This window comes from Leuresthes tenuis, unplaced genomic scaffold, assembly GCF_036924035.1.
Source record: "Leuresthes tenuis unplaced genomic scaffold, fLeuTen1.0.hap1 SCAF_20, whole genome shotgun sequence".
NCBI lineage: Eukaryota > Metazoa > Chordata > Actinopteri > Atheriniformes > Atherinopsidae > Leuresthes > Leuresthes tenuis.
This window is the reverse complement of record NW_027325374.1, coordinates 25748343-25820431: the sequence shown is the minus strand read 5'-3', so window position 1 is coordinate 25820431 and position 72089 is coordinate 25748343. Positions and strand designations below refer to the sequence as shown.

Below are 72089 nucleotides of genomic sequence, written 5' to 3'. Positions count from 1 at the left end.
CCCTGCATGCCCCACACTGTGCATACTGGGTGACTTAGACAACATCAACATGGAAATTAACTCAGCACACATGGTTGTCACAGTGTTATGTATCGCAAAGAAAACTATTCTCATGAACTGGAAAGCGAAGAACAATCTGTGTATTAACCAGTTTAGAAATTTTCTTTTAGATTATATTAGCATGGAAACAATGTCTGCCTCCTCAAAACATCAATTGGCTGGATTTCATTCTCTCTGGTCCCCTCTGATTAGTTTTATCACATAGTGGTGGTGGTGGGTTGCTGGGTGATGGTGGGTCTCAGGCCCGGGCTGCTGCGACTGGTGTGACCGGGTGGTTTGTTTGTTTGTTTTTTTATGTTGTTTGTTTGTTTTTTGTAGAGGTCCTCCTGGGTGGGGTTGGGTTGAGTGGGGTGGGGCGGGATGGGTACCTTCTGGGGGTACAGTAGCTCCCGGAATATGGTCGCTGCAGGCCCCGAGCCTGGTGGATATCAGGCCCTCCTGCCCATTGTTGGCTCCCAGGTAGCGGGGATGCCTATTGCAGCCAGTCCCTGGCTGCCCTCTCTGGGGGAGAGTAGCTCCCCCGGTATATATCCCCATACCCCTCTCCCTTCTGGCTCCTGTACACAGCACACACTCACACATGAAGGGTTTTGGGGGCGTGTGTGTTCGGTGGGGTGTAGTGGATGGGGCCACGTAGGTGGTCCCCTTTGGTTGCACTCTGCAGTTCCCTGCCCCTGTTTTAATTTCACCTTAGACATTACTACTTATCAAACACACTCACACACAAACATTAGGTCTTGGGGGGTGGTTACACTGAGTGGCATCTGGTGGGCGGGGCTCTTTGGGTATGTAGGCTGCCCAGAGTGCCGCGCTCCCAGTTCTACAAGTTTGGCTGCCCCTGAATTTTAATTGCTCACTATTAGAAAATATTGAAGAGCCAGAAGGGTGAGGGGAGGGGTCTTCTTCGCACACCCCTGCTTCCTGGTGTCTGCTCGGGGCAGGAGGGGCCAGGAGGATTAATTAATTGTTCTGCTGGTTCGGGGTGTGTGGTGGCTGGGGGGTTGCTGGCCTCCTGGTGTGCCCGCTGCACTACACCCCAGCAGAGTCGAGGGAGGTAGGATGTGTGGATGTGTGGATGTATGGGACGTGAAAGTGTGTGTGGTAATGATTGGGCCTGGATCTGGGACTTGCTGTCGCCTGGCCTGCCTGTGTTTCTCCCGATGGGGCATCAGCGTTGCCTCTCCCCACTGCTCGCGACTTCACCCACCTGTGGGCACGTCTTGACTCCCAGGGCACTTGGCCAGGGGCGCTGGGGCAGGCGCTGACCCACTTTGTGGCTGTCTGGGGCGCTTGGCCCTCCTGGGTATTGGGTGGGGCCTCTGCCGGGGGGTTTGGGGGCGCTCGGGCTCCTGGGGCCCAGGTCCAGTGCACAGCCCATGTCTGGGCGGCTGGGGCCTGGCGGGGTCGGTGGGCTGTTACCCCTGGTTCCCGGAGTGCCTCTGCCCTATGCTTATGGGGGCTCTTTCCGGGGGCTTCCTCTGCAGTCTTCTGGGTGGATGCGTGGTTGCCCCTGCGGTGGGCTGCCTGGGTTCTGTGCTCTGTGGGGGCTGCTGGTGGCCTGGGTCTTGTGGCCCTCTCTGCCTGCTTCTGATTGCTTGGGGGGGGGCTGTGGATTGTGGCCCTACAGTTAATGGTACGCTTATACACTCATAACTAAGCACGGTTATCATGTAGGTCCTGTGCCATTGGTGTTGCATGTTCTCACACACACACACACACATTCATTAGTCCAGTAGCATGGTCACTAAGCAGTTGATGTATTATCATGTCGTCTCAGGTCATCTATATCCACAGCTGTGTTGTATGCGATTGCCGCTTCTTGTGCTTGTTTTTGTTTGTTTGTGTGTTTGTTTTTTCTCTGCTTGTCTGCTTTCAGGTGCTCCTGGTGGCGCTAAGGCTGGATTCCCCTCATAGGCCATGGATTGTTGTCTGTTTTGTTTTTTACAGGTGTAGCAGCTGGTTGTCTGGTTTTTGTTTCTATTTTTGTTCTGTTTCCTCTTCTTTCCTCTTCTTCTTTCCTTGTCCCCCGGTCCGGTTCAGTTCAGTTCATGTCATATATTGTAAACAGAAATAAATAAATGGGCATCAAGGGGAGCTTTACATTTATAAAACTTCCCTTGGCAAAACAAATCTGTTTGGCATCAAAGGTATTCAGACTACAATTCTTCTGACATAATGCTGAACAGGACAAGGGGAAAAAAAAGTAAAGAAGACAGTTCTGCCGAAAGCCAGGGATAGACCTGTTCTAAGTTCTATACTTTTTAAAAGGGGCGTGTTTATCAACTGTGGAATTAGAAGATTTACAAAAATGGTCAAGTGCTAGATCTTCATCTGGGATTTTAACAGTGTCATATAACTATTCAACAGATCAGTTAAAAAAAAGCCTGCTCATGGAGATGTTTCAGGATCTGGATACCAAGCGTGGACCTAATGTTTTCATTTTTGCAATTCTGATACAGGCTATTGAGCAGTGATAACTAACACCAAGTTCAGATACTGCGGATTTTCTACCTTTGATTTGTTAAGATTGAGCCAATCAGGGACAACCTTGAAGGATCTTTTTGGTTTTGTAGGATCAGTAATTACCTGAGAAAGGTTGATATTGGTACACACCTTTTTTAAATGATCAGAGGCAGAGTTCAACTTGTTTAAATTAAAATTGCCACACAGAGATTGGGTTTAGGCCACATGCACACAGAATGACATCAACAAATATAAGAAATATTAAACATTTACACATAGATTTTTGAATATATGTAGAGGAATGATACTTTGAAATGTGCTCATTGCGGAGTTATGATCAGTTGAGTAATGAAGGTTGAACTATTCTGGGAAAGAGGTTCTATTCCCAGCATCATGATGGACACTCCTGATATAGAAGGTTTCGCTAACGCATTGGAATTGTTTTACTATTTTCATATGCATGTGCAATGAAGAATTGCTTGCTGCTGATAAATGCAAAGAAGAACAGCTTACACATAGATGCTCACATATAGGCTGCTGAATGCAATGAAGACCTGCTTATCAAGTAAAGTTCAATGTCAATGTGTAATATTCAATTAGGATTTGCAAAACAGTGAAGTTAAACAATGAATGGGTCCATAGTCGGTATGAGAAGACTACAGGAATATATACCTGGGTGTACGTTCAAACAGAGATGAGAAAATTGCGATAAATAATTGTTTGTTTGTTTGTTAGTATGTATAGGAATGTTATGTGTATAAACTGTGTTGAGTTATAGTTACTCAGTAGTGTCTCAGTGAAACAACCGACGGGGGAAGCCTTGCGGTGACAACAAAAGCAGTGTTTTACTGATCAGTCAAGTTGCTCCAGTGTACTCCATACAAACTGGTTGGCTACTGAAGGGATAGAAAATGGGGAATACTTGTTTTAAAGCAAACAAGGAATTAGATGGGAAAAATACATGTTTTAACGGGACCCAGACAATATTAAATACTCAGACAGATGGGAGAAGAAGTGTAGTTTTGTAGGAAATCACAAAATTATTACATAGAATTAGTGAAATCAATTGAAGAATGCCTTTCTGAAGAGCTGTTTACCACAGATGAGCAGCTTTGCGACCAAGCACATTGTAGATCGCTTTACTGCCAAAATGATCTAATTTAATGGATTGGTTTAGACATGCATAACAGCATTTTAAGAACAAAGAGAGAAACAAAAAGGGACAACGCTTCATGGTGGAAGGTGATGTATAAATAACTGTGTATATGATGAAGGGGGTGGCAACACCCATTCCGAAATTTCGCCATTCCGACATCCCGCTATTCCGACATCCCACCATTCCGACATACCACCATTCCGACATACCACCATTCCGACATGCAAACGTCCCACCATTCCGACATCCCACCATTGCGACATCCCGCTATTCTGACGTTCAAATGTCCCACCATTCCGACAAGGCTTTCCGTATAAGGAAATGTGTGTTACTCAACAGGTGAGTCCCTTCTTTCTGTTCATGCAATTTATATGTTTAACACATGTTTATAGACAAGCGTTATTAAAAACACAAAGTCTCGGCAACTGGAGGAGGAGAAGCAGTCCGCGGTGGTTTTCAATCACACACTCCAATGCCACTTGTTTTAACTTCCGAAAATTTAATCCAGGAAAAAAAGGCTTACAAACATGGACCAAAACGGCTCCATAACACGCACAAGAATCCAAAAGAAACGAAAGTTAACTAAAAGAAAGCAAATAAACAGTATGAAGTGGTCAAAATTGGTTTTACGCATGCCTATGTGCGTCTGGCACATGCGTCTTCGGGCTCTCCCACGTTGGTTTGTGGATGAAAGCTATATGTTCAGCTGTAATGTCATGTAAAAACAATCTCTACATGACATTTACTCCCAGGTGTGACCAGTTAGGTCCTTAAGATATCAACAGGCTGTATAAAGCTACAACCGTTGCGGCTGTGTGTTTGTGCCAAATGCGCAAAGCCCATCCGCGCTTCCCAAAATTGGAGTGAGTACTCATAAATCACGTGAATAACATGAATAAACGTTTTTACTGAATTTTGTTGTGTTTTATACGTTCTATGCTGTCATTTCTCTCTTCTCCTATTGGCAAGGCAAGGCAGAGTGCTCGCAACTGTGTCCTGTGCAGTAGCCGTGATATCTGTAATTGCAATTATTACTTTTGCATATGATGACAGCGTGCAAAAGACGCATGGGCTCTGTGGAGAGCTCCGCTCCAGCTGGCTGCTGTGACAGCTCACTGACACTGTATTTCTGCTTAATCAGTTTCAGTCTCGCCAGAGTTACATTAATATCTGTATTTTTATATTTGAAATTCAGGGGATTTTGATAATAGATTATTAAAGTTTGTTTGCGAGGCTGTGGCCTCTGCATGTGCAAAGCTTGTGCGCCAAACTTTAGGGCGTATTTGCGCCGGCATATCATTAGTGCAAAATGTTTTGGGTAAAAAATAGGCTATTAAAAGGAACTGTCGGAATGGCGGTATGTTAAAAAAAACAAAAAACATACCGCCATTCTGACCATAGGAGGAAAAAAGTGTCGGAATGGTGGGACGTTTGATAAAAAATTAAGTGTCGCCATTCCGACAATTGGAGACCCATGTCGGAATGGCGAGATGTCGGAATGGCAGCATGTAACCATGATGAAGGAGAGACCATTTGAGCAGCACAGCCATTTCGCAGCACAGGGACAGCAGTCCAAGTTACAGGATCTCCCACGTGGTATCACCTGTCACATTGTGTCAAGGCATCAAAAGAAGAAAAAATCACCAAACTCAAGGACAAAAAGACAAAGACTCCGGTGAACGAAGACAGAGGACTGACAAACCAGAAATACAAAAGGATTCTCGATATCAAGATCCAGAAGAAGAGGCTAACAATGCCACGAACACTTACGATGCTGGAAATGATGCCAGCAATGAACAGAGAAGAAGATTCAGTGTCATCAATCTGCATTACGTGCCTCTAATGAGGGGGTGAATATAGAATCCTCAATGATTACAACGTCTCTGGGAACTGTGACAACAACAAGGTTTAAACCATTTTGATATATATTGTAACCTATTGTCTAAGGAATAGTGCTGAAAATGAGGTAAATCTAATCCACCACTGTCCTTGGTCTTCTGTAGGGTTTTTAAACTAATACGTGGTGGTTTGTTTTTCCACAGAAATTTGGAGATGCATGAATCTAGTGACTTAAACCAAGTAGCAGATGGTTTTATGGGGATCATTGAGAACAAATAGTTAACTTTTGGTAGTATCATCATTTTAATGGATGTAACTCTCCCCATAAGTGATATAGGTAAGGACTTCCAACGAGAGATCGTCCTCTACTGTCTTTAATAATTGCACATAATTTAGCTTTGTTAGCTCTGAGAGCCTGGAGGAAATGTTTATGCCTAAATATCTAATATTTCCTGACTGTAAAGTGATCGCAGGTATATTATGGACCCTACAGTTAATGGGCAGAACTGTGGTCTTAGACCAGTTGATAGAGTAGTCAGAAAGTGCTGAGAATTTATTTATGAGTGTGATCGTGTGACTGAGAGACGTCTGTGAGTTCTGAAGGAAAAGTAATACATCATCAGCATAAAGACTTATTTTATGCTCAATATTTTGGGATTAATTACTCACAAACGGGTAAGAAAAGGTAGTATTGCCAGACCATACATGATCAAAACAGGGAGCGGAGGTGGTTCAGCTGCAAGGTGTGAATGTCTGACTATAGTTTGTAAAAAGCGGGTAAGATAAGGTGCGAATGCCCGACAATGTATGATCAAAAGAGGGAGCGGAGGTTTTCGACTGCAAGAAGGTCTGAATGTCCACCCAAAATTCCTGAAAAATGGGTAAAAAAAGGGTGCGAATGCCAAACCATACATCATCAAAAGCAGGAGTGGATGTGTTCGGCTACAAGAAGATTTGAATGTCCATCAATAATTGCTTTAAAACATGAAAGAAAATTTTCGAATATCAAACCGCACATGATCATAAGCGGGAGAGGAGTTGTTCAGCTGCAAGAAGGTGTGAATGTCCACCCATAATTACTGAAAAATGGGTAAGAAAAGGTGAAAATGCCAAACCATACATCATCAAAAGCAGGAGTGGATGTGTTCGGCTACAAGAAGGTTTGAATGTCCGACCATAGTTTGTAAAAAGCGGGTAAGAAATGGTTCGAATGCCCGACTTTACACAATCAATAGCGGGAGCGGAGTTGTTTGGCTACAAGAAGGTGTGAAAGTCCGACCACGGATTGTAAAAAGCGGGTAAGAAAAGGTTCGAATGCCCGAATATATACCATCAAAAATGGAAGTGGATGTGTTCGGCTGCAAGAAGTTGTGAACGTCCGACCAAAGTTTGTAAAAAGCAGTGAAGAAAAGGTTCGAATATCCAACCAAACATAATCAAAAGCGGGAAAAGAGCTGTTCGACTGCAAGTAGGTGTGAATGTCAGATCATAATTTGCAAAAAGCTGATGAGAAAGGGTGAGAATGCCCGGCTATACACCATCAAATGCGGGAGCGGAAGTGTTTGGCTGTGAGTAGGTGTGAATGTCCGACCATAATTGCTGAAAAATGTGTTAGAAGAGACTAGAATGCCGGACAATACATCATCAAATGCGGGAGCGGAGTTGTTCGGCTGTGAGTAGGTGTGAATCTCCGAGCATAGTTTGTAAAAAGGGGGTAAGAATAGGTTCGAATGCCCGAACATACACTATCAAAACAGGGAGCTTAGGTGGCTCAGCTGCAAGGTGTGAATGTCTGACTATAGTTTGTAAATAAGGTGCGAATGCCCAACAATGTATAATCAAAAGAGGGAGCGGAGGTTTTCGGCTACAAGAAGGTTTGAATGTCCGACCATAGTTTGTAAAAAGCGGGTAAGAAAAGGTTCAAGCGCCTGACTATACACCATCAAAAGCGGGAGCAGAGGTGTTCCGCTGTAAGACGGTGTGAATGTCCGACCATATTTGGTAAAAAGCGGGTAAGAAAAGGTTAAAATACCCGACTGTACACAATCAATAGCGGGAGAGGAGGTGTTCAGCTGCAAGAAGGTGTGAATGTCCACCCATAATTACTGAAAAATGGGTAAGAAAAGGTGCGAATGCCCAACCATACATTATCAAAAGCAGGTGTGAATGTCAGATCATAATTTGCAAAAAGCTGATGAGAAAGGATGAGAATGCCCGACTATACACCATCAAATGCGGGAGCGGAGTTGTTCGGCTGTGAGTAAGTGTGAATCTCCGACCATAATTGCTGAAAAATGTGTTAGAAAAGGTAAGAATGCCCGTCCATACATCATCAAAAGCGGGAGAGGTGGTGTTCGGCTGCAAGTAGGTGTGAATGTCCAGCCATAATTACTAACAAACGGGTAAGAAAAGGTAGTATTGCCAGACCATACATGATCAAAACAGGGAGCGGAGGTGGTTCAGCTGCAAGAAGGTGTGAATGTCCGACTAAAGTTCAAATATATTAACAAAAGCGGGAGGAGAGGTCTTCGGATGAGAGTGGTTGAGAATTTCCAACCATAATCTATAAAATGCGGTGAAAAAAAAGGTGTGATAGAACACTAAAAGGTGGAGCGGAAGTGTTCGGCTGCAAGAAGGTGTGAATGTCCGACTATATTTGGTGAAAAGCAGGTGAAGCAAGGTCTGAATGCCCAACCTTACATCATCAAAAGCGAGATCAGAGGTGTTTGGCTGCATGAAGGCCATAGTTTGCCAAAAGCGGGTAAGCTGCGAATGACCGACTAAATATCAACAAAAGGTCTTCGGATGCAAGTGGGTGTGAATATCCCACCATACAAGTATGGTGGAGAGGAAGCTGTGAACAGCCGACCATAGTTGTCAAAAAGCGGGTGAGAAAAGGTGCGAATGTCCAACCATACATGATCAAAACAGGGAGCGGAGGTGTTTGGCTGTGACAAGGTGTGAATGTCCACCCAAAATTAATGAAAAGCGGGCAACAAGTAGCTTTGAATGCCCAACCATACATCATCAAAAGCAGGAGTGGATGTGTTCGGCTACAAGGTTTGAATGTCCGAGCATAGTTTGTAAAAAGCGGGTAAGAAAAGGTTCGAATGCCCAAACATACACCATCAAAAGAGGGAGCGGAGGTGTTCCGCTGTAAGAAGGTGTGAATGTCCGACCATAGTTGGTAAAAAACGGGTAAGAAAAGGTTAAAATACCCGACTGTACACAATCAATAGCGGGAGCGGATGTGTTTGGCTACAAGAATGTGTGACAGTCCGACCATGGTTTGTAAAAAACGGGTAAGAAAAGGTGCGAATGCCCGACAATGTATGATCAAAAGAGGGAGCGGAGGTTTTCGGCTACAAGAAGGTTTGAATGTCCGACCATAGTTTGTAAAAAGCGGGTAAGAAAATGTTCAAATGCCTGACTATACACCATCAAAAGCGGGAGCGGAGGTGTTCCGCTGTAAGACGGTGTGAATGTCCGACCATAGTTGGTAAAAAGCGGGTAAGAAAAGGTTAAAATACCTGACTGTACACAATCAATAGCGGGAGCGGAGTTGTTCGGCTACAAGAAGGTGTGAAAGTTCAACCATGGTTTGTAAAAAGCTGCTAAGAAAAGGTTCGAATGCCCGAATATATACCATCAAAAGCGGAAGCGGAGGTGTTCGGCTGCAAGAAGGTGTGAACATCCGACCAAAGGTTGCAAAAAGCAGTTAAGAAAAGGTTCGAATGCCCGAATATATACCATCAAAAGCGGGAGCAGAGCTGTTCGACTGCAAGTAGGTGTGAATGTCCAGCCATAATTACTCACAAACGGGTAAGAAAATGTAGTATTGCCAGACCATACATGATCAAAACAGGGAGCTGAGGTGTTTCAGCTGCAAGGTGTGAATGTCTGACTATAGTTTGTAAAAAGCGGGTAAGACAAGGTGCGAATGCCCGACAATGTATGATCAAAAGAGGGAGTGGAGGTCTTCGGCTGCAAGGTCTGAATGTCCAACCATAATTTCTAAAAACCGGGTAAGAAAAGGCTCGAAAGCCCGACTATACACAATCAAAAGCGGGAGCGGGAGGTTTTCAGCTGCAAATCCTTCACTCAAACCAAGTGAAAACTGCTTTGTCCTTCATATTTATCAATGTCTAGATCGACTTCAACAAAGAACAACATTGTACTTTGTAGTAAAGAAAGAGCAAATCAAAAGTTTTAGGAATCCGAGAATAAGCTTATTTTCATGAGTTCTGCACGATTATTGATTTTACTATAAATGAATGCCTTCACTCAAACTATGTTAAAACTGCTTTGTCCTTCATATTTATCAATGTCTAGATTGACTTCAACAAAGAACAACACTGGATTTTGCAATAGAAGAAAGAGCAACACTGAAGGATCAGTAATCCGAGAATAAGCTTATTTTCATACGTTCTGCATGATTTGGGATTTTATGTATAAAATGAATTCCTTCACTCAAACCAAGTTAAAACTGCTTTGTCCTTCATATTTATCAATGTCTAGATCGACTTCAACAAAGAACAACATTGTATTTTGCAGTAGAAGAAAAAGCAACACTGAAGGATCAGGAATCCGAGAATAAGCTTCTTTTCATACGTTTTGAATGATTTGGGATTTTATGTATAAAATGAATTCCTTCACTCAAACCAAGTGAAAACTGCTTTGTCCATATTTATCAATGTCTAGATTTACTTCAACAAAGAACAACATTGTATTTTGCAGTAGTAGAAAGAGCAACACTGAAGGATCAGGAATCCGAGAATAAGCTTATTTTCATACGTTCTGCATGATTTGGGATTTTATGTATAAAATGAATTCCTTTACTCAAACTATGTTAAAACTGCTTTGTCCTTCATATTTATCAATGTGTAGATTGACTTCAACAAAGAACAACATTGTATTTTGCAGTAGAAGAAATAGCAACACTGAAGGATCAGGAATCCGAAAACAAGCTTATTTTCATACGTTCTGCTTGATTTGGGATTTTGCTATAAAATTAATTCCTTCACTCAAACAAAGTGGAAACTGCTTTGTCCTTCATATTTATCAATGTCTATATAAATTTCAACAAAGAACAAGGCTGTATTTTTCATTATAGGAAAGAGCAACACTGGAGGATCAGGAATCCGAGAAAAAGCTTACTTTCATGAGTCCTGCACGATTTCGGATTTTCCTATAAAATGAATTGCTTTGCTCAAACCAAGTTAAAATTGCTTTGTCCTTCATAGTTATCCATGTCTAAAATGTATCAAGCATAAAGTTCCTCATATTACCCTGAATGAGAAAGAAGCATCTCTTTGGTTGAGCAATACGTTCCTTTTGCGGAGTTATGCATGATTTCAGATTTTGCTATAAAATTCATTCCTTCACACCTTTTTTTTTCACCACATTTTATAGATTATGGTTGGAAATTCTCAACCACTCTAATCCGAAGACCTCTCCTCCCGCTTTTGTTAATATATTTGAACTTTAGTTGGACATTCACCCCTTTTTGCAGCTAAACCACCTCCGCTCCCTGTTTTGATCATGTATGGTCAAGCAATACTACATTTTCTTACCCGTTTGTGAGTAATTATGGCTGGATATTCACACCTACTTGCAGCTGAACACAATCTCTCTCGCTTTTAATTATGTTTGGATATTCGAACCTTTTCTTTACTGCTTTTTGCCAACTTTGGTCGGACGTTCACACCTTCTTGCAGCCGAACACCTCCGCTTCCGCTTTTGATGGTATATATTCGGGCATTCGAACCTTTTCTTACCAGCTTTTTACAAACGATGGTTGGACTTTCACACCTTCTTGTAGCCGAACAACTCCGCTCCCGCTATTGATTGTGTACAGTCGGGTATTTTAACCTTTTCTTACCCGCTTTTTACCAACTATGGTCGGACATTCACACCGTCTTACAGCGGAACATCTCCGGTCCCGCTTTTGATGGTGTATAGTCAGGCATTTGAACCTTTTCTTACCCGCTTTTTACAAACTATGGTCGGACATTCAAACCTTCTTGTAGCCGAAAACCTCTGCTCCCTCTTTTGATTATACATTGTCGGGCATTCGCACCTTATCTTACCCGCTTTGTACAAACTATGGTCGGACATTCAAACCTTCTTGTAGCCGAACACATCCACTCCTTCTTTTGATGATGTATGCTTGGGCATTCAAACCTAATTTTTTGCCCGCTTTTCATTAATTTTGGGTGGACATTCACACCTTGTCACAGCCAAACACCTCCGCTCCCTGTTTTGATCATGTATGGTTGGACATTCGCACCTTTTCTCACCCGCTTTTTGCAAACTATGGTTGGCTGTTCACAGCTTCCTCTCCACCATACTTGTATGGTGGGATGTTCACACCCAGTTGCATCCGAAGACCTCCGCCCCCACTTTTGTTGATATTTAGTTGGTCATTCGCAGCTTACCCGCTTTTGGCAAACTATGGCCTTCTTGCAGCCAAACACCTCTGATCTCGCTTTTGATGATGTAAGGTTGGGCATTCAGACCTTGCTTCACCTGCTTTTCACCAAATATAGTCGGACATTCACGCCTTCTTGCAGCCGAACACTTCCGCTCCACCTTTTAGTGTTCTAACACACCTTTTTTTTCACCGCATTTTATAGATTATGGTTGGAAATTCTCAACCACTCTCATCCGAAGACCTCTCCTCCCGCTTTTGTTAATATATTTGAACTTTAGTCGGACATTCACACCTTCTTGCAGCTGAACCACCTCCGCTCCCTGTTTTGATCATGTATGGTCTGGCAATACTACCTTTTCTTACCCGTTTGTGAGTAATTATGGCTGGACATTCACACTTACTTGCAGCCGAACACCACCTCTCTCGCTTTTGATGATGTATGGACCGGCATTCTTACCTTTTCTAACACATTTTTCAGAAATTACAGTCGGAAATTCACACCTACTCACAGCCGAACAACTCCGCTCCCGCATTTGATGGTGTGCAGTCGGACATTCTCACCCTTTCTCATCAGCTTTTTGCAAATTATGATCTGACATTCACACCTACTTGCAGTCGAAAAGCTATGCTCCCGCTTTTGATTATGTTTGGTTGGATATTCAAACCTTTTCTTAACTGCTTTTTACAAACTTTGGTTGGACGTTCACACCTTCTTGTAGCCGAACACATCCACTCCTGCTTTTGATGATGTATGGTTGGGCATTCGCACCTTTTTTTTACCCATTTGTCAGGAATAATGGGTGGACATTCACACCTTCTTGCAGCTGAACACCTCCTCTCCCACTTATGATCATGTGCGGTTTGATTTTCGAAAAATTTCTTTCATGTTTTCTAGCAATTATTGATGGACATTTAGACCTTCTTGCAGCTGAACACCTCCGCTCCTGCTTTTGATCATACCTTGTCAGGCATTCGCACCATGTCTTACCCACTTTTTACAAACTTTAGTCGAACATTTACACCTTTTTGCAGCCGAACACCACCTCTCTCGCTTTTGATGATGTATGGTCCGGCATTCTTACCTTTTCTAACACATTTTTCAGCAATTATGGTCGGACATTCACACTTACTCAGAGCCGAACACCTCCGCTCCCGCATTTGATGGTGTATAGTCGGGCATTCTCACCCTTTCTCATCAGCTTTTTGCAAATTATGATCTGACATTCACACCTGCTTTTGATAATGTATTGTTGGGCATTCGCACCTTTTTTTACCCATTTTTCAGGAATTATGGGTGGACATTCACACCTTCTTGCAGCTGAACAACTCCTCTCATTCTTATGATCATGTGCGGATGATATTCGAAAATTTTCTTTCATGTTTTAAAGCAATTACTGATGGACATTCAGACCTTCTTGCAGCTGAACCACTCTGCTCCCGCTTTTGATGGTGTATAGTCGGGCTTTCGAGCCTTTCCTTCCCGGTTTTTACAAATTATGGTTGGACATTCAGACCTTCTTGCAGCCGAACACCTCCGCTCCCTCTTTTGATCATACATTGTCTGGCATTCGAACCTTTTCTTACCAGCTTTTTACAAACCATGGTTGGACTTTCACACCTTCTTGTAGCCGAACAACTCCGCTCCCGCTATTGATTGTGTACAGTCGGGTATTTTAACCTTTTCTTACCTGCTTTTTACCAACTATGGTCGGACATTCACACCGTCTTACAGCGGAACACCTCCGCTCCGCGCTTTTGATGGTGTATAGTCAGGCATTTGAACCTTTTCTTACCCGCTTTTTACAAACTATGGTCGGACATTCAAACCTTCTTGTAGCCGAAAACCTCTGCTCTCTCTTTTGATTATACAATGTTGGGCATTCGCACCTTATCTTACCCGCTTTTTACAAACTATAGTCAGACATTCACACCTTGCAGCTGAACAACCTCAGCTCCCTGTTTTGATCATGTATGGTCTGGCAATACTACCTTTTCTTACCCGTTTGTGAGTAATTATGGCTGGACATTCACACCTACTTGCAGTCGAAAAGCTCTGCTCCCGCTTTTGATTATGTTTGGTTGGATATTCGAAACTTTTCTTAACTGCTTTTTACAAACTTTGGTCGGACGTTCACACCTTCTTGCAGCCGAACACCTCCGCTTCCGCTTTTGATGGTATATATTCGGGCATTCGAACCTTTTCTTAGCAGCTTTTTACAAACCATGGTTGAACTTTCACACCTTCTTGTAGCCGAACAACTCCGCTCCCGCTATTGATTGTGTACAGTCAGGTATTTTAAACTTTTCTTACCCGCTTTTTACCAACTATGGTCGGACATTCACACCGTCTTACAGTGGAACACCTCCGCTCCCGCTTTTGATGGTGTATAGTCAGGCATTTGAACCTTTTCTTACCCGCTTTTTACAAACTATGGTCGGACATTCAAACCTTCTTGTAGCCGAAAACCTCCGCTCCCTCTTTTGATCATACATTGTCGGGCATTCGCACCTTTTCTTACCCGTTTTTTACAAACCATGGTCGGACTGTCACACATTCTTGTAGCCAAACACTTCCGCTCCCACTATTGATTGTGTACAGTCGGGTATTTTAACCTTTTCTTACCCGTTTTTTACCAACTATGGTCGGACATTCACACTTTCTTACAGCGGAACACCTCCGCTCGCTCTTTTGATAGTGTATGTTCGGGCATTCAAATCTATTCTTACCCCCTTTTTACAAACTATGCTCGGAGATTCACACCTACTCACAGCCGAACAACTCCGCTCCCGCATTTGATGGTGTATAGTCGGGCATTCTCACCCTTTCTCATCAGCTTTTTGCAAATTATGATCTGACATTCACACCTACTTGCAGTCGAAATGCTCTGCTCCCGCTTTTGATTATGTTTGGTTGGATATTCGAAACTTTTCTTAACTGCTTTTTACAAACTTTGGTAGGACGTTCAAACTTTCAAGCAGCCGAACACCTCCGCTTCCGCTTTTGATGTTGTATATTCGGGCATACAAACCTTTTCTTACCCACTTTTTACAAACCATGGTCAGACTTTCACTCTTTGTTGCTGAACAACTCCGCTCCCTCTTTTGATTGTGTACAGTCAGGTATTTTCACCTTTTCTTACCTGCTTTTTACAAACTTTGGTCGGACATTCAAACCTTCTTGTAGCCGAACACATCCACTCCTGCTTTTGATGATGTATGGTTGGGCATTCGCACCTTTTCTTACCCATTTTTCAGTAATTATTGGTGGACATTCAGACCTTCTTGCAGCTGAACACCTCTGCTCCCTCTTTTGATCATACATTGTCGGGCATTCGCACCTTGTCTTACCCGCTTTTTACAAACTTTAGTCAGACATTCACACCTTGCAGCTGAACCACCTCCGCTCCCTGTTTTGATCATGTATGGTCTGGCAATACTACCTTTTCTTACCCATTTGTGAGTAATTATGGCTGGACATTCACACCTACTTGCAGCCGAACACCACGTCTCCCGCTTTTGATGATGTATTGTCCGGCATTCTAGTCTCTTCTAACACATTTTTCAGCAATTATGGTCGGACATTCACACCTACTCACAGCCGAACACTTCCGCTCCCGCATTTGATGGTGTATAGCCGGGCATTCTCACCCTTTCTCATCAGCTTTTTGCAAATTATGATCTGACATTCACACCTACTTGCAGTCGAACAGCTCTGCTCCCGCTTTTGATTATGTTTGGTTGGATATTCGAACCTTTTCTTAACTGCTTTTTACAAACTTTGGTCGGACGTTCACACCTTCTTGCAGCCGAACACATCCACTTCCACTTTTGATGGTATATGTTCGGGCATTCGAACCTTTTCTTACCCGCTTTTTACAAACCGTGGTCGGACTTTCACACCTTCTTGTAGCCGAACAACTCCGCTCCCGCTATTGATTGTGTACAGTCGGGTATTTTAACCTTTTCTTACCCGCTTTTTACCAACTATGGTCGGACATTTACACCTTCTTACAGCGGAACACCTCCGCTCCCTCTTTTGATGGTCTATGTTTGGGCATTCGAACCTTTTCTTACCCGCTTTTTACAAACTATGGTCGGACATTCAAACCTTCTTCTAGCCGCACACATCCACTCCTGCTTTTGATGATGTATGGTTTGGCATTCGCACCCTTTTTTTACCCATTTTTCAGGAATTATGGGTGGACATTCAGACCTTCTTGCAGCTGAAAACCTCCGCTCCCTCTTTTGATCATGCATTGTCGGGCATTCGCACCTTGTCTTACCCGCTTTTTATAAACTTTAGTTGGACATTCACACCTTCTTGCAGCTGAACGACCTCCGCTCCCTGTTTTGATCATGTATGGTCTGGCAATACTACCTTTTCTTACCCGTTTGTGAGTAATTAATCCCAAAATATTGAGCATAAAATAAGTCTTTATGCTGATGATGTATTACTTTTCCTTCAGAACTCACAGACGTCTCTCACTCACACGATCACACTCATAAATAAATTCTCAACACTTTCTGACTACTCTATCAACTGGTCTAAGACCACAGTTCTGCCCATTAACTGTAGGGTCCATAATATACCTGCGATCACTTTACAGTCAGGAAATATTAGATATTTAGGCATAAACATTTCCTCCAGGCTCTCAGAGCTAACAAAGCTAAATTATGTGCAATTATTAAGTAGAGTAGAGGACAGTAGAGGACGATCTCTCTCGTTGGAAGTCCTTACCTATATCACTTATGGGGAGAATTACATCCATTAAAATGATGATACTACCAAAAGTTAACTATTTGTTCTCAATGATCCCCATAAAACCATCTGCTACTTGGTTTAAGTAACTAGATTCATGCATCTCCAAATTTCTGTGGAAAAACAAACCACCACGTATTAGTTTAAAAACCCTACAGAAGACCAAGGACAATGGTGGATTAGATTTACCTCATTTTCAGCACTATTCCTTAGCCAATAGGTTACAATATATATCAAAATGGTTTAAACCTTGTTTTTGTCACAGTTCCCAGAGACGTTGTAATCGTTGAGGATTCTATATTCACCCCCTCATTAGAGGTACGTGTTGCAGATTGATGACACTGAATCTTCTTCTCTGTTCATTGCTGGCATCATTCCCAGCATCGTAAGTGTTCGTGGCATTGTTAGCCTCTTCTTCTGGATCTTGATATCGAGAATCCTTTTGTATTTCTGGTTTGTCAGTGCTCTCTCTTCGTTCACCGGCGTCTTCGTCTTTTTGTCCTTGAGTTTGGTGATTTTTTCTTCTTTTGATGCCTTGACACAATGTGACAGGTGATACCACGTGGGAGATCCTGTAACTTGGACTGCTGTCCCTGTGCTGCGAAATGGCTGTGCTGCTCAAATGGTCTCTCCTTCATCATGGTTACATGCTGCCATTCCGACATCTCGCCATTCCGACATGGGTCTCCAATTGTCGGAATGGCGACACTTAATTTTTTATCAAACGTCCCACCATTCCGACACTTTTTTCCTCCTATGGTCGGAATGGCGGTAGGTTTTTTTTTTTTTAACATACCGCCATTCCGACAGTTCCTTTTAATAGCCTAGTTTTTACCCAAAACATTTTGCACTAATGATATGCCGGCGCAAATACACCCTAAAGTTTGGCGCACAAGCTCTGCACATGCAGAGGCCACAGCCTCGCAAACAAACTTTAATAATCTATTATCAAAATCCCCTGAATTTCAAATATAAAAATACAGATATTAATGTAACTCTGACGAGACTGAAACTGATTAAGCAGAAATACATTGTCAGTGAGCTGTCACAGCAGCCAGCTGGAGCGGAGCTCTCCACAGAGCCCATGCGTCTTTTGCACGCTGTCATCATATGCAAAAGTAATAATTGCACAGATATCACGGCTACGGCACAGGACACAGTTGCGAGCACTCTGCCTTGCCTTGCCAATAGGAGAAGAGAGAAATGACAGCATAGAACGTATAAAACACAACAAAATGCAGTAAAAACGTTTATTCATGTTATTCACGTGATTTATGAGTACTCGCTCCAATTTTGGGAAGCGCGGATGGGCTTTGCGCATTTGGCACAAACACACAGCCGTTGCGCAAGGCTTTATACAGCCTGTTGATATCTTATGGACGTAACTGGTCACACCTGGGAGTAAATGTCATGTAGAGATTGTTTTTACATGACATTACAGCTGAACATATAGCTTTCATCCACAAACCAATGTGGGAGAGCCCGAAGACGCATGTGCCAGACGCACATAGGCATGCGTAAAACCAATTTTGACCACTTCATACTGTTTATTTGCTTTCTTTTAGTTAATTTTCGTTTCTTTTGGATTCTTGTGCGTGTTATGGAGCCGTTTTGGTCCATGTTTGTAAGCCTTTTTTTCCTGGATTAAATTTTCGGAAGTTGAAACAAGTGGCATTGGAGTGTGTGATTGAAAACCACCGCGGACTGCTTCTCCTCCTCCAGTTGCCGAGACTTTGTGTTTTTAATAACGCTTGTCTATAAACATGTGTTAAACATATAAATGATGAATGGGTGTTGCCACCCCCTTCATCATATACACTTTTATTTATACATCACCTTCCACCATGAAGCGTTGTCCCTTTTTGTTTCTCTCTTTGTTCTTAAAATGCTGTTATGCATGTCTAAACCAATCCATTAAATTAGATCATTTTGTCAGTAAAGCGATCTACATTGTGCTTGGTCGCAAAGCTGCTCATCTGTGGTAAACAGCTCTTCAGAAAGGCATTCTTCAATTGATTTCACTAATTCTATGTAATAATTTTGTGATTTCCTACAAAACTACACTTCTTCTCCCATCTGTCTGAGTATTTAATATTGTCTGGGTCCCGTTAAAACATGTATTTTTCCCATCTAATTCCTTGTTTGCTTTAAAACAAGAATTCCCCATTTTCTATCCCTTCAGTAGCCAACCAGTTTGTATGGAGTACACTGGAGCAACTTGACTGATCAGTAAAACACTGCTTTTGTTGTCACCGCAAGGCATCCCCCGTCGGTTGTTTCACTGAGACACTACTGAGTAACTATAACTCAACACAGTTTATACACATAACATTCATATACATAGACATGTAGACCTTCTTGCAGCTGAACACCTCCGCTCCCGCTTTTGATCATACATTGTCAGGCATTCGCACCTTGTCTTACCCACTTTTTAAAAAACTTTAGTCGAACAGTCACACCTTTTTGCAGCCGAACACCACCTCTCCCGCTTTTGATGATGTATGGTCCAGCATTCTTACCTTTTCTAACACATTCTTCAGCAATTATGGTCGGACATTCACACCCACACCTACTCAGAGCCGAACACCTCCGCTCCCGCATTTGATGGTGTATAGTCGGGCATTCTCACCCTTTCTCATCAGCTTTTTACAAATTATGATCTGACATTCACACCTGCTTTTGATAATGTATTGTTAGGCATTCGCACCTTTTTTTTACCCATTTTTCATGAATTATGGGTAGACATTCACACCTTCTTGACGCCGAACACCTCCTCTCCCGCTTATGATCATGTGCGGTTTGATATTCGAAAATTTACTTTCTTGTTTTAAAGCAATTATTGATGGAAAAGGTTAAAATACCCGACTGTACAGGTGTGAATGTCAGATCATAATTTGTAAAAAGCTGATGAGAAAGGGTGAGAATGCCCGACTATACACCATCAAATGCGGGAGCGGAGGTGTTCGGCTCTGAGTAGGTGTGAATGTCCGACCATAATTGCTGAAGAATGTGTTAGAAAAGGTAAGAATGCTGGACCATACATCATCAAAAGCGGGAGAGGTGGTGTTCGGCTGCAAAAAGGTGTGACTGTTCGACTAAAGTTTGTAAAAAGTGGGTAAGACAAGGTGCGAATGCCTGACAATGTATGATCAAAAGCGGGAGCGGAGGTGTTCAGCTGCAAGAAGGTCTACATGTCCATCAATAATTGCTAGAAAACATGAAAGAAACTTTTCGAAAATCAAACCGCACATGATCATAAGTGGGATAGGAGGTGTTCAGCTGCAAGGTGTGAATGTCCACCCATAATTCCTGAAAAATGGGCAAAAAAAAGGTGTGAATGCCCAACCATACATCATCAAAAGCAGGAGTGGAAGTGTTCGGCTACAAGAAGGTGTGAACGTCCAACCAAAATATGTAAAAAGAAGTTAAGAAAAGGTTCGAATATCCAACCAAACATAATCAAAAGCGGGAGCAGAGCTGTTCGACTGCAAGTAGGTGTGAATGTCAGATCATAATTTGCAAAAAGCTGATGAGAAAGGGTGAGAATGCCCGACTATACACCATCAAATGTGGGAGCGGAGTTGTTCGGCTGTGAGTAGGTGTGAATCTCCGACCATAATTGCTGAAAAATGTGTTAGAAAAGGTAAGAATGCCGGTCCATACATCATCAAAAGCGAGAGAGGTTGTGTTCGGCTGCAAGTAGGTGTGAATGTCAGGCCATAATTACTCACAAACGGGTAAGAAAAGGTAGTATTGCCAGACCATATATGATCAAAACAGGGAGCGGAGGTGGTTCAGCTGCAAGAAGGTTTGAATGTCCGACTAAAGTTCAAATATATTAACAAAAGCGGGAGGAGAGGTCTTCGGATGAGAGTGGTTGAAAATTTCCGACCATAATGTATTAAATGCGGTGAAAAAAAGGTGTGATAGAACACTAAAAGGTGGAGCGGAAGTGTTCGGCTGCAAGAAGGTGTGAATGTCCGACTATATTGGGTGAAAAGCAGGTGAAGCAAGGTCTGAATGCCCAACCTTACATCATCAAAAGCGAGATCAGAGGTGTTTGGCTGCAAGAAGGCCATAGTTTGCCAAAAGCGGGTAAGGTGCGAATGTCCGACTAAATATCAACAAAATTTGGGGCGGAGGTCTTCAGATGCAAGTGGGTGTGAATATCCCACCATACAGGTATGGTGGAGAGGAAGCTGTGAATAGCCGACCATAGTTTGGAAAAAGCGGGTAAGAAAAGGTTTGAATGCCCGAACATACACCATCAAAAGAGGGAGCGGAGGTGTTCCGCTGTACGAAGGTGTGAATGTCCGACCATACTTGGTAAAAAGCGGGTAAGAAAAGGTTAAAATACCCGACTGTACACAATCAATAGCGGGAGCGGATGTGTTCGGGTACAAGAAGATGTGAAAGTCCGACCATGGTTTGTAAAAAGCGGGTAAGAAAAGGTGCGAATGTCCGACAATGTATGATCAAAAGAGAGAGCGGAGGTTTTCGGATACAAGAAGGTTTGAATGTCCCACCATAGTTTGTAAAAAGCGGGTAAGAAAAGCTTCGAATGCCCGACTATACACCATCAAAAGCGGGAGCAGAGGTGTTCCGCTGTAAGACGGTGTGAATGTCCGACCATAGTTGGTAAAAAGCGGGTAAGAAAAGGTTAAAATACCCGACTGTACACAATCAATAGCGGGAGCGGAGTTGTTCGGCTACAAGAAGGTGTGAAAGTCCGACCATGGTTTGTAAAAACCGGGAAGAAAAGGCTCGAAAGCCCGACTATACACCATCAAAAAGAAGGTTTGAATGTCCATCAATAATTGCTTTAAAACAAGAAAGTAAATTTTCGAATATCAAACCGCACATGATCATAAGCGGGAGAGGAGGTGTTAGGCTGCAGGAAGGTGTGAATGTCCACCCATAATTCATGAAAAATGGGCAAAAAAAAGGTGCGAATGCCTAACAATACATTATCAAAAGCAGGTGTGAATGTCAGATCATAATTTGTAAAAAGCTGATGAGAAAGGGTGAGAATGCCCGACTATACACCATCAAATGCGGGAGCGGACGTGTTCGGCTCTGAGTAGGTGTGAATGTCCGACCATAATTGCTGAAGAATGTGTTAGAAAAGGTAAGAATGCTGGACCATACATCATCAAAAGCGGGAGAGGTGGTGTTCGGCTGCAAAAAGGTGTGACTGTTGGACTAAAGTTTGTAAAAAGAGGGTAAGACAAGGTGCGAATGCCTGACAGTGTATGATCAAAAGCGGGAGCGGAGGTGTTCAGCTGCAAGAAGGTCTACATGTCCATCAATAATTGCTAGAAAACATGAAAGAAACTTTTCGAAAATCAAACCGCACATGATCATAAGTGGGATAGGAGGTGTTCAGCTGCAAGGTGTGAATGTCCACCCATAATTCCTGAAAAATGGGCAAAAAAAAGGTGTGAATGCCCAACCATACATCATCAAAAGCAGGAGTGGAAGTGTTCGGCTACAAGAAGGTGTGAACGTCCAACCAAAATATGTAAAAAGAAGTTAAGAAAAGGTTCGAATATCCAACCAAACATAATCAAAAGCGGGAGCAGAGCTGTTCGACTGCAAGTAGGTGTGAATGTCAGATCATAATTTGCAAAAAGCTGATGAGAAAGGGTGAGAATGCCCGACTATACACCATCAAATGCGGGAGCGGAGTTGTTCGGCTGTGAGTAGGTGTGAATCTCCGACCATAATTGCTGAAAAATGTTTTAGAAAAGGTAAGAATGCCGGTCCATACATCATCAAAAGCGAGAGAGGTTGTGTTCGGCTGCAAGTAGGTGTGATTGTCCAGCCATAATTACTCACAAACGGGTAAGAAAAGGTAGTATTGCCAGACCATATATGATCAAAACAGGGAGCGGAGGTGGTTCAGCTGCAAGAAGGTTTGAATGTCCGACTAAAGTTCAAATATATTAACAAAAGCGGGAGGAGAGGTCTTCGGATGAGAGTGGTTGAAAATTTCCGACCATAATGTATAAAATGCGGTGAAAAAAAGGTGTGATAGAACACTAAAAGGTGGAGCGGAAGTGTTCGGCTGCAAGAAGGTGTGAATGTCCGACTATATTTGGTGGAAAGCAGGTGAAGAAAGGTCTGAATGCCCAACTTTACATCATCAAAAGCGAGATCAGAGGTGTTTGGCTGCAAGAAGGCCATAGTTTGCCAAAAGCGGGTAAGGTGCGAATGTCCGACTAAATATCAACAAAATTTGGGGAGGAGGTCTTCGGATGCAAGTGGGTGTGAATGTCCGACTATATTTGGTGAAAAGCAGGTGAAACAAGGTCTGAATGCCCAACCTTACATCATCAAAAGCGAGATCAGAGGTGTTTGGCTGCAAGAAGGCCATAGTTTGCCAAAAGCGGGTAAGGTTCGAATGTCCGACTAAATATCAACAAAATTTGGGGCGGAGGTCTTCGGATGCAAGTGGGTGTGAATATCCCACCATACAAGTATGGTGGAGAGGAAGCTGTGAATAGCTGACCATAGTTTGGAAAAAGCGGGTAAGAAAAGGTTTGAATGCCCGAACATACACCATCAAAAGAGGGAGCGGAGGTTTTCGGATACAAGAAGGTTTGAATGTCCCACCATAGTTTGTAAAAAGCGGGTAAGAAAAGGTTAAAATACCCGACTGTACACAATCAATTGCGGGAGCGGAGTTGTTCGGCTACAAGAAGGTAAGAAAGTCCGACCATGGTTTGTAAAAACCGGGAAGAAAAGGCTCGAAAGCCCGACTATACACCATCAAAAAGAAGGTTTGAATGTCCATCAATAATTGCTTTAAAACAAGAAAGTAAATTTTCGAATATCAAACCGCACATGATCATAAGCGGGAGAGGAGGTGTTAGGCTGCAAGAAGGTGTGAATGTCCACCCATAATTCATGAAAAATGGGTAAAAAAAAAGGTGCGAATGCCTAACAATACATTATCAAAAGCAGGTGTGAATGTCAGATCATAATTTGTAAAAAGCTCATGAGAAAGGGTGAGAATGCCCGACTATACACCATCGAATGCGGGAGCGGTGGTGTTCGGCTCTGAGTAGGTGTGAATCTCCGACCATAATTGCTGAAGAATGTGTTAGAAAAGGTAAGAATGCTGGACCATACATCATCAAAAGCGGGAGAGGTGGTGTTCGGCTGCAAAAAGGTGTGACTGTTCGACTAAAGTTTGTAAAAAGTGGGTAAGACAAGGTGCGAATGCCTGACAATGTATGATCAAAAGCGGGAGCGGAGGTGTTCAGCTGCAAGAAGGTCTACATGTCCATCAATAATTGCTAGAAAACATGAAAGAAACTTTTCGAAAATCAAACCGCACATGATCATAAGTGGGATAGGAGGTGTTCAGCTGCAAGGTGTGAATGTCCACTCATAATTCCTGAAAAATGGGTAAAAAAAAGGTGTGAATGCCCAACCATACATCATCAAAAGCAGGAGTGGAAGTGTTCGGCTACAAGAAGGTGTGAACGTCCAACCAAAATATGTAAAAAGAAGTTAAGAAAAGGTTCGAATATCCAACCAAACATAATCAAAAGCGGGAGCAGAGCTGTTCGACTGCAAGTAGGTGTGAATGTCAGATCATAATTTGCAAAAAGCTGATGAGAAAGGGTGAGAATGCCCGACTATACATCATCAAATGTGGAAGCTGAGTTGTTCGGCTGTGAGTAGGTGTGAATCTCCGACCATAATTGCTGAAAAATGTGTTAGAAAAGGTAAAAATGCCGGTCCATACATCATCAAAAGCGAGAGAGGTTGTGTTCGACTGCAAGTAGGTGTGAATGTCCAGCCATAATTACTCACAAACGGGTAAGAAAAGGTAGTAGCCAGACCATATATGATCAAAACAGGGAGCGGAGGTGGTTCAGCTGCAAGAAGGTTTGAATGTAAAACTAAAGTTCAAATATATTAACAAAAGCGGGAGGAGAGGTCTTCGGATGAGAGTGGTTGAAAATTTCCAACCATAATGTATAAAATGCGGTGAAAAAAAAGGTGTGATAGAACACTAAAAGGTGGAGCGGAAGTGTTCGGCTGCAAGAAGGTGTGAATGTCTGACTATATTTGGTGAAAAGCAGGTGAAGCAAGGTCTGAATGCCCAACCTTACATCATCAAAAGCAAGATCAGAGTTGTTTGGCTGCAAGAAGGCCATAGTTTGCCAAAAGCGGGTAAGGTGCGAATGTCCGACTAAATATCAACAAAATTTGTGGCGGAGGTCTTCGGATGCAAGTGGGTGTGAATATCCCACCATACAAGTATGGTGGAGAGGAAGCTGTGAATAGCCGACCATAGTTTGGAAAAAGCGGGTAAGAAAAGGTTTGAATGCCCGAACATACACCATCAAAAGAGGGAGCGGAGGTGTTCCGCTGTACGAAGGTGTGAATGTCCAACCATACTTGGTAAAAAGCGGGTAAGAAAAGGTTAATATACCCGACTGTACACAATCAATAGCGGGAGCGGATGTGTTCGGCTACAAGAAGGTTTGAATGTCCCACCATAGTTTGTAAAAAGCGGGTAAGAAAAGGTTCGAATGCCCGACTATACACCATAAAAAGTGGGAGCGGAGGTGTTCCGCTGTAAGATGGTGTGAATGTCCGACCATAGTTGGTAAAAAGCGGGTAAGAAAAGGTTAAAATACCCGACTGTACAAAATCAATAGCGGGAGCGGAGTTGTTCGGCTACAAGAAGGTGTTAAAGTCCGACCATGGTTTGTAAAAAGCAGTTAAGAAAAGGTTCGAATATCCAACCAAACGTAATCAAAAGCGGGAGCAGAGCTGTTCGACTGCAAGTAGGTGTGAATGTCCAGCCATAATTACTCACAAACGGGGGAAGAAAAGGTAGTATTGCCAGACCATACATGATCAAAACAGGGAGCGGAGGTTCAGCTGCAAGGTGTGAATGTCTGACTATAGTTTGTAAAAAGCTGGTAAGACAAGGAGCGATGTCCCGACATTGTATGATCAAAAGCGGGAGAGGAGGTGTCCAGCTGTGAGTAGGTGTGAATGTCCGACCATAATTGCTGAAAAATGTGTTAGAAAAGGTAAGAATACTGAACCATACATCATCAAAAGCGGTAGAGGTGGTGTTCGGCTGCAAGAAGGTGTGAAAGTCCGACAATGGTTTGTAAAAAGCGGGTAATAAAAGGTTCGAATGCCCAAATATACATCATCAAAAGCGGAAGCGGAGGTGTTCGGATGCAAGAAGGTGTGAACGTCCGACCAAAGTTTGTAAAAAGCAGTGAAAAGCGAGAAAAAGCTTTTCGTGAGTTCTGCATGATTTGGGATTTTGCTTATAAAATGCATTACTTCACTCAAACTATGTTAAAACTGATTTGTTCTTCATATTTACCATGTCTACAAAGATTTAAACAAAAAAACAACGTTGTACTTTGCAGTAAAAGAAAGAGCAAATCTAAAGTTTCAGGAATCCGAGTATAAGCCTGCTTTCATGAGTTCTGCACGATTTCGGATTTTGCTATAAAATGAATTGCTTTGCTCAAACCAAGTTAAAACTGCTTTGTCCTTCCATATTCATCAATGTCTAGATCGACTTCAACAAAGAAAAACATTGGACTTTGAAGAAGTTGAAATCCATCTACACATTGATAAATATGAAGGACAAAGCAGTTCCCACTTGCCCATAAGAAAATAAGCTTATTCTCGGATTCCTGATCAGTTCAGGAAACTTCAGTTTTGCTCTTTCTTCTACTGCAAAATACAATGTTTTTCTTTGTTGAAGTCGATCTAGACATTGATAAATATGAATGAAAAAGCAGTTTTAACTTGGTTTGAGTGAATGAATTCATTTTATACATAAAATCCGAAATCGTGCAGAACTCATGAAAATAAGCTTATTCTCGGATTCCTAAAACTTTTGATTGGCTCTTTCTTTTACTGCAAAGTACAACGTTGTTTTTTTGTTTAAATCTATCGAGACATTGATAAATATGAAGGTAAAAGCCGTTTTAACATAGTTTGAGTGAAGGAATTGATTTTATAGATAAAATCCCAAATCATGCAGAACTCCTCAAAAGGGGCGTATGGCTTAATCACAAGTGTGGCTCTTTCTCATTCAGGGTAGTATGAGGAAGTTTATGCTTGAAATATATGTAGAAATGGGTACATATGAAGGACAAAGCAGTGTTAACTTAGTTTGAGTGAAGGAATTCATTTTATACATAAAATCCCAAATCATTCAGAACGTATGAAATGAAGCTTATTCTCGGATTCCTGATCCTTCAGTTTTGCTCTTTCTTCTACTGCAAAAAAAAATGTTGTTCTTTGTTGAAGTCGATCTAGACATTGATAAATATGAAGGAAAAAGCAGTTTTAACTTGGTTTGAGTGAATGAATTCATTTTATACATAAAATCCCAAATCATGCAGAACGTATGAGAAGAAGCTTATTCTCGGATTCCTGGTCCTTCAGTTTTGCTCTTTCTTCTACTGCAAAATACAATGTTGTTCTTTATTGAAGTCGATCTAGACATTGATAAATATGAAGGAAAAAGCAGTTTTAACTTGGTTTGAGTGAATGAATTCATTTTATACATAAAATCCGAAATCGTGCAGAACTCATGAAAATAAGCTTATTCTCGGATTCCTAAAACTTTTGATTTGCTCTTTCTTTTATTGCAAAGTACAACGTTGTTTTTTTGTTTAAATCTATCGAGACATTGATAAATATGAAGGTAAAAGCCGTTTTAACATAGTTTGAGTGAAGGAATTAATTTTATAGATAAAATCCCAAACCATGCAGAACTCCTCAAAAGGGTCGTATGGCTTAATCACAAGTTTGGCTCTTTCTCATTCAGGGTAGTATGAGAAAGTTTATGCTTGAAATATATGTAGAAATGGGTACATATGAAGGACAAAGCAGTGTTAACTTAGTTTGCGTGAAGGAATTCATTTTATACATAAAATCCGAAATCGTGCAGAACTCATGAAAATAAGCTTATTCTCGGATTCCTAAAACTTTTGATTTGCACTTTCTTTTACTGCAAAGTACAACGTTGTTTTTTGTTGAAATCTATCTAGACATTGATAAATACGAGCCGAAACTCTGCTGCCGCTTTTGATAATTTATGGTTGGGCATTCTTACCTTTTCTTACCCGCTTTTTACAAATTATGATCTTACATTCACACCTACTTGCAGTCGAACACCTTCTCATCCACTTATGATCATGTGCGGTTGGGCTTTCGCATCTTTTCTTACCCATTTTTCAGTAATTATGGGTGGACATTCAGACCTTCTTGCAGCCGAAAACCTCCGCTCCTCTTTTGATCATACATTGTCGGGCATTCACACCTTGTCTTACCCGCTTTTTACAAACTTTAGTCGGACATTCAAACCTTCTTGCAGCTGAACCACCTCCGCTCCCTGTTTTGATCATATATGGTCTGGCAATAGTACCTTTTCTTACCCGTTTGTGAGTAATTATGGCTGGACATTCACACCTACTTGCAGCCGAACACAACCTCTCCCGCTTTTGATGATATATGGTCCGGCATTCTTACCTTTTCTAACACATTTTTCAGCAATTATGGTCGGACATTCACACCTACTCACAGACGAACACCTCCGCTCCCGCTTTTGATCATACAATGTCGGGACATCGCTCCTTGTCTTACCAGCTTTTTACAAACTTTAGTCGAACATTCACACCTTCTTGCAGCTGAACACCTCCGCTCCCGCTTTTGATGATGTATAGTCGGGCTTTCAAGCCTTTTCTTACCCGGTTTTTACAAATTATGGTTGGACATTCAGACCTTGCAGCCGAACACCTCCGCTCTCTCTTTTGATCATACATTGTTGGGCATTCGCACCTTGTCTTACCCGCTTTTTACAAACTATAGTCAGACATTCACACCTTGCAGCTGAACCTCCGCTCCCTTTTTTGATCATGTATGGTCTGGCAATACTACCTTTTCTTCCCCCGTTTGTGAGTAATTATGGCTGGACATTCACACCTACTTGCAGTCGAACAGCTCTGCTCCCGCTTTTGATTATGTTTGGTTGGATATTCGAACCTTTTCTTAACTGCTTTTTACAAACCATGGTCGGACTTTCACACCTTCTTGTAGCCGAACAACTCCGCTCCCGCTATTTATTGTGTACAGTCGGGTATTTTAACCTTTTCTTACCCGCTTTTTACCAACTATGGTCGGACATTCACACCGTCTTACAGCGGAACACCTCCGCTCCCGCTTTTTATGGTGTATAGTCGGGTTTTCAAACCTTTTCTTACCCGCTATTTACAAACTATGGTAGGACATTCAAACCTTCGTGTATCCGAAAACCTCCGCTCTCTCTTTTGATCATACATTGTCGGACATTCGCACCTTTTCTTACCCGCTTTTTACAAACCATGGTCGGACTGTCACACCTTCTTGTAGCCGAACACATCCGCTCCCGCTATTGATTGTGTACAGTCGGGTATTTTAACCTTTTCTTACCCGCTTTTTACCAAGTATGGTCGGACATTCACACTTTCGTACAGCGGAACACCTCCGCTCCCTCTTTTGATGGTGTATGTTCGGGCATTCAAACCTTTTCTTACCCGCTTTTTCCAAACTATGGTCGGCTATTCACAGCTTCCTCTCCACCATACTTGTATGGTGGGATATTCACACCCACTTGCATCCGAAAACCTCCGCCCCAAATTTTGTTGATATTTAGTCGGACATTTGCACCTTACCCGCTTTTGGCAAACTATGGCCTTCTTGCAGCCAAACAACTCTGATCTCGCTTTTGATGATGTAAGGTTGGGCATTCAGACCTTGCTTCACCTGCTTTTCACCAAATATAGTCGGACATTCACACCTTCTTGCAGCCGAACACTTCCGCTCCACCTTTTAGTGTTCTATCACACCTTTTTTTTCACCGCATTTTATACATTATGGTTGGAAATTTTCAACCACTTTCATCCGAAGACCTCTCCTCCCGCTTTTGTTAATATATTTGAACTTTAGTTTGACATTCAAACCTTCTTGCAGCTGAACCACCTCCGCTCCCTCTTTTGATCATATATGGTCTGGCAATACTACCTTTTCTTACCCGTTTGTGAGTAATTATGGCTGGACATTCACACCTACTTGCAGCCGAACACAACCTCTCTCGCTTTTGATGATGTATGGACCGGCATTTTTACCTTTTCTAACACATTTTTCAGCAATTATGGTCGGAGATTCACACCTACTCACAGCTGAACAACTCCGCTCCCGCATTTGATGATGTATAGTCGGGCATTCTCACCCTTTCTCATCAGCTTTTTGCAAATTATGATCTGACATTCACACCTACTTGCAGTCGAACAGCTCTGCTCCCGCTTTTGATTATGTTTGGTTGGATATTCGAACCTTTTCTTAACTTCTTTTTACATATTTTGGTTGGACGTTCACACCTTCTTGTAGCCGAACACTTCCACTCCTGCTTTTGATGATGTATGGTTGGGCATTCACACCTTTTTTTTGCCCATTTTTCAGGAATTATGGGTGGACATTCACACCTTGCAGCTGAACACCTCCTATCCCACTTATGATCATGTGCGGTTTGATTTTCGAAAAGTTTCTTTCATGTTTTCTAGCAATTATTGATGGACATGTAGACCTTCTTGCAGCTGAACACCTCAGCTCCCGCTTTTGATCATACATTGTCAGGCATTCGCACCTTGTCTTAACCACTTTTTACAAACTTTAGTCGAACAGTCACACCTTTTTGCAGCCGAACACCACCTCTACCGCTTTTGATGATGTATGGTCCAGCATTTTTACCTTTTCTAACACATTCTTCAGCAATTATGGTCGGACATTCACACCTACTCAGAGCCGAACACCTCCGCTCCCGCATTTGATGGTCTATAGTCGGGCATTCTACAGCGGAAAAGACTCATTCTTATGTTTGGTTAGATATTCGAACCTTTTCTTAACTGCTTTTTACAAACTTTGGTCGGACGTTCACAATATCTTGCAGCCGAACACCTCCGCTTCCGCTTTTGATGGTGTATATTCGGGCATACGAACCTTTTCTTACCCGCTTTTTACAAACCAAGGTATGATTTTCACACCTTCTCTTAGCTGAACAACTCCGCTCCCTCTTTTGATTGTGTACAGTCGGGTAATTTAACCTTTTCTTACCCGCTTTTTACAAATTATGGTCGAACATTCACACCTACTCACAGCTGGACACCTCCGCTCCCGCTTTTGATCATACAATGTCGGGACATCGCTCCTTGTCTTACCAGCTTTTTACAAACTTTAGTCGAACATTCACACCTTCTTGCAGCTGAACACCTCCGCTCCCGCTTTTGATGATGTATAGTCTGGCTTTCGAGCCTTTTCTTACCCGGTTTTTACAAATTATGGTTGGACATTCAGACCTTGCAGCCGAACACCTCCGCTCTCTCTTTTGATCATACATTGTTGGGCATTCGCACCTTGTCTTACCCGCTTTTTACAAACTATAGTCAGACATTCACACCTTGCAGCTGAACCTCCGCTCCCTTTTTTGATCATGTATGGTCTGGCAATACTACCTTTTCTTCCCCTGTTTGTGAGTAATTATGGCTGGACATTCACACCTACTTGCAGTCGAACAGCTCTGCTCCCGCTTTTGATTATGTTTGGTTGGATATTCGAACCTTTTCTTAACTGCTTTTTACAAACCATGGTCGGACTTTCACACCTTCTTGTAGCCGAACAACTCCGCTCCCGCTATTTATTGTGTACAGTCGGGTATTTTAACCTTTTCTTACCCGCTTTTTACCAACTATGGTCGGACATTCACACCGTCTTACAGCGGAACACCTCCGCTCCCGCTTTTTATGGTGTATAGTCGGGTTTTCGAACCTTTTCTTACCCGCTATTTACAAACTATGGTAGGACATTCAAACCTTCGTGTATCCGAAAACCTCCGCTCTCTCTTTTGATCATACATTGTCGGACATTCGCACCTTTTCTTACCCGCTTTTTACAAACCATGGTCGGACTGTCACACCTTCTTGTAGCCGAACACATCCGCTCCCGCTATTGATTGTGTACAGTCGGGTATTTTAACCTTTTCTTACCCGCTTTTTACCAAGTATGGTCGGACATTCACACTTTCGTACAGCAGAACACCTCCGCTCCCTCTTTTGATGGTGTATGTTCGGGCATTCAAACCTTTTCTTACCCGCTTTTTCCAAACTATGGTCGGCTATTCACAGCTTCCTCTCCACCATACTTGTATGGTGGGATATTCACACCCACTTGCATCCGAAAACCTCCGCCCCAAATTTTGTTGATACTTAGTCGGACATTTGCACCTTACCCGCTTTTGGCAAACTATGGCCTTCTTGCAGCCAAACAACTCTGATCTCGCTTTTGATGATGTAAGGTTGGGCATTCAGACCTTGCTTCCCCTGCTTTTCACCAAATATAGTCGGACATTCACACCTTCTTGCAGCCGAACACTTCCGCTCCACCTTTTAGTGTTCTATCACACCTTTTTTTTCACCGCATTTTATACATTATGGTTGGAAATTTTCAACCACTTTCATCCGAAGACCTCTCCTCCCGCTTTTGTTAATATATTTGAACTTTAGTTTGACATTCAAACCTTCTTGCAGCTGAACCACCTCCGCTCCCTGTTTTGATCATATATGGTCTGGCAATACTACCTTTTCTTACCCGTTTGTGAGTAATTATGGCTGGACATTCACACCTACTTGCAGCCGAACACAACCTCTCTCGCTTTTGATGATGTATGGACCGGCATTTTTACCTTTTCTAACACATTTTTCAGCAATTACGGTCGGAGATTCACACCTACTCACAGCTGAACAACTCCGCTCCCGCATTTGATGATGTATAGTCGGGCATTCTCACCCTTTCTCATCAGCTTTTTGCAAATTATGATCTGACATTCACACCTACTTGCAGTCGAACAGCTCTGCTCCCGCTTTTGATTATGTTTGGTTGGATATTCGAACCTTTTCTTAACTTCTTTTTACATATTTTGGTTGGACGTTCACACCTTCTTGTAGCCGAACACTTCCACTCCTGCTTTTGATGATGTATGGTTGGGCATTCACACCTTTTTTTTGCCCATTTTTCAGGAATTATGGGTGGACATTCACACCTTGCAGCTGAACACCTCAGCTCCCGCTTTTGATCATACATTGTCAGGCATTCGCACCTTGTCTTACCCACTTTTTACAAACTTTAGTCGAACAGTCACACCTTCTTGCAGCCGAACACCACCTCTACCGCTTTTGATGATGTATGGTCCAGCATTTTTACCTTTTCTAACACATTCTTCAGCAATTATGGTCGGACATTCACACCTACTCAGAGCCGAACACCTCCGCTCCCGCATTTGATGGTCTATAGTCGGGCATTCTACAGCGGAAAAGACTCATTCTTATGTTTGGTTAGATATTCGAACCTTTTCTTAACTGCTTTTTACAAACTTTGGTCGGACGTTCACAATATCTTGCAGCCGAACACCTCCGCTTCCGCTTTTGATGGTGTATATTCGGGCATACGAACCTTTTCTTACCCGCTTTTTACAAACCAAGGTATGATTTTCACACCTTCTCTTAGCTGAACAACTCCGCTCCCTCTTTTGATTGTGTACAGTCGGGTAATTTAACCTTTTCTTACCCGCTTTTTACAAATTATGGTCGAACATTCACACCTACTTGCAGCCGAACACCTCCGCTCCCGCTTTTGATGGTGTATAGTCGGGCTTTCGAGCCTTTTCTTCCCCGGTTTTTACAAATTATGGTTGGACATTCAGACCTTGCAGCCGAAAACCTCCGCTCCCTCTTTTGATCATACATTGTCAGGCATTCGCACCTACTTGCAGCCGAATACTTCCGCTCCACCTTTTAGTGATGTATGGTTGGCATTTGCACCTTTTCTTACCCTTTCTTACCCTACTGATTGCTTAAGATTAAGTTGTTTTTTCTCAAACTACAACATTTTTTTAATTGTTGAAACTTGATTTGAAGTGGATAAATAAGGAGGACAAACAGTTTTAAGTCAGGCTGATAGAAGGAATTAATTTTATAGCAAAATCTGTATTTCGTCATATGTCGAGAGATGCTTATTGCTGAAGAAGTTCTTTCTCATTCTAGAAAGTACAACGTTGTTTATCGTTGAAACTTGATTAGACATGAATAAATATGAAGGACAAAGCAGTCTTAACTTGGTTAGAGTTAAGGAATTCGTTTTATAGGAGAATCCGAATTCGTGCATAACTCGTAAAATAGAGCTTATTTTCGGATTCCTGAAGAATGAGTCTGGTTCTTTCTCATAATACAAAGTTTGTTGTTTATTGTTGAAACTTCATCAGAAGTGAAGAAATAAATGAATGCCTATCAACAAATGTGGGATCTAAACTCTAGTGCTTCCTCTAAAATAATATCCTTTCTCAATTCAGAAATGTGTGTGTGTAAGTCACAACACCCGTGACACCAAAACGGCTTTCTTTTCTCTCTTTTCTCTACACTCTGCACTGTGAGCACACACACCAAATCAGAAAGGCTTTTTTCTCTCTTTTCTACATTATGGACTGTGGGGACACAAAACCGCTCTCTCTTTTTTTTTTGATTGTGTACCAGGGCGTTGTCTCATGTATTAGATTATGCTTACGATACGAATGGGTTTATCAGTCACATCAGAATCCATACATACTGATCCCCCCGTAATAAAATGGTCGGATCTTATCAAACACACTTTGTTTCTTGTGACAATCAAGTCAGCGAAACAGCGTATACACGTCAAGACACTGAATCAAGTTTGCCACAAGAACTCATAAGTTTGGCAGTATTGCTCTGCCGTCAGCAATCATACACCCATTTTATTTTCGTGAGACATGTGCAGGCACCTGTTCATCTACTGTTCTATCACTATGAATTAGTTTATCTATTATCAATACGGATACTTCTACAACTACTATCAAAGTATGTCCAGACTTCTTATGTTGTCAGTTGCTATATATGAATAAGTGGGTAGCTACTGAAAAGCATTAAGCATGTCACACAGCCCAAACATATAACATTTCAGGACACACCACACAGTTAACAACCACAGTGAAGTGTCAAAGCCCAAACATGTAACATTCAACAGGACACATACACAACACATTCAAATCAAACAGTCAGACAACATACAAGAACATATACCCCAGCCGGCATTGCTCCCTGCCTATTTTCCTACAGCTCACTATGTGTGCGCACACCTTTATTCACAAACTCTTCAACTTATACTCTTTTACCAAAGCTGCTACAGCTCGATTGGCCGAATACCCTTAGATCCTATTTCGGTGAATTTGACATCTGCCTTACATGTAACAGATTAGCGGTTTAGCAGTTTTAATTTAGTTTGAGTGAAGGAATTCATTTTATAGCAAAATCCGAAATCGTGAAGAACTCATGAAAGTAAGCTTATTCTCGGATTCCTGAAACTTTAGATTTGCTCTTTCTTTTACTGCAAAGTACAACGTTGTTTTTTTTTTGTTTAAATCTTTCTAGACATGGTAAATATGAAGGACAAAGCAGTTTTAACATAGTTTGAGTGAAGGAATTCATTTTATAGATAAAATCCCAAGAGTCTGCTGAGAAAAGAGAGTGAATGCGAAGTAGACTTTAACACGGCTCTGGGAGCGAGCCGAGTGTGGGCTAACCGGGAGAATTGCTTGAAAGAAACGCGACACCGAATGAGCGGTCAGAACAAAGCCTCAATACGGTGTTCCCGTGGTGTTTTTGTTGCTGCCTTGTCGATTGCACAGGGGCAAGCGTTTCAACCAAGCAACGCTCACCATGGGGAAGGTGGCTATGGCAACTAGCCTGATGCCCTGCTCCCGCAGTGACGGATAATCGTACTCTGGTTTCTCTTCATAACATACAAGTCTTTCGCCTTTTACTAAAGACTTTCGTGGAGAGCAGCACTAATGAGTTGTTTCTATTTTTGGCAGGCTTTACCTTTGCGGGTGAAGCCCTTTCTGTCTGTGCAAAAGAAATCTTGTTACTGTGCAGAGTGACTTCTCTGAGTAATGACGCCTTACTTGTTGCGATTGTGCCGATGTTCGAAGCTGGAGTGCAAAGTTGTTGCTTGAATGGTGCTTGCTGGAGCATGCGGGAGTGCAAAGTTATACCATTTAAAAGGGCTGAAGAGTGCTCAGTGCAGCGGGTGGGGGGAGGTGCAACGTGACACTCTGGCCACCTATGGCCATAAAAAGAACACTGCTACAAGTGCGCATTGTGCCAGGAAGGGCCCTCGGACCTGAAACAGTGGACAGTTATCGCTTCTCGGCCTTTTGGCTAAGATCAAGTGTAGTATCTGTTCTTATCAGTTTAATATGTCCTCTATACGAGGACTACATATTAAATGGATTTTTAAGAATAGGAGTTGAAAAAGAAGCTTGCTCCGTTCACTCCAAGCATCGACCCAGTACTGCAGTGCCGCTGGGAACGGTGCGCTCTTCTCTGCTCTTGTGAAAAAGCAAACAGTGGTGCAGGATGGAAGTTTCAGGGAGCCCAAGATGAAACTTTCTTTTAGTCTGCTGAGAAAAGAGAGTGAATGCGAAGTAGACTTTAACACGGCTCTGGGAGCGAGCCGAGTGCGGGCTAACCGGGAGAATTGCTTGAAAGAAACGCCATACCAAATGAGCGGTCAGAACAAAGCCTCAATACGGTGTTCCCGTTGTGTTTTTGTTGCTGCCGCTGTTTGCTTTTTCACAAGAGCGCACCTGTTGAGGGGGGGCCTGGGGGGGCCTGGGTGATGGTGGGTCTCAGGCCCGGGCTGCTGCGACTGGTGTGACCGGGTGGTTTGTTTGTTTGTTTTTTGTTGTTGTTTGTTTGTTTTTTGTAGAGGTCCTCCGGAGTGGGGTTGGGTTGAGTGGGGTGGGGCGGGATGGGTACCTTCTGGGGGTACAGTAGCTCCCAGAATATGGTCGCTGCAGGCCCCGAGCCTGGTGGACATCAGGCCCTCCTTTCCTGTGTTGGCTCCCTGGTAGCGGGGATGCCTATTGCAGCCAGTCCCTGGCTGCCCCCAGTGTATATCCCCATACCCCTCTCCCTTCTGGCTCCTGTACACAGCACACACTCACACATGAAGGGTTTTGGGGGCGTGTGTGTTCGGTGGGGTGTAGTGGACTCTGCAGTAGTTGCACTCTGCAGTTCCCAGTTTTAATTACACCTTAGACATTACTACTTATCAAACACACTCACACACACACATTAGGTCTTGGGGGGTGGTTACACTGAGTGGCATCTGGTGGGCGGGGCTCTTTGGGTATGTAGGCTGCCCAGAGGGCCACGCTCCCAGTTCTACAAGTTTGGCTGCCCCTCAATTTTAATTGCTCACTATTAGAAAATATTGAAGAGCCAGAAGGGTGAGGGGAGGGGTCTTCTTCGCACACCCCTGCTTCCTGGTGTCTGCTCGGGGCGGGAGGGGCCAGGAGGATTAATTAATTGTTCTGCTGGTTTGGGGTCTGTGGTGGCTGGGGGGCTGCTGGCCCCCTGGTGTGCCCGCTGCACTACACCCCAGCGGAGTCGAGGGAGGGAGGACGTGTGGATGTATGGGACATGAAAGTGTGTGTGGTAATGATTGGGCCTGGATCTTGGACTTGCTGTCGCCTGGCCTGCCTGTGCTTCTCCCGATGGGGGGGGCGGCGTGGCCTCTCTCCGCTGCTCGCGACTTCACCCACCTGTGGGCACGTCTTGACTCCCAGGGCACTTGGCCAGGGGTGCTGGGGCAGGCGCTGACCCACTGTGTGGCTGTCTGGGGCGCTTGGCCCTCCTGGGTATTGGGTGGGGCCTCTGCCGGGGGGTTTGGGGGCGCTCGGGCTCCTGGGGCCCGGATCCAGTGCACGGCCCATGTCTGGGCGGCTGGGGCCTGGCGACGTCGGTGGGCTGTTGCCCCTGGCTCCCGGAGGGCCTCTGCCCTATGCTTATGGGGGCTCTTTCCGGGGGCTTCCTCTGCAGTCTTCTGGGTGGATGCGTGGTTGCCCCTGCGGTGGGCTTCCTGGGTTCTGTGCTCTGTGGGGGCTGCTGGTGGCCTGGGTCTTGTGGCCCTCTCTGCCTGCTTCTGATTGCTTGGGGGGGCTGTGGATTGTGGCCCTGTACGCTTATACACTCATAACTAAGCACGGTTATCATGTAGGTCCTGTGCCATGGGTGTTGCATGTTCTCACACACACACAACCACATTCATTAGTCCAGTAGCATGGTCGCTAAGCAGTTGATGTATTATCATGTCGTCTCAGGTCATCTATATCCACAGCTGTGTTGTATGCGATGTATGTTCTGTTTTTCTCTTCTTTCCTCTTCTTCTTTCCTTGTCCCCCGGTCCGGTTCAGTTCTATTACATGTCATATATTGTAAACAGAAATAAATAAATGGGCATCAAGGGGAGCTTTACATTTATAAAACTTCCCTTGGCAAAGCAAATCTGTTTGGCATCAAAGGTATTCAGACTACAATTCTGCTGCCATAATGCTGAACACGATAAGGGGAAAAAAAAAAAGTAAAGAAGACAGTTCTGCCGAAAGCCAGGGACTAGACCTGTTCTAAGTTCTGTACTTTTTAAAACGGAGCCAACACAGGACAGGAGGGCCTGATGTCCACCAGGCTCGGGGCCTGCAGCGACCATATTCTGGGAGCTACTGTACCCCCAGAAGGTACCCATCCCGCCCCACCCCACTCAACCCAACCCCACTCCGGAGGACCTCTACAAAAAACAAACAAACAACAACAAAAAACAAACAAACAAACCACCCGGTCACACCAGTCGCAGCAGCCCGGGCCTGAGACCCACCATCACCCAGGCCCCCCCAGGCCCCCCCTCAACAGGTGCGCTCTTGTGAAAAAGCAAACAGCGGCAGCAACAAAAACACAACGGGAACACCGTATTGAGGCTTTGTTCTGACCGCTCATTTGGTATGGCGTTTCTTTCAAGCAATTCTCCCGGTTAGCCCGCACTCGGCTCGCTCCCAGAGCCGTGTTAAAGTCTACTTCGCATTCACTCTCTTTTCTCAGCAGACTAAAAGAAAGTTTCATCTTGGGCTCCCTGAAACTTGCATCCTGCACCGCTGTTTGCTTTTTCACAAGAGTAGAGAAGAGCGCACCGTTCCCAGCGGCACTGCAGTACGGGGTCAATGCTTGGAGTGAACGGAGCAAGCTACTTTTTCAACTCCTATTGCTAAAAATCCATTTAATATGTAGTTCTCGTATAGAGGACATATCAGATATTAAACTGATAAGAACAGATACTACACTTGATCTTAGCCAAAAGGCCGAGAAGCGACAACTGTCCACTGGTTAGGGCCCTTCCTGGCACAATGCGCACTTGTCCGCTAACACCCCTGTTCTTTTTATGGCCATAGGTGGCCAGAGTGTCACTTTGCACCTCCGCCCACCTGCTGCACTGAGCACTCTTCAGCCCTTTTAAATGGTATAACTTTGCACTCCCGCACGCTCCAGCAAGCACCATTCAAGCAACAACTTTGCACTCCAGCTTCGAACATCGGCACAGTCGCAACAAGTAAGGCGACTCTACTCAGAGAAGTCACTCTGCACAGTAACAAGATTTCTTTTGCACAGACAGAAAGGGCTTCACCCGCAAAGGTAAAGCCTGCCAAAAATAGAAACAACTCATTAGTGCTGCTCTCCACAGAAGTCTTTAGTAAAAGGCGAAAGACTTGTACGTTATGAAGAGAAACCAGAGTACGATTATCCGTCACTGCGGGAGCAGGGCATCAGGCTAGTTGGCATAGCCACCTTCCCCATGGTGAGCTTTGCTTGGTTGAGACGCTTGCCCCCCCCCCCCCCCCCCCCCCTTGCTCCTCGGCTGACCAAGTAGGAACAATCGGGCCCTATTCGATGGCTGCCTTGTCTTTTACTCTGTGCAAAAGACAAGGCAGCAACAAAAACACCACGGGAAAACCGTATTGAGGCTTTGTTCTGACCGCTCATTCGGTGTCGCGTTTCTTTCAAGCAATTCTCCCGGTTAGCCCGCACTCGGCTCGCTCCCAGAGCCGTGTTAAAGTCTACTTCGCATTCACTCTCTTTTCTCAGCAGACTCTTGGGATTTTATCAATAAAATGAATTCCTTCACTCAAACTATGTTAAAACTGCTTTGTCCTTCATATTTACCATGTCTTGAAAGATTTAAACAAAAAAACCAACGTTGTACTTTGCAGTAAAAGAAATAGCAAATCTAAAGTTTCAGGAATCCGAGAATAAGCTTACTTTCATGAGTTCTTCACGATTTCGGATTTTGCTATAAAATGAATTCCTTCACTCAAACTAAATTAAAACTGCTAAACCGCTAATCTGTTACATGTAAGGCAGATGTCAAATTCACCGAATTAGGATTATTCGGTATTCGGCCAATCGAGCTGTAGCAGCTTCGGTAAAAGAGTATAAGTTGAAGAGTTTGTGAATAAAGGTGTGCGCACACATAGTGAGCTGTAGGAAAATAGGCAGGGAGCAATGCCGGCTGGGGTATATGTTCTTGTATGTTGTCTGACTGTTTGATTTGAATGTGTTGTGTAAGTGTCCTGTTGAATGTTACATGTTTGGGCTTTGACACGCTTCACTGTGGTTGTTAACTGTGTGGTGTGTCCTGAAATGTTATATGTTTGGGCTGTGTGACATGCTTAATGCTTGTCAGTAGCTACCCACTTATTCATATATAGCAACTGACAACGTAAGAAGTCCGGACATACTTTGATAGAGTAGTTGTAGAAGTATCCTTATTGATAATAGATAAACTAATTCATAGTGATAGAACAGTAGATGAACAGGTGCCTGCACATGTCTCACGAAAATAAAATGGATGTATGATTGCTGACGGCAGAGCAATACTGCCAAACTTATGAGTTCTTGTGGCAAACTTGATTCAGTGTCTTGACGTGTATACGCTGTTTCGCTGACTTGATTGTCACAAGAAACAAAGTGTGTTTGATAAGATCCGACCATTTTATTACGGGAGGATCAGTATGTATGGATTCTGATGTGACTGATAAACCCATTCGTATCTTAAGCACAATCTAATACGTCAGACTACGCCCTGGCACACGATAAAAAAAAAAAGAGAGAGCGGTTTTGTGTCCCCACAGTCCATAATGTAGAAAAGAGAGAAAAAACCCTTTCTGATTTGGTGTGTGTGCTCATAGTGCAGAGTGTAGAGAAAAGAAAGCCGTTTTGGTGTCACGGGTGTTGTGACTTACACACACACATTTCTAAATTGAGAAAGGAAATTATTTTAGAGGAAGCACTAGAGTTTAGATCCCACATTTGTTGATAGGCATTCATTTATTTCTTCATTTCTGATAAAAATGATAAGACTGACCTAAAGAATTGGAGGCCCATCACACTTTTAAACTTTGACTGTAAACTTTTTAGCAAGGTTTTAACGACACGGATGTCCTCTGTTTTAGAGGAGGTAATTCACCCAGACCAGGCTTGTGCCATCTCAGAGAGACAACTCACCGACAGCCTCGTACTGATTCGAGATATCATTGATTACGCTAGAGACAGAAACACCCGGCTTGTCATCTTAAATTTAGACTTTGAAAAAGCTTTTGATCGGGTCTCGCATCAATATCTCTTTCAGGTGTTGCAGCCATCGAATAGGGCCCGATTGTTCCTACTTGGTGAGATTTGCTTGGTTGAGACGCTTGCTCCCCCCCCTTGCTCCTCGGCTGACCAAGTAGGAACAATCGGGCCCTATTCGATGGCTGCCTTGTCTTTTACTCTGTGCAAAAGACAAGGCAGCCACAAACACCACGGGAACACCGTATTGAGGCTTTGTTCTGACCACTCATTCGGTGTCGCGTTTCTTTCAAGCAATTCTCCCGGTTAGCCCACACTCGGCTCGCTCCCAGAGCTGTGTTAAAGTCTACTTCGCATTCACTTTCTTTTCTCAGCAGATTAAAAGAAAGTTTCATCTTGGGCTCCCTGAAACTTCCATCCTGCACCGCTGTTTGCTTTTTCACAAGAGCAGAGAAGAGCGCACCGTTCCCAGCGGCACTGCAGTACTGGGTCGATGCTTGGAGTGAACGGAGCAAGCACCTTTTTCAACTCCTATTCTTAAAAATCCATTTAATATGTAGTCCTCGTATAGAGGACATATTAAACTGATAAGAACAGATACTACACTTGATCTTAGCCAAAAGGCCGAGAAGCGATAACTGTCCACTGTTTCAGGTCCGAGGGCCCTTGCTGGCACAATGCGCACTTGTAGCAGTGTTCTTTTTATGGCCATAGGTGGCCAGAGTGTCACGTTGCACCTCCGCCCACCCGCTGCACTGAGCACTCTTCAGCCCTTTTAAATGGTATAACTTTGCACTCCCGCATGCTCCAGCAAGCACCATTCAAGCAACAACTTTGCAATCCAGCTTCGAACATCGGCACAATCGCAACAAGTAAGGCGACTCTACTCAGAGAAATCACTCTGCACAGTAACAAGATTTCTTTTGCACAGACAGAAAGGGCTTCACCCGCAAAGGTAAAGCCTGCCAAAAATAGAAACAACTCATTAGTGCTGCTCTCCACGAAAGTCTTTAGTAAAAGGCGAAAGACTTGTATGTTATGAAGAGAAACCAGAGTATGATTATCCGTCACTGCGGGAGCAGGGCATCAGGCTAGTTGCCATAGCCACCTTCCCCATGGTGAGCGTTGCTTGGTTGAAACGCTTGCCCCTGTGCAATCGACAAGGCAGCAACAAAAACACCACGGGAACACCGTATTGAGGCTTTGTTCTGACCGCTCATTCGGTGTCGCGTTTCTTTCAAGCAATTCTCCCGGTTAGCCCACACTCGGCTCGCTCACAGAGCCGTGTTAAAGTCTACTTCGCATTCACTCTCTTTTCTCAGCAGACTCTTGGGATTTTATCTATAAAATGAATTCCTTCACTCAAACTATGTTAAAACTGCTTTGTCCTTCATATTTACCATGTCTTACCATGACTTTGCAGTAAAAGAAAGAGCAAATCTAAAGTTTCAGGAATCCGATAATAAGCTTACTTTCATGAGTTCTTCACGATTTCGGATTTTGCTATAAAATGAATTCCTTCACTCAAACTAAATTAAAACTGCTAAACCGCTAATCTGTTACATGTAAGGCAGATGTCAAATTCACCGAAATAGGATCTAAGGGTATTCGGCCAATCGAGCTTTAGCAGCTTTGGTAAAAGAGTATAAGTTGAAGAGTTTGTGAATAAAGGTGTGCGCACACATAGTGAGCTGTAGGAAAATAGGCAGGGAGCAATGCCGGCTGGGGTATATGTTCTTGTATGTTGTCTGACTGTTTGATTTGAATGTGTTGTGTAAGTGTCCTGTTGAATGTTTGGGCTTTGACACTTCACTGTGGTTGTTAACTGTGTGGTGTGTCCTGAAATGTTATATGTTTGGGCTGTGTGACATGCTTAATGCTTGTCAGTAGCTACCCACTTATTCATATATAGCAACTGACAACATAAGAAGTCTGGACATACTTTGATAGTAGTTGTAGAAGTATCCTTATTGATAATAGATAAACTAATTCATAGTGATAGAACAGTAGATGAACAGGTGCCTGCACGTCTCACGAAAATAAAATGGGTGTATGATTGCTGACGGCAGAGCAATACTGCCAAACTTATGAGTTCTTGTGGCAAACTTGATTCAGTGTCTTGACATGTATACGCTGTTTCGCTGACTTGATTGTCACAAGAAACAAAGTGTGTTTGATAAGATCCGACCATTTTATTACGGGAGGATCAGTATGTATGGATTCTGATGTGACTGATAAACCCATTCGTATCTTAAGCATAATCTCATACGTGAGACAACGCCCTGGCACACAATCAAAAAAAAAAAGAGAGAGCGGTTTTGTGTCCCCACAGTCCATAATGTAGAAAAGAGAGAAAAAAGCCTTTCTGATTTGGTGTGTGTGCTCATAGTGCAGAGTGTAGAGAAAAGAGAGAAAAGAAAGCCGTTTTGGTGTCACGGGTGTTGTGACTTACACACACACATTTCTGAATTGAGAAAAGAAATTATTTTAGAGGAAGCAGTAGAGTTTAGATCCCACATTTGTTGATAGGCATTCATTTATTTCTTCACTTCTGATGAAGTTTCAACAATAAACAACAAACTTTGTATTATGAGAAAGAACCAGACTCATTCTTCAGGAATCCGAAAATAAGCACGAATTCGGATTCTCCTATAAAACGAATTAATTAACTCAAACCAAGTTAAGACTGCTTTGTCCTTCATATTTATTCATGTCTAATCAAGTTTCAACGATAAACAACGTTGTACTTTGTAGAATGAGAAAGAACTTCTTCAGCAATAAGCATCTCTCGACATATGACGAAATACAGATTTTGCTATAAAATTAATTTCTTCTATCAGCGTGACTTAAAACTGTTTGTCCTCCTTATTTATCCACTTCAAATCATGTTTCAACAATTAAAAAAAAATTGTAGTTTGAGAAAGAACAACTTAATCTTCAGCAATAAGTATAAAAAGAGGGTAACAAAAGGTGCAAATGCCAACCATACATCACTAAAAGGTGGAGCGGAAGTATTCAGCTGCAAGTAGGTGTGAATGTTCGACCATAATTTGTAAAAAGTGGGTAAGAAAAGGTTCGAATGCCCGACTAAATATTAACAAAAGCGGGAGGAGAGGTCTTCGGATGAGAGTGGGTGAGAATTTCCTACCATACAAGTATGGTGGAGAGGAAGCTGTGATTGGCCGACAATAGTAAAAAGCAGGTGAGAAAAGGTGCGAATGTCAAAACATACATGATCAAAACAGGGAGCGGAGGTGTTTGGCTGCGACAAGGTGTGAATGTCCACCCATAATTAATGAAAAACGGGCAACAAGTAGGTTCGAATGCCCAACCATACATCATCAAAAGCAGGAGCGGAGGTGTTCGGCTTCAAGAAGGTATGAATGTCCATCAATAATTGCTATAAAACATGAAAGAAAATTTTCGAATATCAAACCGCACATAATCATAAGCGGGAGAGGAGGTGTTCCGCTGCAAGAAGGTGTGAATATCCACCCATAATTACTGAAAAATGGGTAAGAAAAGGTGCGAATGCCCAACCATACATCATCAAAAGCCGGAGTGGATGTGTTCGGCTACAAGAAGGTTTGAATGTCCGACCATAGTTTGTAAAAAGCGGGTAAGAACAGGTTTGTATGCCCGACTGTACACAATCAATAGAGGGAGCGGAGTTGTTCAGCTACAAGAAGGTGTGAAAGTCCAACCATGGTTTGTAAAAAGCGGGTAAGAACAGGTTCGTATGCCCGAATATACACCATCAAATGCGGGAGCGGAGGTGTTCGGCTGTGAGTAGGTGTGAATCTCCAACCATAATTGCTGAAAAATGTGTTAGAAAAGGTAAGAATGCCGGTCCATACATCATCAAAAGCGGGAGAGGTGGTATTCGGCTGCAAGTAGGTGTGAATGTCCAGCCATAATTACTCACAAATGGGTAAGAAAAGGTAGTATTGCCAGACCATACATGATCAAAAAGGGAGCGGAGGTGGTTAAGCTGCAAGAAGGTGTTAATGTCCGACTAAGGTTTGTAAAAAGCGGGTAAGAAAAGGTTAAAATACCCTATAGTACACAATCAATAGCGGGAGCAGAGTTGTTACGCTACTAAAAGGTGTGAAAGTCCGACCATGAATTGTAAAAAGCAGGTAAGAAAAGGTGCGAATGCCCGACAATGTATGATCAAAAGAGGGAGCGGAGGATTTCGGCTGAAAGAAGGTCTGAATGTCCAACCATAATTTGTAAAAACCGGGGAAGAAAAGGCTCGAAAGCCCGACTATACACCATCAAAAGCTGGAGCGGAGGTGTTTAGCTGCAAGAAGGTCTGAATGTCCATCAATAATTGCTAGAAAACATGAAAGAGAATTTTCGAATATCAAACCGCACATGATAATAAGCGGGAGAGGAGGTGTTCAGCTGCAAGAAGGTGTGAATGTCCACCCATAATTACTGAAAAATGGGTAAGAAAAGGTGCGAATTCCCAACCATACATCATCAAATGCACGAGTGGATGTGTTCGGCTACAAGAAGGTTTGAATGTCCGACCATAGTTTGTAAAAAGCGGGTAAGAAAAGGTTCGAATGCCCAAACATACACCATCAAAAGAGGGAGCGGAGGTGTTCCGCTGTAAGAAGGTGTGAATGTCCGATCATAGTTGGTAAAAAGCGGGTAAGAAAAGGTTAAAATACCCGACTGTACACAATCAAAAGAGGGAGCGGAGTTGTTCAGCTAAGAGAAGGTGTGAAAGTTCAACCATGGTTTGTAAAAAGCGGGTAAGAAAAGGTTAAAATACCCGACTGTACACAATCAGTAGCGGGAGAGGAGTTGTTCGGCTACTAAAAGGTGTGAAAGTCCGACCCTGGTTTTAAAAAGCGGGTAAGAAAAGGTTCGAATGCCCGAAAATACACCATCAAAAGAGGTAGCGGAGGTGTTCCGCTGTAAGACGGTGTGATTGTCCGATCATAGATGGTAAAAAGCGGGTAAGAAAAGGTTAAAATACCCGACTGTACACAATCAAAAGAGGGAGCGGAGTTGTTCAGCTAAGAGAAGGTGTGAAAGTCCGACCATGGTTTGTAAAAAGCGGGTAAGAAAAGGTTCGTATGCCCGAATATACACTATCAAAACCGGAAGCGTAGGTGTTCGGCTGCAAGAAGGTGTGAACGTCCGACCAAAGTTTGTGGAAAAGCAGTTAAGAAAAGGTTCGAATATCTAACCAAACATAATCAAAAGCGGGAGCAGAGCTTTTCGACTGCAAGTAGGTGTGAATGTCAGAGAATAATTTGCAAAAAGCTGATGAGAAAGGGTGAGAAATCCCGACTATACACCATCAAATGCGGTAGCGGAGTTGTTCGGCTGTGAGTAGGTGTTATTCTCCAACCATAATTGCTGAAAAATGTTTTAGAAAAGGTAAGAATGCCGGTCCATACATCATCAAAAGCGGGAGAGGTGGTGTTCGGCTGCAAGTAGGTGTGAATGTCCATTAATAAATGCTTTAAAACATGAAAGAAAATTTTCGAATATCAAACCTTACATGATCATTAGCGGGAGAGGAGGTGTTCAGCTGCAAGAAGGTGTGAATATCCACCCATAATTACTGAAAAATGGGTAGGAAAAGATGCGAATGTCCAACCATAAATCATCAAAAGCAGGAGTGGAGTTGTTCAGCTACAAGAAGGTATGAAAGTCCAACCATGGTTTGTAAAAAGCGGGTAAGAGAAGGTTCGAATACCCGAACATATACCATCAAAAGCGGAAGCGGAGGTGTTCGGCTGCAAGAAGGTGTGAACGTCCGACCAAAGTTTGTAAAAAGCAGTTAAGAAAAGGTTTGAATATCCAACCGAACATAATCAAAAGCGGGAGCAGAGCTGTTCGACTGCAAGTAGGTGTGAATGTCAGATCATAATTGCTGAAAAATGTGATAGAAAAGACTAGAATGCCGGACAATACATCATCAAAAGCGGGAGAGGTGGTTTTTCGGCTGCAAGTAGGTGTGAATGTCCAGACATAATTACTCACAAACGGGGGAAGAAAAGGTAGTATTTCCAGACCACACATGATCAAAACAGGGAATGGAGGTGATTCAGCTGCAAGGTGTGAATGTCTGACTAAAGTTTGTAAAAACCGTGTAAGACAAGGGGCGAATGCCCGACAATGTATGATCAAAAGAGGGAGCGGAGGTTTTCGGCGGCAAGGTCTGAATGTCCAACCACAATTTGTAAAAATCGGGGAAGAAAAGGCTCGAAAGCCCGACTATACACCATCAAAAGCGGGAGCAGAGGTGTTCAGGTGCAAGAAGGTCTGAATGTCCGACCAAAAATTACTGAAAAATGGGTAAGAAAAGGTGCGAATGCCAAATCATACATCATCAAAAGCAGGAGCGGATGTGTTCGGCTACAAGAAGGTTTGAATGTCCAACCATAGTAAGTAATAGGCGGGTAAGAAAAGGCTCGAATGCCTGACTATATACCATCAAAAGCGGAAGCGGAGGTGTTCGGCTGCAAGACGGTGTGAACGTCCGACCAAAGTTTGTAAAAAGCAGTTAAGAAAATGTTCGAATATCCAACCAAACATAATCAAAAGCGGGAGCAGAGCTGTTCGACTGCAAGTAGGTGTGAATATCAGATCATAATTTGCAAAAAGCTGTTGAGAAAGGGTGAGAATGCCCGACTATACACTATCATATGTGGGAGCGGAGGTGTTCGTCTGTGAGTAGGTGTGAATGTCCGACCATAATTGCTGAAAAATGTGTTAGAAAAGGTAAGAATGCCGGACCATATATCATCAAAAGCGGGAGAGGTTGTGTTCGGCTGCAAGTAGGTGTGAATGTCCAGCCATAATTACTCACAAACGGGTAAGAAAAGGTACTATTGCCAGACCATATATGATCAAAACAGGGAGCGGAGGTGGTTCAGCTGCAAGAAGGTTTGAATGTCCGACTAAAGTTTGTAAAAAGCGGGTAAGACAAGGTGTGAATGCCCGACAATGTATGATCAAAAGAGGAGCGGAGGTTTTCGGCTGCAAGAAGGTCTGAATGTCCACCCATAATTACTGAAAAATGGGTAAGAAAAGGTGCGAAAGCCCAACCGCACATGATCATAAGTGGATGAGAATGTGTTCGACTGCAAGTAGGTGTGAATGTAAGATCATAATTTGTAAAAAGCGGGTAAGAAAAGGTAAGAATGCCCAACCATAAATTATCAAAAGCGGCAGCAGAGTTTCGGCTCGTATTTATCAATGTCTAGATAGATTTCAACAAAAAACAACGTTGTACTTTGCAGTAAAAGAAAGTGCAAATCAAAAGTTTTAGGAATCTGAGAATAAGCTTATTTTCATGAGTTCTGCACGATTTCGGATTTTATGTATAAAATGAATTCCTTCACGCAAACTAAGTTAACACTGCTTTGTCCTTCATATGTACCCATTTCTACATATATTTCAAGCATAAACTTTCTCATACTACCCTGAGTGAGAAAGAGCCAAACTTGTGATTAAGCCATACGACCCTTTTGAGGAGTTCTGCATGGTTTGGGATTTTATCTATAAAATTAATTCCTTCACTCAAACTATGTTAAAACGGCTTTTACCTTCATATTTATCAATGTCTCGATAGATTTAAACAAAAAAACAACGTTGTACTTTGCAATAAAAGAAAGAGCAAATCAAAAGTTTTAGGAATCCGAGAATAAGCTTATTTTCATGAGTTCTGCACGATTTCGGATTTTATGTATAAAATTAATTCTTTCACTCAAACCAAGTTAAAACTGCTTTTTCCTTCATATTTATCAATGTCTAGATCGACTTCAACAAAGAAAAACATTGTATTTTGCAGTAGAAGAAAGAGCAAAACTGAAGTTTCCTGAACTGATCAGGAATCCGAGAATAAGCTTATTTTCTTATGGGCAAGTGGGAACTGCTTTGTCCTTCATATTTATCAATGTGTAGATGGATTTCAACTTCTTCAAAGTCCAATGTTTTTCTTTGTTGACGTCGATCTAGACATTGATGAATATGGAAGGACAAAGCAGTTTTAACTTGGTTTGAGCAAAGCAATTAATTTTATAGCAAAATCCGAAATCGTGCAGAACTCATGAAAGCAGGCTTATACTCGGATTCCTGAAACTTTAGATTTGCTCTTTCTTTTACTGCAAAGTACAACGTTGTTTTTTTGTTTAAATCTTTGTAGACATGGTAAATATGAAGGACAAATCAGTTTTAACATAGTTTGAGTGAAGTAATGCATTTTATAAGCAAAATCCCAAATCATGCAGAACTCACGAAAAGCTTTTTCTCGCTTTTCACTGCTTTTTACAAACTTTGGTCGGACGTTCACACCTTCTTGCATCCAAACACCTCCGCTTCCGCTTTTGATGATGTATATTCGGGCATTCGAACCTTTTATTACCCGCTTTTTACAAACCATTGTCGGACTTTCACACCTTCTTGCAGCCGAACACCACCTCTACCGCTTTTGATGATGTATGGTTCAGTATTCTTACCTTTTCTAACACATTTTTCAGCAATTATGGTCGGACATTCACACCTACTCACAGCTGGACACCTCCGCTCCCGCTTTTGATCATACAATGTTGGGACATCGCTCCTTGTCTTACCAGCTTTTTACAAACTTTAGTCGAACATTCACACCTTCTTGCAGCTGAACACCTCCGCTCCCGCTTTTGATGATTTATAGTCGGGCTTTCAAGCCTTTTCTTAACCGGTTTTTACAAATTATGGTTGGACATTCAGACCTTGCAGCCGAACACCTCCGCTCTCTCTTTTGATCATACATTGTCGGGCATTCACACCTTGTCTTACCCGCTTTTTACAAACTTTAGTCGGACATTCAAACCTTCTTGCAGCTGAACCACCTCCGCTCCCTGTTTTGATCATATATGGTCTGGCAATAGTACCTTTTCTTCCCCCGTTTGTGAGTAATTATGGCTGGACATTCACACCTACTTGCAGTCGAACAGCTCTGCTCCCGCTTTTGATTACGTTTGGTTGGATATTCGAACCTTTTCTTAACTGCTTTTTACAAACCATGGTTGGACTTTCACACCTTCTTGTAGCCGAACAACTCCGCTCCCGCTATTGATTTTGTACAGTCGGGTATTTTAACCTTTTCTTACCCGCTTTTTACCAACTATGGTCGGACATTCACACCATCTTACAGCGGAACACCTCCGCTCCCACTTTTTATGGTGTATAGTCGGGCATTCGAACCTTTTCTTACCCGCTATTTACAAACTATGGTAGGACATTCAAACTTTCATGTATCCGAAAACCTCCGCTCTCTCTTTTGATCATACATTGTCGGACATTCGCACCTTTTCTTACCCGCTTTTTACAAACCATGGTCGGACTTTCACATCTTCTTGTAGCCGAACACATCCGCTCCCGCTATTGATTGTGTACAGTCGGGTATTTTAACCTTTTCTTACCCGCTTTTTACCAACTATGGTCGGACATTCACACCTTCGTACAGCGGAACACCTCCGCTCCCTCTTTTGATGGTGTATGTTCGGGCATTCAAACCTTTTCTTACCCGCTTTTTCCAAACTATGGTCGGCTATTCACAGCTTCCTCTCCACCATACTTGTATAGTGGGATATTCACACCCACTTGCATCCGAAGACCTCCGCCCCAAATTTTGTTGATATTTAGTCGGACATTCGCACCTTACCCGCTTTTGGCAAACTACGGCCTTCTTGCAGCCAAACACCTCTGATCTTGCTTTTGATGATGTAAGGTTGGGCATTCAGACCTTGCTTCACCTGCTTTTCACCAAATATAGTCGGACATTCACACCTTCTTGCAGCCGAACACTTCCGCTCCACCTTTTAGCGTTCTATCACACCTTTTTTTCACCGCATTTTATACATTATGGTCGGAAATTTTCAACCACTCTCATCCGAAGACCTCTCCTCCCGCTTTTGTTAATATATTTGAACTTTAGTCGGACATTCAAACCTTCTTGCAGCTGAACCACCTCCGCTCCCTGTTTTGATCATATATGGTCTGGCAATACTACCTTTTCTTACCCGTTTGTGAGTAATTATGGCTGGACATTCACACCTACTTGCAGCCGAACACAACCTCTCTCGCTTTTGATGATGTATGGACCGGCATTCTTACCTTTTCTAACACATTTTTCAGCAATTATGGTCGGAGATTCACACCTACTCACAGCCGAACAACTCCGCTCCCGCATTTGATGGTGTATAGTCGGGCATTCTCACCCTTTCTCATCAGCTTTTTGCAAATTATGATCTGACATTCACACCTACTTGCAGTCGAACAGCTCTGCTCCCGCTTTTGATTATGTTTGGTTGGATATTCGAACCTTTTCTTAACTTCTTTTTACATATTTTGGTTGGACGTTCACACCTTCTTGTAGCCGAACACTTCCACTCCTGCTTTTGATGATGTATGGTTGGGCATTCACACCTTTTTTTTGCCCATTTTTCAGGAATTATGGGTGGACATTCACACCTTGCAGCTGAACACCTCCTATCCCACTTATGATCATGTGCGGTTTGATTTTCGAAAAGTTTTTTTCATGTTTTCTAGCAATTATTGATGGACATGTAGACCTTCTTGCAGCTGAACACCTCCGCTCCCGCTTTTGATCACACATTGTCAGGCATTCGCACCTTGTCTTACCCACTTTTTACAAACTTTAGTCGAACAGTCACACCTTTTTGCAGCCGAACACCACCTCTCCCGCTTTTGATAATGTATGGTCCAGCATTCTTACCTTTTCTAACACATTCTTCAGCAATTATGGTCGGACATTCACACCTACTCAGAGCCGAACACCTCCGCTCCCGCATTTGATGATGTATAGTCGGGCATTCTCACCCTTTCTCATCAGCTTTTTACAAATTATGATCTGACATTCACACCTGCTTTTGATAATGTATTGTTAGGCATTCGCACTTTTTTTTTACCCATTTTTCATGAATTATGGGGGGACATTCACACCTTCTTGCAGCCGAACACCTCCTCTCCCGCTTATGATCATGTGCGGTTTGATATTCGAAAATTTACTTTCTTGTTTTAAAGCAATTATTGATGGACATTCAAACCTTCTTTTTGATGGTGTATAGTCGGGCTTTCGAGCCTTTTCTTCCCGGTTTTTACAAACCATGGTCGGACTTTCACACCTTCTTGTAGCCGAACAACTCCGCTCCCGCTATTGATTGTGTACAGTCGGGTATTTTAACCTTTTCTTACCCGCTTTTTACCAACTATGGTCGGACATTCACACCGTCTTACAGCGGAACACCTCTGCTCCCGCTTTTGATGGTGTATAGTCGGGCATTCGAAGCTTTTCTTACCCGCTTTTTACAAACTATGGTGGGACATTCAAACCTTCTTGTATCCGAAAACCTCCGCTCTCTATTTTGATCATACATTGTCGGACATTCGCACCTTTTCTTACCCGCTTTTTACAAACCATGGTCGGACTTTCACATCTTCTTGTAGCCGAACACATCCGCTCCCGCTATTGATTGTGTACAGTCGGGTATTTTAACCTTTTCTTACCCGCTTTTTACCAACTATGGTTGGACATTCACACCTTCGTACAGCGGAACACCTCAGCTCCCTCTTTTGATGGTGTATGTTCGGGCATTCAAACCTTTTCTTACCCGCTTTTTCCAAACTATGGTCGGCTATTCACAGCTTCCTCTCCACCATACTTGTATAGTGGGATATTCACACCCACTTGCATCCGAAGACCTCCGCCCCAAATTTTGTTGATATTTAGTCGGACATTCGCACCTTACCCGCTTTTGGCAAACTATGGCCTTCTTGCAGCCAAACACCTCTGATCTCGCTTTTGATGATGTAAGGTTGGGCATTCAGACCTTGCTTCACCTGCTTTTCACCAAATATAGTCGGACATTCACACCTTCTTGCAGCCGAACACTTCCGCTCCACCTTTTAGCGTTCTATCACACCTTTTTTTCACCGCATTTTATACATTATGGTCGGAAATTTTCAACCACTCTCATCCGAAGACCTCTCCTCCCGCTTTTGTTAATATATTTGAACTTTAGTCGGACATTCAAACCTTCTTGCAGCTGAACCACCTCCGCTCCCTGTTTTGATCATATATGGTCTGGCAATACTACCTTTTCTTACCCGTTTGTGAGTAATTATGGCTGGACATTCACACCTACTTGCAGCCGAACACAACCTCTCTCGCTTTTGATGATGTATGGACCGGCATTCTTACCTTTTCTAACACATTTTTCAGCAATTATGGTCGGAGATTCACACCTACTCACAGCCGAACAACTCCGCTCCCACATTTGATGGTGTATAGTTGGGCATTCTCACCCTTTCTCATCAGCTTTTTGCAAATTATGATCTGACATTCACACCTACTTGCAGTCGAACAGCTCTGCTCCCGCTTTTGATTATGTTTGGTTGGATATTCGAACCTTTTCTTAACTTCTTTTTACATATTTTGGTTGGACGTTCACACCTTCTTGTAGCCGAACACTTCCACTCCTGCTTTTGATGATGTATGGTTGGGCATTCACACCTTTTTTTTGCCCATTTTTCAGGAATTATGGGTGGACATTCACACCTTGCAGCTGAACACCTCCTATCCCACTTATGATCATGTGCGGTTTGATTTTCGAAAAGTTTCTTTCATGTTTTCTAGCAGTTATTGATGGACATGTAGACCTTCTTGCAGCTGAACACCTCCGCTCCCGCTTTTGATCATACATTGTCAGGCATTCGCACCTTGTATTACCCACTTTTTACAAACTTTAGTCGAACAGTCACACCTTTTTGCAGCCGAACACCACCTCTCCCGCTTTTGATGATGTATGGTCCAGCATTCTTACCTTTTCTAACACATTCTTCAGCAATTATGGTCGGAGATTCACACCTACTCACAGCCGAACAACTCCGCTCCCGCATTTGATGGTGTATAGTCGGGCATTCTCACCCTTTCTCATCAGCTTTTTGCAAATTATGATCTGACATTCACACCTACTTGCAGTCGAACAGCTCTGCTCCCGCTTTTGATTATGTTTGGTTGGATATTCGAACCTTTTCTTAACTTCTTTTTACATATTTTGGTTGGACGTTCACACCTTCTTGTAGCCGAACACTTCCACTCCTGCTTTTGATGATGTATGGTTGGGCATTCACACCTTTTTTTTGCCCATTTTTCAGGAATTATGGGTGGACATTCACACCTTGCAGCTGAACACCTCCTATCCCACTTATGATCATGTGCGGTTTGATTTTCGAAAAGTTTCTTTCATGTTTTCTAGCAATTATTGATGGACATGTAGACCTTCTTGCAGCTGAACACCTCCGCTCCCGCTTTTGATCATACATTGTCAGGCATTCGCACCTTGTCTTACCCACTTTTTACAAACTTTAGTCGAACAGTCACACCTTTTTGCAGGCGAACACCACCTCTCCCGCTTTTGATGATGTATGGTCCAGCATTCTTACCTTTTCTAACACATTCTTCAGCAATTATGGTCGGACATTCACACCTACTCAGAGCCGAACACCTCCGCTCCCGCATTTGATGATGTATAGTCGGGCATTCTCACCCTTTCTAATCAGCTTTTTACAAATTATGATCTGACATTCACACCTGCTTTTGATAATGTATTGTTAGGCATTCGCACCTTTTTTTTACCCATTTTTCATAAATTATGGGTGGACATTCACACCTTCCTGCAGCCGAACAACTCCTCTCCCGCTTATGATCATGTGCGGTTTGATATTCGAAAATTTACTTTCTTGTTTTAAAGCAATTATTGATGGACATTCAAACCTTCTTTTTGATGGTGTATAGTCGGGCTTTCGAGCCTTTTCTTCCCGGTTTTTACAAACCATGGTCAGACTTTCACACCTTCTTGTAGCCGAACAACTCCGCTCCCGCTATTGATTGTGTACAGTCGGGTATTTTAACCTTTTCTTACCCGCTTTTTACCAACTATGGTCGGACATTCACACCGTCTTACAGCGGAACACCTCTGCTCCCGCTTTTGATGGTGTATAGTCGGGCATTCAAACCTTTTCTTACCCGCTTTTTACAAACCATGGTCGGACTGTCACACCTTCTTGTAGCCGAACACATCCGCTCCCGCTATTGATTGTGTACAGTCGGGTATATTAACCTTTTCTTACCCGCTTTTTACCAAGTATGGTTGGACATTCACACCTTCGTACAGCGGAACACCTCCGCTCCCTCTTTTGATGGTGTATGTTCGGGCATTCAAACCTTTTCTTACCCGCTTTTTCCAAACTATGGTCGGCTATTCACAGCTTCCTCTCCACCATACTTGTATGGTGGGATATTCACACCCACTTGCATCCGAAGACCTCCGCCCCAAATTTTGTTGATATTTAGTCGGACATTTGCACCTTACCCGCTTTTGGCAAACTATGGCCTTCTTGCAGCCAAACAACTCTGATCTTGCTTTTGATGATGTAAGGTTGGGCATTCAGACCTTGCTTCACCTGCTTTTCACCAAATATAGTCGGACATTCACACCTTCTTGCAGCCGAACACTTCCGCTCCACCTTTTAGTGTTCTATCACACCTTTTTTTTCACCGCATTTTATACATCATGGTTGGAAATTTTCAACCACTCTCATCCGAAGACCTCTCCTCCCGCTTTTGTTAATATATTTGAACTTTAGTTTGACATTCAAACCTTCTTGCAGCTGAACCACCTCCGCTCCCTGTTTTGATCATATATGGTCTGGCTACTACCTTTTCTTACCCGTTTGTGAGTAATTATGGCTGGACATTCACACCTACTTGCAGTTGAACACAACCTCTCTCGCTTTTGATGATGTATGGACCGGCATTTTTACCTTTTCTAACACATTTTTCAGCAATTATGGTCGGAGATTCACACCTACTCACAGCCGAACAACTCCGCTCCCGCATTTGATGATGTATAGTCGGGCATTCTCACCCTTTCTCATCAGCTTTTTGCAAATTATGATCTGACATTCACACCTACTTGCAGTCGAACAGCTCTGCTCCCGCTTTTGATTATGTTTGGTTGGATATTCGAACCTTTTCTTAACTTCTTTTTACATATTTTGGTTGGACGTTCACACCTTCTTGTAGCCGAACACTTCCACTCCTGCTTTTGATGATGTATGGTTGGGCATTCACACCTTTTTTTTGCCCATTTTTCAGGAATTATGGGTGGACATTCACACCTTGCAGCTGAACACCTCCTATCCCACTTATGATCATGTGCGGTTTGATTTTCGAAAAGTTTCTTTCATGTTTTCTAGCAATTATTGATGGACATGTAGACCTTCTTGCAGCTGAACACCTCCGCTCCCGCTTTTGATCATACACTGTCAGGCATTCGCACCTTGTCTTACCCTCTTTTTACAAACTTTAGTCGAACAGTCACACCTTTTTGCAGCCGAACACCACCTCTCCCGCTTTTGATGATGTATGGTCCAGCATTCTTACCTTTTCTAACACATTCTTCAGCAATTATGGTCGGACATTCACACCTACTCAGAGCCGAACACCTCCGCTCCCGCATTTGATGGTGTATAGTCGGGCATTCTCACCCTTTCTCATCAGCTTTTTACAAATTATGATCTGACATTCACACCTGCTTTTGATAATGTATTGTTAGGCATTCGCACCTTTTTTTTTACCCATTTTTCATGAATTATGGGTGGACATTCACACCTTCTTGCAGCCGAACACCTCCTCTCCCGCTTATGATCATGTGCGGTTTGATATTCGAAAATTTACTTTCTTGTTTTAAAGCAATTATTGATGGACATTCAAACCTTCTTTTTGATGGTGTATAGTCGGGCTTTCGAGCCTTTTCTTCCCGGTTTTTACAAACCATGGTCGGACTTTCACACCTTCTTGTAGCCGAACAACTCCGCTCCCGCTATTGATTGTGTACAGTCGGGTATTTTAACCTTTTCTTACCCGCTTTTTACCAACTATGGTCGGACATTCACACCGTCTTACAGCGGAACACCTCTGCTCCCGCTTTTGATGGTGTATAGTCGGGCATTCGAAGCTTTTCTTACCCGCTTTTTACAAACTATGGTGGGACATTCAAACCTTCTTGTATCCGAAAACCTCCGCTCTCTCTTTTGATCATACATTGTCGGACATTCGCACCTTTTCTTACCCGCTTTTTACAAACCATGGTCGGACTTTCACATCTTCTTGTAGCCGAACACATCCGCTCCCGCTATTGATTGTGTACAGTCGGGTATTTTAACCTTTTCTTACCCGCTTTTTACCAAGTATGGTCGGACATTCACACCTTCGTACAGCGGAACACCTCCGCTCCCTCTTTTGATGGTGTATGTTCGGGCATTCAAACCTTTTCTTACCCGCTTTTTCCAAACTATGGTCGGCTATTCACAGCTTCCTCTCCACCATACTTGTATGGTGGGATATTCACACCCACTTGCATCCGAAGACCTCCGCCCCAAATTTTGTTGATATTTAGTCGGACATTCGCACCTTACCCGCTTTTGGCAAACTATGGCCTTCTTGCAGCCAAACACCTCTGATCTCGCTTTTGATGATGTAAGGTTGGGCATTCAGACCTTGCTTCACCTGCTTTTCACCAAATATAGTCGGACATTCACACCTTCTTGCAGCCGAACACTTCCGCTCCACCTTTTAGTGTTCTATCACACCTTTTTTTCACCGCATTTTATACATTATGGTCGGAAATTTTCAACCACTCTCATCCGAAGACCTCTCCTCCCGCTTTTGTTAATATATTTGAACTTTAGTCGGACATTCAAACCTTCTTGCAGCTGAACCACCTCCGCTCCCTGTTTTGATCATATATGGTCTGGCAATACTACCTTTTCTTACCCGTTTGTGAGTAATTATGGCTGGACATTCACACCTACTTGCAGCCGAACACAACCTCTCTCGCTTTTGATGATGTATGGACCGGCATTCTTACCTTTTCTAACACATTTTTCAGCAATTATGGTCGGAGATTCACACCTACTCACAGCCGAACAACTCCGCTCCCACATTTGATGGTGTATAGTCGGGCATTCTCACCCTTTCTCATCAGCTTTTTGCAAATTATGATCTGACATTCACACCTACTTGCAGTCGAACAGCTCTGCTCCCGCTTTTGATTATGTTTGGTTGGATATTCGAACCTTTTCTTAACTTCTTTTTACATATTTTGGTTGGACGTTCACACCTTCTTGTAGCCGAACACTTCCACTCCTGCTTTTGATGATGTATGGTTGGGCATTCACACCTTTTTTTTGCCCATTTTTCAGGAATTATGGGTGGACATTCACACCTTGCAGCTGAACACCTCCTATCCCACTTATGATCATGTGCGGTTTGATTTTCGAAAAGTTTCTTTCATGTTTTCTAGCAATTATTGATGGACATGTAGACCTTCTTGCAGCTGAACACCTCCGCTCCCGCTTTTGATCATACATTGTCAGGCATTCGCACCTTGTCTTACCCACTTTTTACAAACTTTAGTCGAACAGTCACACCTTTTTGCAGCCGAACACCACCTCTCCCGCTTTTGATGATGTATGGTCCAGCATTCTTACCTTTTCTAACTTATTCTTCAGCAATTATGGTCGGACATTCACACCTACTCAGAGCCGAACACCTCCGCTCCCGCATTTGATGGTGTATAGTCGGGCATTCTCACCCTTTCTCATCAGCTTTTTACAAATTATGATCTGACATTCACACCTGCTTTTGATAATGTATTGTTAGGCATTCGCACCTTTTTTTTACCCATTTTTCATGAATTATGGGTGGACATTCACACCTTCTTGCAGCCGAACACCTCCTCTCCCGCTTATGATCATGTGCGGTTTGATATTCGAAAATTTACTTTCTTGTTTTAAAGTAATTATTGATGGACATTCAAACCTTCTTTTTGATGGTGTATAGTCGGGCTTTCGAGCCTTTTCTTCCCGGTTTTTACAAACCATGGTCGGACTTTCACACCTTCTTGTAGCCAAACAACTCCGCTCCCGCTATTGATTGTGTACAGTCGGGTATTTTAACCTTTTCTTACCTGCTTTTTACCAACTATGGTCGGACATTCACACCGTCTTACAGCGGAACACCTCTGCTCCCGCTTTTGATGGTGTATAGTCGGGCATTCGAAGCTTTTCTTACCTGCTTTTTACAAACTATGGTGGGACATTCAAACCTTCTTGTATCCGAAAACCTCCGCTCTCTCTTTTGATCATACATTGTCGGACATTCGCACCTTTTCTTACCCGCTTTTTACAAACCATGGTCGGACTTTCACATCTTCTTGTAGCCGAACACATCCGCTCCCGCTATTGATTGTGTACAGTCGGGTATTTTAAACTTTTCTTACCCGCTTTTTACCAACTATGGTCGGACATTCACACCTTCTTGCAGCTGAACCACCTCCGCTCCCTGTTTTGATCATGTATGGTCTGGCAATACTACCTTTTCTTACCCGTTTGTGAGTAATTATGACTGGACATTCACAACTACTTGCAGCCGAACACCACCTCTCTCGCTTTTGATGATGTATGGACCGGCATTCTTACCTTTTCTAACACATTTTTCAGAAATTACGGTCGGAGATTCACACCTACTCACAGCCGAACAACTCCTCTCCCGCATTTGATGGTGTGCAGTCGGGCATTCTCACCCTTTCTCATCAGCTTTTTGCAAATTATGATCTGACATTCACACCTACTTGCAGTCGAAAAGCTCTGCTCCCGCTTTTGATTATGTTTGGTTGGATATTCAAACCTTTTCTTAACTGCTTTTTACAAACTTTGGTTGGACGTTCACACCTTCTCGTAGCCGAACACATCCACTCCTGCTTTTGATGATGTATGGTTGGGCATTCGCACCTTTTTTTTACCCATTTGTCAGGAATTATGGGTTGACATTCACACCTTCTTGCAGCTGAACACCTCCTCTCCCACTCATGATCATGTGCGGTTTGATTTTCAAAAATTTTCTTTCATGTTTTCTAGCAATTATTGATGGACATTTAGACCTTCTCGCAGCTGAACACCTCCGCTCCTGCTTTTGATCATACATTGTCAGGCATTCGCACCATGTCTTACCCGCTTTTTACAAACTTTAGTCAAACATTTACACCTTTTTTCAGCCGAACACCACCTCTCTCGCTTTTGATGATGTATGGTCCGGCATTCTTACCTTTTCTAACACATTTTTCAGCAATTATGGTTGGAGAATCACACCTACTCACAGCCGAAAAACTCCGCTACCGCATTTGATGGTGTATAGTCGGGCATTTTCACCCTTTCTCATCAGCTTTTTGCAAATTATGATCTGACAATCACACCTACTTGCAGTCGAACAGCTCTGCTCCCACTTTTGATTATGTTTGGTTGGATATTCGAACCTTTTCTTAACTGCTTTTTAAAAACCTTGGTCGGACGTTCACACCTTCTTGCAGCCGAACACTTCCGCTTCCGCTTTTGATGGTATATATTCGGGCATTCGAACCTTTTCTTAGCCACTTTTTACAAACCATGGTCAGACTTTCACAGCTTCTTGTAGCCGAAAAATTCCGCTCCAGCTATTGATTGTGTACAGTCGGGTATTTTAACCTTTTCTTACCCGATTTTTACCAACTATGGTAGGACATTCACACTGTCTTACAGCGGAACACCTCCGCTCCCGCTTTTGATGGTGTATGTTCGGGCATTCGAACCATTTCTTACCCGCTTTTTACAAACTATGGTCGGACATTCAAACCTTCTTGTATCCCAACACATCCACTCCTTCTTTTGATGATGTATGTTTGGGCATTCGCACCTTTTCTTACCAATTTTTCAGTAATTATGGGTGGACATTCACACCTTCTTGCAGCTGAACACCTCCTCTCCCGCTTATGATGGTGTATAGTCGGGATTTCAAGCCTTTTCTTCCCCGGGTTTTACAAATTATAGTTGGACATTCACACCTTCTTGCAGCTGAACCACCTCCGCTCCCTGTTTTGATCATGTATGGTCTGGCAATACTACCTTTTCTTACCCGTTTGTGAGTAATTATGACTGGACATTCACAACTACTTGCAGCCGAACACCACCTCTCTCGCTTTTGATGATGTATGGACCGGCATTCTTACCTTTTCTAACACATTTTTCAGAAATTACGGTCGGAGATTCACACCTACTCACAGCCGAACAACTCCGCTCCCGCATTTGATGGTGTGCAGTCGGGCATTCTCACCCTTTCTCATCAGCTTTTTGCAAATTATTATCTGACATTCACACCTACTTGCAGTCGAAAAGCTCTGCTCCCGCTTTTGATTATGTTTGGTTGGATATTCAAACCTTTTCTTAACTGCTTTTTACAAACTTTGGTTGGACGTTCACACCTTCTCGTAGCCGAACACATCCACTCCTGCTTTTGATGATGTATGGTTGGGCATTCGCACCTTTTTTTTACCCATTTGTCAGGAATTATGGGTTGACATTCACACCTTCTTGCAGCTGAACACCTCCTCTCCCACTCATGATCATGTGCGGTTTGATTTTCAAAAATTTTCTTTCATGTTTTCTAGCAATTATTGATGGACATTTAGACCTTCTCGCAGCTGAACACCTCCGCTCCTGCTTTTGATCATACATTGTCAGGCATTCGCACCATGTCTTACCCGCTTTTTACAAACTTTAGTCAAACATTTACACCTTTTTTCAGCCGAACACCACCTCTCTCGCTTTTGATGATGTATGGTCCTGCATTCTTACCTTTTCTAACACATTTTTCAGCAATTATGGTCGGACATTCACACCTACTCAGAGCCGAACACCTCCGCTCCCGCATTTGATGGTGTATAGTCGTGCATTGTCACCCTTTCTCATCAGCTTTTTGCAAATTATGATCTGACATTCACACCTGCTTTTGATAATGTATGGTTGGGCATTCGCACCTTTTTTTTACCCAATTTTCAGGAATTATGGGTGGACATTCACACCTTCTTGCAGCTGAACATCTCCTCTCCTGCTTATGATCATGTGCGGATGATATTCGAAAATTTTCTTTCATGTTTTAAAGCAATTATTGATGGACATTCAGACCTTTTTGCAGCTGAACCACTCTGCTCCCGCTTTTGATGGTGTAAAGTCGGGCTTTCGAGCCTTTCCTTCCCGGTTTTTACAAATTATGGTTGGACATTCAGACCTTCTTGCAGCCGAACACCTCCGCTCCCTCTTTTTATCATACATTGTCGGGCATTCGAACCTTTTCTTACCCGCTTTTTACAAACCAGAGTCGGACTTTCACACCTTCTTGTAGCCGAACAACTCCGCTCCCGCTATTGATTGTGTACAGTCGGGTATTTGAACCTTTTCTTACCCGCTTTTTACAAACTATGGTCGGACATTCAAACCTTCTTGTAGCCGAAAACCTCCGCTCCCTCTTTTGATTATACATTGTTGGGCATTCGCACCTTATCTTACCCGCTTTTTACAAACTATAGTCAGACATTCACACCTTCTTGCAGCTGAACAACTCCTCTCCCGCTTATGATCATGGGCGGTTTGATATTCGAAAATTTTCTTTCATGTTTCAAAGCAATTATTGATGGACATTCAAATCTTCTTGTAGCCGAACACATCCACTCCTGCTTTTGATGATGTATGTTTTGGCATTCGCACCCTTTTTTTACCCATTTTTCAGGAATTATGGGTGGACATTCAGACCTTCTCGCAGCCGAAAACCTCCGCTCCCTCTTTTGATCATACATTGTCGGGCATTCGCACCTTGTCTTACCCGCTTTTTATAAACTTTAGTCGGACATTCACACCTTCTTGCAGCTGAACGACCTCCGCTCCCTGTTTTGATCATGTATGGTCTGGCAATACTACCTTTTCTTATCCGTTTGTAAGTAATTAATCCCAAAATATTGAGCATAAAATAAGTCTTTATGCTGATGACGTATTACTTGTCCTTCAGAACTCACAGACGTCTCTCACTCACACGATCACACTCATAAATAAATTCTCAGCACTTTCTGACTACTCTATCAACTGGTCTAAGACCACAGTTCTGCCCATTAACTGTATGGTCCATAATATACCTGCGATCACTTTACAGTCAGGAAATATTAGATATTTAGGCATAAACAGTTCCTCCAGGCTCTCAGAGCTAACAAAGCTAAATTATGTGCAATTATTAAAGACAGTAGAGGACGATCTCTCTCGTTGGAAGTCCTTACCTATATCACTTATGGGGAGAGTTACATCCATTAAAATGATGATACTACCAAAAGTTAACTATATGTTCTCAATGATCCCCATAAAACCATCTGCTACTTGGTTTAAGTAACTAGATTCATGCATCTCCAAATTTCTGTGGAAAAACAAACCACCACGTATTAGTTTAAAAACCAAGGACAGTGGTGGATTAGATTTACCTCATTTTCAGCACTATTCCTTAGCCAATAGGTTACAATATATATCAAAATGGTTTAAACCTTGTTGTTGTCACAGTTCCCAGAGACGTTGTAATCGTTGAGGATTCTATATTCACCCCCTCATTAGAGGCACGTGTTGCAGATTGATGACACTGAATCTTCTTCTCTGTTCATTGCTGGCATCATTCCCAGCATCGTAAGTGTTCGTGGCATTGTTAGCCTCTTCTTCTGGATCTTGATATCGAGAATCCTTTTGTATTTCTGGTTTGTCAGTCCTCTCTCTTCGTTCACCGGAGTCTTCGTCTTTTTGTCCTTGAGTTTGCTGATTTTTTCTTCTTTTGATGCCTTGACACAATGTGACAGGTGATACCACGTGGGAGATCCTTTAACTTGGACTGCTGTCCCTGTGCTGCGAAATGGCTGTGCTGCTCAAATGGTCTCTCCTTCATCATGGTTACATGCTGCCATTCCGACATCTCGCCATTCCGACATGGGTCTCCAATTGTCGGAATGGCGACACTTAATTTTTTATCAAACGTCCCGCCATTCCGACACTTTTTTCCTCCTATGGTCGGAATGGCGGTATGTTTTTTTTTTTTTTAAAATACCGCCATTCCGACAGTTCCTTTTAATAGCCTATTTTTTACCCAAAACATTTTGCACTAATGATATGCCGGCGCAAATACGCCCTAAAGTTTGGCGTACAAGCTCTGCACATGCAGAGGCCACAGCCTCGCAAACAAACTTTAATAATCTATTATCAAAATCCCCTGAATTTCAAATATAAAAATACAGATATTAATGTAACTCTGGCGAGACTGAAACTGATTAAGCAGAAATACAGTGTCAGTAAGCTGTCACAGCAGCCAGCTGGAGCGGAGCTCTCCACAGAGCCCATGCGTCTTTTGCACGCTATCATCATATGCAAAAGTAATAATTGCAATAACAGATATCACGGCTACTGCACAGGACACAGTTGCGAGCACTCTGCCTTGCCTTCCAATAGGAGAAGAGAGAAATGACAGCATAGAACGTATAAAACACAACAAAATGCAGTAAAAACGTTTATTCATGTTATTCACGTGATTTATGAGTACTCGCTCCAATTTTGGGAAGCGCGGATGGGCTTTGCGCATTTGGCACAAACACACAGCCGTTGCGCAAGGCTTTATACAGCCTGTTGATATCTTAAGGACCTAACTGGTCACACCTGGGAGTAAATGTCATGTAGAGATTTTTTTTACATGACATTACAGCTGAACATATAGCTTTCATCCACAAAGCAACGTGGGAGAGCCCGAAGACGCATGTGCCAGACGCACATAGGCACGCGTAAAACCAATTTTGACCACTTCATACTGTTTATTTGCTTTCTTTTAGTTAACTTTCGTTTCTTTTGGATTCTTGTGCGTGTTATGGAGCCGTTTTGGTCCATGTTTGTAAGCCTTTTTTTCCTGGATTAAATTTTCGGAAGTTGAAACAAGTGGCATTGGAGTGTGTGATTGAAAACCACCGCGGACTGCTTCTCCTCCTCCAGTTGCCGAGACTTTGTGTTTTTAATAACGCTTGTCTATAAACATGTGTTAAACATATAAATTGCATGAACAGAAAAAAGGGACTCACCTGTTGAGTAACACACATTTCCTTATACGGAAAGCCTTGTCGGAATGGTGGGACATTTGAACGTCGGAATAGCGGGATGTCGGAATGGTGGGACGTTTGCATGTCGGAATGGTGGTATGTCGGAATGGTGGTATGTCGGAATGGTGGGATGTCGGAATAGCGGGATGTCAGAATGGCGGGATTTCGGAATGGGTGTTGCCACCCCCTTCATCATATACACAGTTATTTATACATCACCTTCCACCATGAAGCGTTGTCCCTTTTTGTTTCTGTCTTTGTTCTTAAAATGCTGTTATGCATGTCCAAACCAATCCATTAAATTAGATCATTTTGGCAGTAAAGCGATCTACAATGTGCTTGGTCGCAAAGCTGCTCATCTGTGGTAAACAGCTCTTCAGAAAGGCATTCTTCAATTGATTTCACTAATTTTATGTAATAATTTTGTGATTTCCTACAAAACTACACTTCTTCTCCCATCTGTCTGAGTATTTAACATTGTCTGGGTCCCGTTAAAACATGTATTTTTCCCATCTAATTCCTTGTTTGCTTTAAAACAAGTATTCCCCATTTTCTATCCCTTCAGTAGCCAACCAGTTTGTATCTAGTACACTGGAGCAACTTGACTGATCAGTAAAACACTGCTTTTGTTGTCACCGCAAGGCTTCCCCCGTCGGTTGTTTCACTGAGACACTACTGAGTAACTATAACTCAACACAGTTTATACACATAACATTCATATACATACTAACAAACAATCAAACAATTATTTATCGCAGTTTTCTCATCTCTGTTTGAACGTACACCCAGGTAAATATTCCTGTAGTCTTCTCATACCGACTATGGACCCATTCATTGTTTAACTTCACTGTTTTGCAAATCCTAATTGAATATTACACATTGACATTGAACTTTACTGGATAAGCAGGTCTTCATTGCATTCAGCAACCTATATGTGAGCATCTATGTGTAAGCTGTTCTTCTTTGCATTTATCAGCAGCAAGCAATTCTTCATTGCACATGCATATGAAAATAGTAAAACAATTCCAATGCGTTAGCGAAACCTTCTATATCAGGAGTGTCCATCATGATGCTGGGAATAGAACCTCTTTCCCAGAATAGTTCAACCTTCATTACTCAACTGATCATAACTCCGCAATGAGCACATTTCAAAGTATCATTCCTCTACATGTATTCAAAAATCTATGTGTAAATATTTAATATTTCTTATATTTGTTGATGTCATTCTGTGTGCATGTGGCCTAAACCCAATCTCTGTGTGGCAATTTTAATTTAAACAAGTTGGACTCTGCCTCTGATCATTTAAAAAAGGTGTGTACCAATATCAACCTTTCTCAGGTAATTGCTGATCCTACAAAACCAAAGAGATCCTTCAAGGTTGTCCCTGATTTGCTCAATCTTAACAAATCAAACGTAGAAAATCCGCAGTATCTGAACTTGGTGTTAGTTATCACCGCTCAATAGCCTGTATCAGAATTGCAAAAATGAAAAAATTAGGTCCACGCTTGGTATTCAGATCCTGAAACATCTCCATGAGCAGGCTTTTTTTAACTGATCTGTTGAATAGTTATATGACACTGTTAAAATCCCAGATGAAGATCTAGCACTTGACCATTTTTGTAAATCTTCTAATTCCATAGTTGATAAACACGCCCCTTTTAAAAAGTATAGAACTTAGAACAGGTCTAGTCCCTGGCTTTCGGCAGAACTGTCTTCTTTACTTTTTTTTTTTTTTTCCCTTCAGAAGAATTGTAGTCTGAATACCTTTGATGCCAAACAGATTTGCTTTGCCAAGGGAAGTTTTATAAATGTAAAGCTCCCCTTGATGCCCATTTATTTATTTCTGTTTACAATATATGACATGAACTGAACTGAACCAGACCGGGGGACAAGGAAAGAAGAAGAGGAAAGAAGACTTGGACTGCTGTCCCTGTGCTGCAGTTCAGAGTACCCACCCTTTTTGGAGTCTCTGGGGGAGGCACTGGAGAATGCTCCTACCGGAGACTCCCTCGTTCTGCTGGGGGACTTCAATGCTCACGTGCGCAATGACAGTGAGACCTGGAGGGGTGTGATTGGGAGGAACGGCCCCCCCGATCTGAACCAGAGTGGTGTTATGTTGTTGGACTTCTGTGCTGGTCATGGACTGTCCATAACGAACACCATGTTCAGACATAAGGGTGTCCATATGTGCACTTGGCACCAGGACACCCTTGGCCGCAGTTCGATGATCGACTTTGTGGTTGTATCATCGGACTTGCGGCCGTATGTCCTGGACACTCGGGTGAAGAGAGGGGCGGAGCTGTCAACTGATCAACGCCTGGTGGTGAGTTGGCTCCGCTGGTGGGGGAGGATGCCGATCAGACCTGGCAGGCCCAAACGTATTGTGAGGGTCTGCTGGGAGCGTTTGTCAGAATCCCCCGTCAGAAGGAGCTTTAACTCCCACCTCCGGCAGAGCTTCAACCATATCCCGGGGGAGGTGGGGGACATTGAGTCCGAATGGGCCATGTTCCGTGACTCCATTGCCGAGGCAGCTGATCGGAGTTGTGGCCGTAAGGTGGTCGGTGCCTGTCGTGGCGGCAACCCTCGAACCTGCTGGTGGACACCAGTGGTGAGGGAAGCCGTCAAGCTGAAGAAAGAGTCCTATCAGGCCTTTTTGGCCAGTGGGACCCTGGAAGCAGCTGATAGGTACCGACAGGCCAGACGGGCCGCGGCGTTGGCGGTTGCAGAGGCAAAAACTCGGGCCTGGGAGGAGTTCGGTGAGACCATGGAGAACGATTTACGGACGGCCTCGAAGAGATTCTGATCCACCATCCGGCGTCTCAGGGGGGGGGAGCGGCTCACAGTCAACACTGTTTACAGTGGGGACGGGGCTTTGCTGACCTCAACTAGGGATGTTGTGAGTCGGTGGGGGGAGTACTTCGAGGAACTCCTCAATCCTACCAACACGTGCTCGGAAGAGGCAGAGTCGGAGAGCTCGGAGACGGGGCCTCCCATTTCTGGGGCTGAGGTTGCCGAGGTGGTCAAAAAGCTCCTCGGTGGCAAGGCCCCGGGGGTGGATGAGGTCCGTCCTGAGTTTCTCAAGGCTCTGGATGTTGTAGGGCTGTCTTGGCTGACATGCCTCTGCAGCATCGCGTGGACATCAGGGACAGTGCCTCTGGACTGGCAGATTGGGGTGGTGGTCCCCCTCTTTAAAAAGGGGGACCGGAGGGTGTGTTCCAACTATAGTATAACACTCCTCAGCCTCCCTGGTAAGGTCTATTCGGGGGTATTGGAGAGGAGGATCCGTCGGATAATCGAGCCTCGGATTCAGGAGATGCAGTGTGGCTTTCGTCCTGGCCGTGGAACAGTGGACCAGCTCTATACCCTCGGCAGGATCCTGGAGGGTGCATGGGAGTTCGCCCAACCAGTCTACATGTGTTTTGTAGACTTGGAGAAAGCGTTCGACCGTGTCCCTCGTGGAGTCCTGTGGGGGGTGCCGTCCTGACTGTTGTTTGTGCCTATGCGCCAAACAGCCCTTGATAGGGGCCGTTCGGTCTCTGTATGACCGGTGCCAGAGTTTGGTCCGCATTGCCGGCAGTAAGTCGGATACGTTTCCGGTGAGAGTTGGACTCCGTCAGGGCTGCCCTTTGTCACCGATTCTGTTCCTAACTTTTATGGACAGAATTTCTAGGCGCAGCCAGGGCGTTGAGGGTGTCCGATTTGGCGACGTCAGAATCGGGTCTCTGCTTTTTGCAGATGATGTAGTTCTGTTAGCGTTGTCAGGCCGTGACCTTCAGCTCTCACTGGAGCGATTCGCAGCCGAGTGTGAAGCGGCTGGGATGAGAATCAGCACCTCCAAATCCGAGACTATGGTTCTCAGCCGGAAAAGGGTGGAATGCTCTCTCCGGGTCGGGAATGAGATCCTTCCCCAAGTGGAGGAGTTCAAGTATCTCGGGGTCTTGTTCACGAGTGAGGGACGAATGGAGCGGGAGATTGACGGGCGGATCGGTGCGGCGTCTGCAGTGTTGCGGGCTCTGCACCGACCCGTCGTTGTGAAGAGGGAGCTGAGCCAGAAGGCGAAGCTCTCTACTTACTGGTCAATCTACGTTCCCATCCTCACCTATGGTCACGAGTTGTGGGTAGTGACCGAAAGAACAAGATCGCGAATACAAGCGGCCGAAATGGGTTTCCTCCGCAGGGTGTCTGGGCTCTCCCTTAGAGATAGGGTGAGAAGCTCAGTCATCTGGGAGGGGCTCGGAGTAGAACCGCTGCTCCTCCGCATTGAGAGGAGTCAGATGAGGTGGCTCGGGCATCTGGTTAGGATGCCCCCTGGGCGCCTCTCTGGGGAGGTGTTCCGGGCATGTCCCACTGGGAGGAGACCCCGGGGAAGACCCAGGACACGCTGGAGAGACTATGTCTCTCGGCTGGCCTGGGAACGCCTCGGGGTCCCCCCGGAAGAGCTGGAGGAAGTGGCCGGGGACAGAGACGTCTGGGTTTCTCTACTCAAGCTGCAGCCCCCGCGACCCGACCCCCGGATAAGCGGCAGATGATGGATGGATGGATGGATGGTTTAGACATGCATAACAGCATTTTAAGAACAAAGAGAGAAACAAAAAGGGACAACGCTTCATGGTGGAAGGTGATGTATAAATAACTGTGTATATGACGAAGGGGGTGGCAACACCCATTCCGAAATCCCGCCATTCTGACATCCCGCTATTCCGACATCCCACCATTCCGACATACCACCATTCCGACATACCACCATTCCGACATGCAAACGTCCCACCATTCCGACATCCCACCATTCCGACATCCCACCATTCCGACATCCCGTTATTCCGACGTTCAAATGTCCCACCATTCCGACAAGGCTTTCCGTATAAGGAAATGTGTGTTACTCAACAGGTGAGTCCCTTCTTTCTGTTCATGCAATTTATATGTTTAACACATGTTTATAGACAAGCGTTATTAAAAACACAAAGTCTCGGCAACTGGAGGAGGAGAAGCAGTCCGCGGTGGTTTTCAATCACACACTCCAATGCAACTTGTTTCAACTTCCGAAAATTTAATCCAGGAAAAAAAGGCTTACAAACATGGACCAAAACGGCTCCATAACACGCACAAGAATCCAAAAGAAACGAAAGTTAACTAAAAGAAAGCAAATAAAAAGTATGAAGTGGTCAAAATTGGTTTTACGCATGCCTATGTGCGTCTGGCACATGCGTCTTCGGGCTCTCCCACGTTGGTTTGTGGATGAAAGCTATATGTTCAGCTGTAATGTCATGTAAAAACAATCTCTACATGACATTTACTCCCAGGTGTGACCAGTTAGGTCCTTAAGATATCAACAGGCTGTATAAAGCCTTGCGCAACGGCTGTGTGTTTGTGACAAATGCGCAAAGCCCATCCGCGCTTCCCAAAATTGGAGCGAGTACTCATAAATCACGTGAATAACATGAATAAACGTTTTTACTGCATTTTGTTGTGTTTTATACGTTCTATGCTGTCATTTCTCTCTTCTCCTATTGGCAAGGCAAGGCAGAGTGCTCGCAACTGTGTCCTGTGCAGTAGCCGTGATATCTGTTATTGCAATTATTACTTTTGCATATGATGACAGCGTGCAAAAGACGCATGGGCTCTGTGGAGAGCGCCGCTCCAGCTGGCTGCTGTGACAGCTCACTGACACTGTATTTCTGCTTAATCAGTTTCAGTCTCGCCAGAGTTACATTAATATCTGTATTTTTATATTTGAAATTCAGGGGATTTTGATAATAGATTATTAAAGTTTGTTTGCCGGCATATCATTAGTGCAAAATGTTTTGGGTAAAAAATAGGCTATTAAAAGGAACTGTCGGAATGGCGGTATGTTAAAAAAAAAAAAAACATACCGCCATTCCGACCATAGGAGGAAAAAAGTTTCGGAATGGCGGGACATTTGATAAAAAATTAAGTGTCGCCATTCCGACATGGGTCTCCAATTGTCGGAATGGCGACACTTAATTTTTGGTTTTATGGGGATCATTGAGAACAAATAGTTAACTTTTGGTAGTATCATCATTTTAATGGATGTAACTCTCCCCATAAATGATATAGTTAAGGACTTCCAACGAGAGAGATCGTCCTCTACTGTCTTTAATAATTGCACATAATTTAGCTTTGTTAGCTCTGAGAGCCTGGAGGAAATGTTTATGCCTAAATGGTTTTCAATCACACACTCCAATGCAACTTGTTTCAACTTCCGAAAATTTAATCCAGGAAAAAAAGGCTTACAAACATGGACCAAAACGGCTCCATAACACGCACAAGAATCCAAAAGAAACGAAAGTTAACTAAAAGAAAGCAAATAAAAAGTATGAAGTGGTCAAAATTGGTTTTACGCATGCCTATGTGCGTCTGGCACATGCGTCTTCGGGCTCTCCCACGTTGGTTTGTGGATGAAAGCTATATGTTCAGCTGTAATGTCATGTAAAAACAATCTCTACATGACATTTACTCCCAGGTGTGACCAGTTAGGTCCTTAAGATATCAACAGGCTGTATAAAGCCTTGCGCAACGGCTGTGTGTTTGTGACAAATGCGCAAAGCCCATCCGCGCTTCCCAAAATTGGAGCGAGTACTCATAAATCACGTGAATAACATGAATAAACGTTTTTACTGCATTTTGTTGTGTTTTATACGTTCTATGCTGTCATTTCTCTCTTCTCCTATTGGCAAGGCAAGGCAGAGTGCTCGCAACTGTGTCCTGTGCAGTAGCCGTGATATCTGTT

General features: G+C 43.2%; 6 non-coding genes across 6 annotated transcripts; 2 read left to right on the top strand and 4 right to left on the bottom strand.

The window, feature by feature from the left end:
• Positions 1 to 35590: 35590 nt before the first annotated feature.
• On the top strand, positions 35591 to 35704 carry LOC140279061 (U5 spliceosomal RNA). The gene has a single exon (XR_011909264.1). It is a non-coding gene; the product is annotated as a U5 spliceosomal RNA (small nuclear RNA).
• Positions 35705 to 36012: 308 nt separating this feature from the next.
• On the top strand, positions 36013 to 36196 carry LOC140279082 (U2 spliceosomal RNA). Its single transcript, XR_011909283.1, has one exon. It is a non-coding gene; the product is annotated as a U2 spliceosomal RNA (small nuclear RNA).
• A 2632-nt stretch (positions 36197 to 38828) lies between these two features.
• LOC140279075 (U2 spliceosomal RNA) lies at positions 38829 to 39019 on the bottom strand. Its single transcript, XR_011909276.1, has one exon. It is a non-coding gene; the product is annotated as a U2 spliceosomal RNA (small nuclear RNA).
• Positions 39020 to 39327: 308 nt separating this feature from the next.
• On the bottom strand, positions 39328 to 39441 carry LOC140279098 (U5 spliceosomal RNA). The gene has a single exon (XR_011909295.1). It is a non-coding gene; the product is annotated as a U5 spliceosomal RNA (small nuclear RNA).
• Positions 39442 to 41722: 2281 nt separating this feature from the next.
• Positions 41723 to 41906, bottom strand: LOC140279080 (U2 spliceosomal RNA). The gene has a single exon (XR_011909281.1). It is a non-coding gene; the product is annotated as a U2 spliceosomal RNA (small nuclear RNA).
• Positions 41907 to 42214: 308 nt separating this feature from the next.
• On the bottom strand, positions 42215 to 42328 carry LOC140279099 (U5 spliceosomal RNA). The gene has a single exon (XR_011909296.1). It is a non-coding gene; the product is annotated as a U5 spliceosomal RNA (small nuclear RNA).
• Between the last annotated feature and the right edge of the window lie 29761 nt (positions 42329 to 72089).